This window comes from Antedon mediterranea, chromosome 3 (genome assembly GCF_964355755.1).
Source record: "Antedon mediterranea chromosome 3, ecAntMedi1.1, whole genome shotgun sequence".
NCBI classification, from domain to species: domain Eukaryota; kingdom Metazoa; phylum Echinodermata; class Crinoidea; order Comatulida; family Antedonidae; genus Antedon; species Antedon mediterranea.
This window is the reverse complement of record NC_092672.1, coordinates 33,489,594-33,550,541: the sequence shown is the minus strand read 5'-3', so window position 1 is coordinate 33,550,541 and position 60,948 is coordinate 33,489,594. Positions and strand designations below refer to the sequence as shown.

General features: G+C 34.3%; 3 protein-coding genes and 1 long non-coding RNA gene across 4 annotated transcripts; 1 reads left to right on the top strand and 3 right to left on the bottom strand.

Moving 5' to 3' along the window:
* Positions 1-10,754: 10,754 nt before the first annotated feature.
* Positions 10,755-11,717, bottom strand: LOC140043890 (uncharacterized). The gene is made up of 3 exons (XR_011844433.1): positions 11,593-11,717; positions 11,124-11,248; positions 10,755-10,860 (listed from the first exon to the last, which is right to left on the bottom strand). It is a non-coding gene; the product is annotated as an uncharacterized lncRNA (long non-coding RNA).
* A 5,467-nt stretch (positions 11,718-17,184) lies between these two features.
* Positions 17,185-21,188, bottom strand: LOC140044327 (solute carrier family 2, facilitated glucose transporter member 1-like). The gene is made up of 8 exons (XM_072088806.1): positions 21,011-21,188; positions 20,514-20,567; positions 19,786-19,979; positions 19,569-19,679; positions 19,199-19,300; positions 18,649-18,718; positions 18,305-18,432; positions 17,185-17,749 (listed from the first exon to the last, which is right to left on the bottom strand). The coding sequence occupies exons 1-8, from the start codon at positions 21,186-21,188 to the stop codon at positions 17,576-17,578; spliced, it is 1,011 nt and encodes a 336-aa protein (XP_071944907.1). The 3' UTR covers positions 17,185-17,575.
* A 6,453-nt stretch (positions 21,189-27,641) lies between these two features.
* On the bottom strand, positions 27,642-43,825 carry LOC140045283 (uncharacterized). Its single transcript, XM_072090129.1, has 11 exons — positions 43,707-43,825; positions 40,148-40,192; positions 39,479-39,709; positions 34,426-34,569; positions 33,509-33,676; positions 32,749-32,897; positions 31,771-32,012; positions 31,094-31,242; positions 29,843-29,892; positions 29,446-29,713; positions 27,642-29,232 (listed from the first exon to the last, which is right to left on the bottom strand). The coding sequence occupies exons 2-11, from the start codon at positions 40,190-40,192 to the stop codon at positions 29,017-29,019; spliced, it is 1,662 nt and encodes a 553-aa protein (XP_071946230.1). The 5' UTR covers positions 43,707-43,825; the 3' UTR covers positions 27,642-29,016.
* A 6,486-nt stretch (positions 43,826-50,311) lies between these two features.
* Positions 50,312-59,653, top strand: LOC140044326 (solute carrier family 2, facilitated glucose transporter member 5-like). The gene is made up of 11 exons (XM_072088805.1): positions 50,312-50,353; positions 51,399-51,500; positions 52,032-52,192; positions 52,456-52,696; positions 53,008-53,167; positions 54,465-54,667; positions 55,206-55,316; positions 55,770-55,871; positions 56,316-56,385; positions 58,108-58,235; positions 58,516-59,653. The coding sequence occupies exons 1-11, from the start codon at positions 50,312-50,314 to the stop codon at positions 58,687-58,689; spliced, it is 1,494 nt and encodes a 497-aa protein (XP_071944906.1). The 3' UTR covers positions 58,690-59,653.
* The last annotated feature ends 1,295 nt before the right edge of the window (positions 59,654-60,948 follow it).

The following is a 60,948-nucleotide window of genomic DNA, read 5'->3' as shown; positions in this document are numbered from 1 at the left end:
TTATTATCATTTGTTTTAAGAAAAAACATAGACATTCTGTTTGCTCTGTTGGCTGAGCATAATATCCAACGGACACAACACGAACTCAAAAACAAAACATTACAAAAATAAGGTACTAATAAAACAAGATAAATTACACTAGAACTCATAGAGAGTTGGCCGTAGCGTTAAAACGTATTTCTACATAATATCTACAAATATAGGTTCTATTTTATGTGATTGTATTCTCTTGTGGAGTAGTTCAGTAAATATTTTATTATAATTGCATAGTGTTTTTTTTATTCAACATTTATTTAGTCATCAATTACATCATAATTGCAATACAGTTGCCTCAGAGGACCGCAAATAGTATAATAAACCTCTAAGCAGTCAATATTTGTATAATAATCGAGGAATATAATATATTACCTGACGAGATACCAATAATAAATCGACCTACAAAAACGAGTTGGTAAATATTTACACGCTGACTGATGCCCATAAAAATGGATGCAATAATGGATACAACACACGTCACAAGTATCGCACTTCGTCTACAGAAAAGAAACAGAACTGCATTGTGTGACGTAATACGATATAGTTATACAATGTGTGACGTAATACGATATAGTTATACAATGTGTGACGCAATACGATATAATATACAATGTGTGACGCAATACGATATAATATACAATGTGTGACGTAATATGATATAATATATAATGTGTGACGTAATACGATATTATACAACACGATACAAAAATAGTATCAATATGCGAGGCAATACGATATTGGTATACAATGTGTGACGAGGTATGATGTTAGTATACAATGTGTTACGTAATAGTGATACGAGTATACAATTATGTGACGTTAATACGATGTTAGTACAGTATACAGTGTGTGATGTAATACGATGTTCAATAGTTTTGTACGCGTTACCTTTGTACCTATCTCATTCTGCGCATGCTCATATGTATTTTATTGACTGGACAGTTTTGTAATCGCGTGGTGCGCTGTGAAAATGGAAATGTTAAAGACGCGATGGAATAATGAAGAAAATGAACAACAACAAAGCTACTCCGCCTCTAGACCGAACCACCTCAAATTACCTTCCAATAGCATTAGAAATGGGAGTTGCTAAAAGTGCTCCAACGGATCCTCCTACGCTGATTATGGTAATAGTAATGGCCCAAAGCAACAGGATTTGATTCTCAAAAATATATTCTCCATATTGGTCAAAGTGAGACTGGTTATAGAATGTCTGTATAAACTGTAGGCGAAAATATACACATGATCAAACTGATATCATATTTGTTAGTGTAATGAAAATAATAATAAACTGTAAACAGGAGAAAAGGGAATAAAGGCCAATTGACACGGACGAGTGGTAACGGTAATAAAATGTTCCTCATGACCATTACACAACATGACGGAGCAGTCGAGTGGTGTCCGCTCAGACTGGATACGATTCTATATGTGGGACAAACTACGCGGTGTTCCGCTTACCGTTATCGCTTGTCTGTGTAAGTTGTCCTTTAAAGAAAGAGAGATAGTTGAAACTAAATACACAAATTCAGAAAACAAAAATGCATATGTTTCAAAAGAAATGTACAAAAAATGGAACGATTGATTTAAATAACTCGTTGTGACTGAAATGTTTTTTTTTTACTTAAAACAATAGGATAATGTGGTTATCAAGCTTGTACTGGAAGTTTTTTTTTAATACTTTGGTGAGGAGGAGAACCCGCTCAGGCCGGGTATTTCTTCTATTACAACATAAAATAATAATATTTCAAACATACAGCAGAAGGTCCGGTCATCGCACTTAAGTTGTAGCCCAGGACTACAGATGTACCGATGGCTGCCGCAAACGAAGACACCAGCAAACAAGTAGTAATTCGTCCCTGAAAATGTATAAAAGCTTTGATTGACCATCATGCTAGGCCAGCTATATTATTATTTTCTTAACAAAGTCTTTATGCACTGTTGTCACTGAATATTGTTTGAATACCGTAGCTTTATCACAACGTTCAGAAATACCAACATGACATAAATAATAAACTTCTTCAGTATACAACTTAAGTAAACTTAAATAAGCAAAGCAATAAATCTATAAAAATTGTGACTGTAAAGTAAAGATTTTCGAATTCCTACGTCCAAATCCCGTTAGATGTCAGGATGTTTAAGAAGATAATGAATTAATTCACTTATGGTTATCCTTAGCAATTTGTGTAAAGCTCTGTCTACACTATCAAACTAGTTTGACCAAAAGTATGAGCACAGTTTGATAAATAGAGGTTTATTAGATAGAATGAGTGAAAATGAGTGGAATATCTAGACAACGATACCTTAAAGTTATTTGTACAGAGAAAATTAATTACTCAAAAGACAAGGGGGTTCAACACTATACCTCAGACACTGGTGGCAGAGAGACTAGACTATCGCTTTCTAATCCATATTTAGTCATGCTGAATGGAGTGACGGGCCCTAGACGAAGGCCTACTTTACGTGTCCGTGTGTCTTCGTTATGCCTACTATTTAAAAATCATCATTACCTTTAAATAATTTAAATTAATATTTTTTACCAAGTCAATTACCCTTGCTGGTACAATTCTATAAAAGGAAAGACTTCTAAACCATTTACTTGGTATCTTCAAAGGGAGTGGGTTAAAATTATATTAATAATCATTATTATATTACTAATTGTTTTATAATTGTTTTTAATTTTTTAACGCGGAGACGATTATTTCTTTATGCCGACAAGCTGGTGTCATTAATTTTTATATTATAATGAGCGGGATATTGAATATTATAATATTGTTTTCAACCGTACACCAAAGTTCTCGATTGTGTCAATACCATCTTTTATTTACAATGGACCTTATATATGTGTAATGACTCAATCTAAAAGCAATACCTATCATAAATTCATTTAAAACAAATACAAACAAATGTTTATTTCAAACTATTTAGAACATTAGTATTCACAATTGCCTCACGAATGTTTTTTTTTCTCTTTATTGTGCCTTTCTGTTTTATTTTATTTGTCAATTAGACGAAAGAAAGAAGTGTTTTTTTTTCTCTCACTAAGATTAAATAATTAAATATATATTTATTTATCTGGAGAACCAAACGTAAAACATTGGCTTAATGCGTCCTCCTCACATAATTATTTATTAACTTATGTTCTGTATTATATTGTATAATTGTATTATGAAAACAATAAACTTAAACTTAAGCTTTGCTATATCAATATTAAAATAAAGAAAGAATTATGAACATTTGTGAAGGTTTTCAAGTGCTATGCGAAAGGATAGCAATTAATTTTAATATGAAACAGTATAATTATAATAAGAAACACTCGCGTGCTATGACGTCATAGATTACCAACCGTTTTTTCTCAAAGACCAAAACTCAATTAAACCGATTATAGATATACTGGATGAATTTTCTATATATTCTGGACTCAGAATTAATTATGAAAAAAAGCAACATTATGAGAATAGGATCGTTAAGAAACTATAAAACGCCATCTGAGAAAAGTATTTCATGGACCAAAGGCCCAGTAAAATAATTGGGTGTTAATATTTCTTGTAATTTTAATGATATTTTCAGACTCAATTTTCCAGATGAAGCTAAAAATGATGAACAAGTATTAAATATGTGGAAACAACGCTCACTTACTTTGTTTGGAAAAGCAACTATTATTAAGTCACTGTTTCTCCCGATATTCACGTATGTTTTCTCAAATTTACCAGACCCACCCTATTGTTTCCTTCAAGATATTCAAAGTAAAATATTTAAATTTATATGGAACGGAAAACCCGATAAAGTCAAAAGAAAAGTCATGCTTAACAATTTTTGGAAGGATCTGAATCTCCCTACTCCAATCCAGGAGTTCTTCTACGCATGTGTAGATATCTACTACGTCATCATATATATATCGTATTTTATTTGCGGTCCGGCCATGTAGTATATTACTCGCACATTGCTATTTTATACCGTATTACTTAAATATATCGCTTTCTCATACCATCCCACAGCTATATAGGTTATAATACACATGAAATGAAAGTGTACCAAACATTTGCAGCAGTTGAAAAAGATAGTATAATCGGGTTAATGCTGTAGGAAAAAGGAGAATCATCGTAAACGAACTAATTATGCCTACTATTCCGGAATCCACTGTATAGCCGTCGTATACCTGCCCTGACGACGTATGACAAATAATAAATATATTATTTGTCATCCGTCAGGGCAGGATTGTATGATTCCACCGACTGTAGGCTACATAGCCGTCGTATACCTGCCCTGACGTATGACAAATAATAAATAATATAATAATTATATTATTTGTCATCCTTCAGGGCAGGTATTGTATGATTCCACTGTACATAGCCGAATACCTACCTGCCCTGACGTATGACAAATAATAAATATATTATTTGTCATCCTTCAGGGCAGGTATTGTATGATTCCACTGTACATAGCCGTATACCTGCCCTGACGGCTGGCAAATAAGACATTTATTATTTGTCATCCTTCAGGGCAGGTACTGTGTGATTCCACTGTACATACCGTACACCTGCCCTGACGGCTGACAAATAAGATATTTATTATTTGTCATCTTTCAGGGCAGGTATTGTGTGATTCCACTGTACATAGCCGTATACCTGCCATGACGGCTGACAAATAAGACATTTATTATTTGTCAGCCGTCAGGGCAGATATTGTATGATTCCACTGTACATAGCCGTATACACCTGCCCTGACGTATGACAATTAAGACATTTATTATTTGTCAGCCGTCAGGGCAGGTATACGGCTATGTACAGTGGAATCATACAATCCTGCCCTGAAGGATGACAAATAATATATTTTTTATTTGTCATACGTCGGACAGGTATACGGCTATGTACAGTGGAATCACAATCCTGCCCTGAAGGATGACAAATAATATATTTATTATTTGTCATACGTCAGGGCAGGTATTCGGCTATGTACAGTGCAGTGGAATCATACAATACCTGCCCTGAAGGATGACAAATAATATATTTATTATTTGTCATACGTCAGGGCAGGTATACGACGGCTATGTAGCCTACAGTTGGTGGAATCATACAATCCTGCCCTGACGGATGACAAATAATATATTTATTATTTGTCATACGTCAGGGCAGGTAACGTATACGGCTATACAGTGGATTCCGGAATAGTAGGCATGATTAGTTCGTTTACGATGATTCTCCCTTTTCCTACAGCATTAACCCGATTATACTATCTTTTTCAACTGCTGCAAATGTTTGGTACACTTTCATTTCATGTGTATTATAACCTATATAGCTGTGGGATGGTATGAGAAAGCGATATATATTTAAGTAATACGGTATAAAATAGCGATGTGCGAGTAATATACTACATGGCCGGACCGCAAATAAAATACGATATATATATGATGACGTAGTAGATATCTACACATGCGTAGAAGAACTCCTAGATTGGAGTAGGGAGATTTAGATCCTTCCAACAATTTTGACGAAGGAGGGTTAAAAATTCCCCATATTAAGAGTTACTGTACATCTCTCAAATCATGTTGGGTGAAAAGATATCTTGATGGAAATCAATCCAAGTGGAAAGTGTTTTTAAAAAGTAAGATTAAAGAGGTTGGAGGAAATATTGTTTTCGAAACCAACTTTTCTAAATCTTCAAAAATATTAAAACAATTTGAAAGGTTCCATAAAGATATACTCCTGCGTGGAGTGAATACAATTTTGTAGAACCGTATACGATAGAGGACATCTTAAATCAATATTTATGGAACAACTCATGTTTTGATAAAAGAGAATTTAAAGTTGAAAAAAATTGGTTGGTTAAAAATGTAAACTATGTAAAAGATATCGTGAACAAAGAAGGGAAAATATTAGAACTAGACGAATTTAACCAAAAATATAATTTTAAACCAGACTTCTTATTATATCACCAGATTGTAAATTCAATTCCAAACCTCTGGAAACAGAAATTAATTGAACAAGGTGTAAACAAAACTAATGAAGTTGAATCCAAATTACAGACATTCATTTCTGTGAAAACGAGAAATTGTCATTATATCTATAAACACATTATATTAAAAAATGTTGAAGAGCCAATTGGAATTGAATCCAAATGGGAAAAGGAGTTTGACAACAAACTTGATTGGAAAAACCTTTTCTCAAATTTACACGCCTGTACAAATGACACTAAGCTAAAAAATGTTCAATTTGAATTTATTCATCGATAATTTATACAAATACAATGCTCTTTAAGATGTGAAAGGTCGATTCACCAATGTGTAGTTTTTGCAAGGAAAAGCAGGAAACACTGCTACATAATTATGTTCTTTGAATGTGATCTGGTAAAGAAAATTTGGGAAAATGTAAAACAATATATGTATCGAAATATCAACAATAACTTAATTATCACCAAAGAAGAACACACAGTGATGCAAACATTTTAATTTTAATTACAAACTGGTACATATTTAGTTGCAAAATCAAAAAACAATTACTTAATTATAATCATTTATTTCACATTTACCAAAAATACAAGGCAACCATATTATTAACAAAATGATTATTATAAAGTGTATTTTTACGATACATTATTTTTTTTTTCTTTAATTTCATTACTCTCTCATTTTTGAGAGAGTATTATATCGTTTTAATAGTTACGTTGCATTTATATATTAATTTTGTATTATGTATGTGTTGAAATGAAATAAAAAAAAAAAAAAAAAAAAGATCATCAACCTGACATTTCCAAGTGATTATCATGAATTGACGTATTGTTGTTTTTAAAATGTGAATAAATCTCTGCAAAAGTTTTCTGTTTTGTTTCAGGTACATAGAAGTAAAACATTATAACAGCAATCGCTAAAAAGGCTGAAAAGAACAAAAAAGAATATCCCCCTAGACCAGTCTGCAAAAGAAGAGAAATTGTGAGAATTAGCAAACACATCTTTGACATCATAGCCCTAATACAACTAACTCTAACTTCAATAGCATGACATGAGTACAGAGAGAGGGCGTTGGAATAGTTTTGAAAACTTCGTTGCACAATCTTGCATCCGACATGCGCGGAAAATTACATTAAGTTTTCTGTGTTTTCACCAGTTTAAAATGTATGAAACACGTTCACAACGTATGAAACGCATTCACAACGTGTGAAACGCGTTCATCTTATCGGTAAACTTGAAGAAAAAAAAATTGCAGCCAGTCAGTTTTCAAAATGTTCTAAGTACATAACATCCAGTGATCTGCATGTTTTGCATGTTACCGTTAGATTTTTTTGTTAAAGAATAGAAAGATACAACATAATACAATATCATATGCAAGACAAGTTGCAGATCTGTTCTTGGTAAGATGTATCAGAAATACATTTTATATGAATGTTGGTATTATTGCGCTTATAATAAATGGACATATAACCTTCTTACTAGTCTGTTTATCAAAACTAAAATGCCACACATAGCGTTTGATACGTATAATAGTGGCGCATAAATCTATGCCTTATTTTCTTACCAACATAAATGGAAAAGCAATTCCTACGATGAAGTTAGACCACCAATTAAATTGAACAGAAATAGTAATAGCCGCGGCACGTGGGCCTTGTGTCCAAATCTCCGGCACGATAATATTTGTCATGGCTCCTGAAAGTTAAACCAAGCCACTAATTTAATTAAGTCACTTGATTCTGCATCTGCATCAGTAGATAGAGTCTAACCGACTATCGCAAGTCATGAGAGGCTCAGTATTAAATACGTTCGATAATCAATAGTAAATAATATGATAAAAGGTCATGGAAAACGCAGAACAAATGTTATAACGTATATTGATATATTTAACTCTGTTATTGTTTTTTCAAAATTATAATTATTATTATTAGTATTACTATTACTATTATTTTTACCTGGTCCTGGTGAAAAACCACAAAGGAACATATATACACCAACAATAGACAACACTGACCAAACTTCACCCTTTGATTGTGGAAGGAAATAATAATAGACAAATACAAATTATAATTTAAAAGTTGAATAATTTGTTTTCCTTCTTTAGCAAAGTTCACATATACTACATTTTGTTTGTAAACACGTTTTTCGGACCCTATTGGAAACTAATTCTTTTTAAAAGAATACATTGGGTTAGTCCGATAAACTGGATCACAAAATAAACCCTGTTTCAAAGAGATTACCACCTATCTGATAGCACAGTGATTAATTTACTATTGGTAGTGTGTGCCATTAGGCACATGTGACATGAGCCTAAATACAAAAAAAAAATAGATATAAATAAAATCTTACATTTGCTGTTAGAGTCACGGTTAGAAAGGCTGTTGCTACCACCATAAGGGAATATGCAGACATCAAGAAAAATCGTCTGCCAAGTTTGTCAACAAGCATTATCTGATGGAGAAAAATATTATCAAGTAAGGGGATTTAGTAGCTTAATATTCCTAAAAAGAAACATAATATGGCATAACTGTATTGAGCTCGAAAAAAAACACAACGCTCGACTGGCGGCGCTACAATAAAATGAAACAGACTTACACCGAGTCTATTTTACATTTTGCTGTACATGTTTTAGGAATTCTACTGTGGTATATAAAAGGTAAATGTGAGTCCCGTGTTCTCTGAACGTAGGAGAATGAGCTGTTATGAGCTGTTAGGAGCTCATTGTGCTAAGCCTCAGCATTATGTGGTAGGATGGCCAGTTCCTTTCCACTGTGGTATATATAAAATGTATAATGTAACATTTTTAAAATTTAAAATGCCAGCTGAATATATCAAGTAATATTGTTATATATAACATACCGTTATGGTATCCGTTACAACGACCACAATTCCAGTACCACACGTTGCAAGCTTGATAACATTTTCACTTAAATTTGCCTCTGAAAATATTTCTGTTGTGTAATACATCACCTAAAAGCAAGAGTAAAGTCTAGCTTTACCACGTAGAGGGCAGTGTAGTAGATATACCTAAGTAGAAATTCATAAACTATTTTTAATTAAATACTTACGGCATTTATTCCTCCAAGTTGTTGACTTGAATGGAGAAGAATTGAAATGATCAGCGGCCATTTCCACATCGGATCTTTTAATCTAAGTATATCTAGTATACCGACTGAAGAACTGTTAGAGGTCACTTCTTGTCGACGTTCGTACAGCATCTCTTGGATTTCATCATCGACGTCATCTGTACCTCGAAGACGCCTTAGAGCTATCAAGAAGTGGTTATTTAAATTATTTTTTCATTTATAATTTCAAATATAGTCTGCTGATAAAATGTGCAACAGAACACTTATGTTCGAGTATGAATGTCATGGAATATTTTGAGTCAATGTAGGAGGAGGAGGAGGAGGATGTAGACTAATTCATTTTATGTAGCGCCACAAGCGGGCGTTTAAATGTTGTTGTTATGACACGCCATGTGTGCTGACATTTTGTTTACGAATATTAAGCCGAATCGACGTCTAGAACCTAGGCTATACCAGGATGTGAGACTCCACGTTTAAAATGTGTTCTTACAGCGCCGTTTGACAAGAAGTTCTAACAAATCCATGCTTAAACAAAACGCAAGTAATTTATGACCAATTGAAAGCTATTGATTATTCGAACTATCGCTTTTGATTGGTCAACTGGCTTTACTTACCGTTTATTGCTTTGTTATATCTGATGTCATTATATTCAAGTAGACTTTCGGATTCTGTTGAAAAATGAAAGTATAATATGTGTTTTGTTATTGAATGCATACTAAGCTGGACATACCACCACGAATTATTAATCAAATTAATGTCGTCATAGTAGGGGCGCTGTGTTCTTGTATGGTATGGCGACAATAAACACTCTACAGTATCATGTCTTCAGACGGTAAAATGGCAAACCACAGAATACAGAACTTTTATTGCCATAACCTAAGTCTCCAAATAATTTTTGTATTAGAAAGATGGTCTTTGAACCGTTGTTTACCGCTGTGGAATCTAACGTACTAAACCAACCAGCCAAACAAGTGACTTTTGAATTGAGGCTACTCTCTCGCAACGAGTGGCATGATATCTATAATATTCCATATGGGATGTTTAAGGGTTGCTATCATTATGTTGCGATCAGAAGACAACATGAATGAAAGGAAAATGACATCAAAAAGTTCAAATAATGAAAGGACATTCGTTGAGATATATTATATATACATATAATATAATTTCAGTTACCTTTATTTTTTTCAGTAGGCGCACTGTAACCGGATGTGATGAAATACCATCTAGGACTTTCCGGACAAAAAAGTAGCACAGTACATCCGATCAAACTCAGGACTCCGTTCAATGCAAGTAACACAGGCCACAGCTCTTGAGTGTAAAGAGGATACAATCCTAAAATCTACAAAATGTATTGTTATATTCATCAACATTATTAATGTTACACAACACGCGCACATTAAACTACGCCAGTGAAATATTTCCCTTAAATCCTAAGTTTTTTCCTAAAATCAAGAACAAACTAAGGGTTTCACTTAAATGGTATTCACAAAGGTTTTAAGGTTAAGTGATATCTTTAACTTTGTCTATTTTCAAATTATCTTAAGGGACCTCTGAGGTCGTATATTCGTATATGCATACTAGCTATATAGGCACCAGAGTAGACACCCGAGTAGGCATCTGAATAGTGACATTAATACATTTGGTATTTATATTGTAAGTATTATATTTTGATATGAATATTTACCTGTGCTGCAAACACACCTAGTGACGTTCCCAATTGGTGGATACAGCCGAAGGCTCCACGATAACGAACTGGTGAGATTTCAGCCAAGTACACTGGCGTCGCTACCGTCGAAACCCCTGTGTAGTAATAAGTGTAACCATTATTAATAAATGTAGGCCTACGATGTAGTGGTCTTTAATGGATTGACGTGTCATAGAGGAGGGGCTTCCACTTTATAAAATGTGATCATATATTTAGGTTGTATGGTTTCTCAGTAAAAATGTTTATATTGCATTGCCTATATACAAAAACGTTATTGGTCGAAATGGCATCACATGATTGCGAGAATCATAATCTTTATAACGGCATGATCGTAAAAATCGAGGAGTTGTTATATTACCTGACGATATACCAATAATAAATCGACCTACGAAAACGAGTTGGTAAATATTTACACGCTGACTAATTCCCATAAAAATGGATGCAATAATGGATACTACACACGTCACAAGTATCGCACTTCGTCTACAGAAAAGAAAAACTTAACTGCAATGTGTGATGTAATACGATATAGTTATACAATGTGTTACGTAATATTATATAATGTACAATGTGTGACGTAATAAGATATAGTTACACAATGTGTGACGTAATACAATAAGTTTGACACGATACAATAATATTATGCAATGTGTTTTTCTTTTTGCTCATATTATGCTTAACTTCGTTTGCCTTTTCGACTCGACGGCGTGGTGCGTCGTGAACACGACAATTTAGTACGAAGGATGGAAGGAAATATGAAAATGAAAAACAGTTAGACATCAAGATAAATAGCTTTTTCGACTCTAGGCCGAACCACTTTAAATTACCTTCCAATAGCATTAGAAATGGGAGTTGCTACAAGTGCACCAACGGATCCTCCTACGCAGAGCATGGCAATAGTAATGGCCCAAAGCAACAGGATTTGAGTCTCAGAAATATATTCTCCATATTGGTCAAAGTGAGACTGGTTATAGAATGCCTGTATAAACTGTAGGAAATAAATATAACATGCACATTTTTAACACACAAACAAAACATATCAATTGGAGACGGAATGCCAGAAATACATTGTTAAAGAGTGAAAGTAAATAGGCTTAAATCTCTGTCTCTTTTATTTAGGCGTTTTTATTTTTGTCTGAAAACACGAGCTAATGTAATATACGTCTAAAACGCCATATGTGACAAACTATTTATCTTTTTTTTTGTTTTTTGTCTTGTGTGAGTTCATCTCACGTTTATTTAAATTCTCATTGGTGAATATACATATAAGTACATTTGTGACAATTAAAAGTAAGTGTTTAAAGTAGTTAAAATACAGGTATATTTACATAATAAGATGCTTGAATTCAGTATTAACCATATTTGTTTTCATTTTCATTACAATTTTAGATACAATGTTAATTTTAAAAAAATACATGATTAAAATTTTCTTGTTAAACTATCTTATTTGTGATCTTATTTGTGTTCGAGTAGAGAGGCTATAAACTCATGGGAGGAAAATGTAGTATCCTCCCTTTTCACCAAGATAAAAAGGATGAAATGAAAAAAGAGGAATGCAAACGTTTGAAAGTTAGATATTTAGAATGATAGCATGCAATGATATATTTAATGAAAACCGTAAGGTTAGAGTCCATACACTGTGCAAGTCCAAGATGCGATTTTGGCTCTGTATGTGATACGCTTCATACCCGATGTCACCTTGGTACAACTACTACTTACAGTTTGTATTTACGATATAAAATATTGCAAATATAGCAATATATATATATATATATTGGACAAATACAAATATATGTAGATAACATTGACATGTATACAATATAAATATTGCAAATATAGAAAAATATATATATATTAAAAAATAAATACCAATACATACAGATTATATTGACATGCCATCAATTATATTGCATCACCAATGATTAAATGATCCAAGAAGCGGGATATCATATACACATACATGTATTTAAATAATTGGCATCTTAAAAAGTATAACTGATGCCTAAAAACAGAGTTTACGTTAATATACATCCATTATGATAAGGTAAGAAAAAAAAGGAATCAATGAAATAATTACAATATTACCATTAAGTCTTTTGATAGTTTTAATAGTTTATCTTTTAAATTATTCGTCCATTTCTTTTGAGCCTTATGTAAAGTATTATGCATAAATTCATTTGTTAATAAATCCTTTAATTCATAGGAAAATAATCTCCAAATTATTTTTGATTCCTGATTTTGTTTCCTTTCTTTTCTTATTACTAAACACGATTTATAAATGCAAGAGGTAAATATTGAAGTAAGTTCATTTACTGTTGTCTTTTCCGATCCTTTAACAATATTACGCCATGTTATATCAATCTTTTTCGAGATCAAAAGCTTAAATACAATCCATATGGGTTTAAACTTATTACATGAAAATAACAAATGTTTTTCATTTTCAATTTCACTATTACATCTTTCACATATGTCATTTATAGAAAGATTCCAAATTTTTAGCTTACTTTTACACACAAGAATGCGATGTAGTAGTTTGAAATTGAATTGCGCAACTTTTGTGATATGTTGCATAGAAAACACCTTGTTATACCATACGGTATCCCATTCAAAAGTGTAATTTTGAAATTCTAACTATTTATCTTTTTATTAATTTCGGTCTAGAACCTAGACTCTTTTAGACTATCTAAAACACAAAATAAAGCAATACTTTGTAAAAACATACAGCAGAAGGTCCCGTCATCACACTTATGTTGTAGCCCCAGAGAAAAGATGTACCGATGGCAGCCGCAAACGAAGACACCAGCAAACAATCAGTAATCCGTCCCTGAAATGTATAATTAAAAAAGCTATATTAATCAACATTCATACATTTATTCACAAAGTCGTCTGCACTGTTGTCTGTCATTAAAGATGTTTGACTAACTTTATCATGACGCTTAGAATGTATACCAGATGAATTAAATAACAAACAAAATGAGTACAATTGCAGCAGGTGGTTAACCTGCTCGGAACCCTCGTTTCTGGGTTCAAATCATGTCGATATACCAGCTATTTACCCGACGATTAACCGAGTCACATCTTATACTGTACAGACAAAATAAATAAATAAATTACTTTAAAAACAATGATTAAAATTTTAATAAAACACTATACCTCAGACACTGGTGGTGAAGAGATCAGACTGTCGCTTTCAGATCCATATTTGGTCATGCTCAAAATGGGTGATGTGCACTTATTAAAGACCTTTCTACGTAAGTGCCCGTGCTTCGTCAACGAATTTAAATTTATAGTATATCAAACCAACTATATACTTGCTGGTATAAGCCTATTAAAACATATCTTCAAAAAAATATATCTTCAAGGCCAATTTACACAGAAGACCAGAAACTGTAAACGGTAAACGAAAAACAAAACCCTTTTAGGATAGAAACCTCAACAGATTCTACATGGAAGAGTTTTCCGCTTACCGTTACCGCTCTGTTTGTGCCGACAAGCTGTTCATTAATGTTGCGACCAAATTGGCTATTATAGTATTGAGCGGGTTATTGTATATTATAATATGATTTATTATCGCATGTTTTTTTTAAACATAAGCCGCCTAAAATTCTCGCTCACGTCAACATCATTAAAAATAAAAATACTTCTCGTATATTATTATTTTTATTATAAAATATACACACTAAGCGCACGAGGTTCACCAAAAAAGGTTAGTATTACTAAGGCCAACTCAGACTGCATCGTACGACGAGGCCCTGTCTGAGTTGGTGCTGTCTGAGTTGAATCCCGACGAGACAAGTCGTCTTGAGATAGCGTCGGACGTAGTTGTTAGGTCGTCGGGAAAACTTTAAACATGTTTAATTTCCTCCTGACGAGACGACTGGTCGTACGACGCTGTTTTAATTGGCCTTTAGTAGTCTAGTTTTTTAAATAATCGAAGGGGATTTGTAAATAGAAAAACAGAAGGTTTCTACGCATAAACACCCATCTTGTTGTGTACACTTCATAACACTAAATTAAATATACTACATAATAATGTATAACTTTTATTAACAAGTTTAAAGATGTATTGTCCATTTGACTAATTCCCAAAATTTTGTTTTTTTATTTTCAAAAAAAAGTGGGTCATTTTGAAGTATCATAATAGTTATTAACTTTCACCAAAAAATAGTCGAAAAAAAAAATTAATTAAACGAAAAACAGATGTTTTTTTGTTCAAAAAATAACTTTGACTTCCAGTCAAAGTTTTCAATCAAAACATATCTCATAATGCAACGCGCTTGTTTGGCTACTCGGTATGCATAATCATAAAACTTCGATCTGTGTGAAAACACCTTCTCAACCATGACGAGTTGTAAACAATCCTAATTAGCATCATGCATAATGCATACTGATGGTTTGAAATCTTTGTTTACTTTCGCTTGCGATGATTTCCCAGACGAAATGTAATCTAATTAATTTACCTGTTAATTACGTAAACTTGTTGTTTTTGGCTCGAATTTTTGACTTAAAGTGAAACACTTTAATATTACTTTGATATGGCTAATTTAAACTAGAATATTTTTTTTTTCATTTTTTTTGTGTTTCAAGGGACAATACATTCTTTAAATACAACTGTACAACAAAACAGTACGGTAACAACTATAGGCTGGCATTAGTAAACTAATGCCACTGATATATTGTAATTTCCGTGTTTTTCACCCGCAAAATCAGGCGGCGACTTTTACAATATTCTTTTAAGCAATGTTAAAATAAAAAAAAAAAACTCGCCTGAACGGTCACTGAAAACAGAAGTTGCATGGTCAGAGATAGCAGCAGATTTTCCTTTTGAATTTTTTTCTTTTCAAAGGATCTTACGACTACGGACAATAAACTTTTCTCTTTAAGATCCTTGCAATATTATGTTATGTTTGTAAAATCATCATTTATTAAAGATCCTACATGGTATCAATAACAGTATCTTGGCATGTGTTGATGTCGTCACGTACCTAGGCGTTGAACTGGATGGTACTCTTAAGGGCGATGCTCATGTCATTAATAGAATTATAAATGTCAGATAGCTTTCTATGCATTGCAAGGAACTGGCATGTGTAAACATGGTTCGTCTACAGATGTAAAACTACATGTCTGGAAAACAGTCCTGATACTAATATAACGTTAACGTATGGCCTACAATGTGCAAATCTGAGCATGAAGGATATTCTTTACTTAGAAAAAACAGAAAGTAATTTAATTAAAGCAGCGTTGGGTTTAGGCCTAACTAAATTATGTAATCTGTAGAAACACTGCTCTCCTTTTTAAATTTATGCAACCTAAGTTGTCTAACATTATTAAATGTAACCAAGTGAATTTACTTCCAGATATTTATTAGTGATTCCAAATCTAGGTCTTTTTACTCGCATTTATTAAAAATATCAATTTAGAACATATAAAAACTCCTAAATTGTTAAAATAGAAAGCAATGACAAACATGTGAAAATCTGTGGATTGTGTCAATCATAGTATCTGTGATAGCGTTAAGTTTTCCCTTTTTCACAATGATTTTAACAATTTATTTAACGTGTTAACGTGTTTTTATAATTCGTGTGAATCTTCATTTTGATGTGTTTCATTTTGCTGTACAGTAGTTTTTATATGTTTCTCCTTAAGGAAGGTGAATAAATTTGAATTTGAATAAAATTTGAATAAAATTTGAATAAAAATCTAAATATTTATAATATATATTACTGAATAGATGTGAATGAATATGATACTGTACACAATTACGCAATTGCAATTTTAATAACAAGTTTAAAGATGTATTGTCCCTTGAAACACAAAAAAATAAAGGTTAAAATATTCTAAATTTAAATTGGCTATATCAAAGTAATATTAAAGTTATTCACTTTAAGTCGAAAATTCGAGCTAAAAACAACTAGTTTACGTAATTAACAGGTAAACTAATTTGATTACATTTCGTCTAGAAAATCAACGCGAGCAAAAGTAAACAAAGATTTCAAACCACGAGTATGCATTGTGCATGATGCTAATTAGGATTGTTTACAACTCGTCACGGTTGAGAAGGTGTTTTTACATAGATCGCGAGAAAGTGCGTTGCATTATGAGATATGTTTTGATCGAAAACTTTGACTGGAAGTCAAAGTTATTTTTTGAACAAAAAAACGTCTGTATTTCAGTTAAATTATTTTTTTTCGGACTATTTTTTTGTGACAGTTAATAAATATTATGATACTTCAAAATGATCCACTTTTTTCCGAAATCGTTTTGTTTTTTAATTAGTCAAAGGGACAATACATCTTTAAATAAAACATTTGTAATTTTCGTGTTTACAATACTTTTTATTTAAGAAATCCTATTTTGTTAGCATGTGTAGGTTGTAGTTAATAGAGCCAATAGTCATTTATAGGCTATAGCTAAATACATACAAACTATAGCTATATTTATTTAAACAATACTCGCTTTAAAATACTAATATTATTACTGTACTGTCGTGTTTACAAATTCTCCTTTCTGTCAGCTGTAAATCTCATAGACTCTCTTTTGCCAGACGTTCTTTGGGTCGTCGAGCATGGACTTATACATTTGTCGAGTTTACATATTCTCTTTTCTGTCAGCTGTAGCTCTAAAGCTTCACGTGTGGTGACTGCTTCTTAATGCTTATGTCCTCTGGGAATATAACGGGCTAAAACAGCGGCTCGACAAACTTTCACAAAATTATTAGTGAAGTGCTATGCGAAAAGATAGCTGTTAATTTTGATATGAAACAGTTTAATTATAATAAGAAACACTCGCGTGCTATGACGTCATAAATCATCAACCTGACATTTCCAAGTGATTATCATGAATTGACGTATTGTTGTTTTTAAAATGTGAATAAATTTCTGCAAAAGTTTTCTGTTTTGTTTCAGGTACATAGAAGTAAAACATTATAACAGCCATCGCTAAAAAGGCTGAAAAGAACAAAAAAGAATATCCCCCTAGACCAGTCTGCAAAAGAAACGAAAATTGTGAGAATTAGCAAACAAATATGAAACCATGGCCCTAACACAACTAACTCTAACTTCAATAGCATGACATGAGTACAGAGAGAGGGCGTTGGAATAGTTTTGAAAACTTTGTTGGACAATCTTGCAACTGACTTGCGCGGAAAATTACATTAAGTTCAATAGAACCCTTTTTTCGGTGTTTTCACCAGTTTAAAATGTGTGAAACGCGTTCACAGCGTGTGAAACGCATTCACAACGTGTGAAACGCGTTCATATTATCGGTGAACTTTTCAAAATGTTCTAATGAAGTTCATAACACCCATTGGTCTGTATGTTTTGCATGCTGCTGTTAGATTTATTTGTCAAAGAACATAAAGATACAACATAATACGATCTCATATGCAAAACAAGTTCTTGGTAAGCTGTATCAGAAATACATTTTAAATGAATGTTGGTATTATTGTGCTTATCATAAATAGACATCAAAACTAAAATGCCACACATAGCGTTTGATACGTATAATAGTGGCGCATTCATCTATGCTCTATTTTCTTACCAACATAAATGGAAAAGCAATTCCTACGATGAAGTTAGACCACCAGTTAAATTGAAGAGCAATAGTAATAGCCGCGGCACGTGGGCCTTGTGTCCAAATCTCCGGAACAATCACCATTGTCATTGCTCCTGAAAGTTAAACCAAGCCACTAATTTAATTAAATCACTTGATTCTGCAGATATCAATAGATGGAGTCTAACCGTCTATCGCAAGTCATGTGGATGTTTAATACGTTAACAATAGTAAATAATGATAAAGAACATGAAAAACGCATATGGAAATATTTTTGATATAACTCGGTTATTGTTGTTTTTTAAAATGATTATTATTACTAATATTTTTACCTGGTCCTGGTGAAAAACCACAAAGGAACATATATACAGCAACAATAGACAACACTGACCAAACGTCACCCTGTGATTGTGAAGGAATTAATAATAGACAAATACAAATTTTACTTTAAAAGTTGAAAAATTTGTTTTCTTTTTCTTTCTTCAGCAAAATTTACATTTACTACATTGTGTTGGAATAAGTAGTGTACCGTATAAATAAAGTTAAGTTATTAAGAATAAGTGGGCGAGTCAAATGGCCACGGCATGGGAGCCATTTAGCGTATCTAAATAGCTAACCAATCGGCATAGGTTGGAGGCAGACTCGCTCCTAGTTCTGGTGGTGGAACTTTTCTTTTCTGAAAACGACTATAAACCAGTGTACACAGTTTCTTCTTAGGCGCCTTAAAGAACCTAGTTCATTATTCGAGACGATTAGGGGGTTACTCCGGTGAACTGGATCACAAAATAGCCCCTGTGTCAGGGGATTACCACGTATCTGATAGAACAATGATTACCATTGTGCCTAAATAAAAATAAATTTAAATAATAACTAAAATCTTACATTTGCTGTTAGAGTCAGGGTTAAAAAGGCTGTTGCTACAGCCATAAGTGAATATGCAGAAATCAAGAAAAATCGTCTGCCAAGTTTGTCAACAAGGAATATCTGATAGAGAAAAATATTATTAAGTAGTAGTCTATAAGGGACTAAATTTAGCTTTATATTCTTAAAAAGAAACACAATATGGCATACAATAAAAGGAGACAACAGACATACACCAAATCTATTTTACATTTTGCTGTACAAGTTTTAAGAATTCTATTGTAGTATATAACAATTTTTAATTCGAAATGCTTGCTGAATATATCATTTTTTGACGAGAAAAACAACTTTTTTTTATGTAACATAAGTGATATTGTTACATAGAACCTACCGTTATGGTATCCGTTATAATGGTTATGAGACCAGTACCACACGTTGCAAGCTTGATAACATTTTCACTTAAATTTGCCTCTGAAAATAGTTCGGTTGTGTAATACATCACCTAAAAGCAAGAGTGAAGTCTAACTTTACCGCGTAGAGGGCAGTGTAGTAGCTATACCTACGGGTATTATGTAGAAATTCATAAATTATTTTTAATTAATACTTACGGCATTTATTCCTCCAAGTTGTTGACTTAAATGGAGAAGAATTGAAATGATCAGCGGCCATTTCCACATCGGATCTTTTAACCTAAGTATATCCAGTATACCGACTGAAGAACTGGTCGCTTCTTGTCGACGTTCGTACAGAATCTCTTGGATTTCGTCATTGACGTCATCTGTACCTCGAAGACGCTTTAGAGCTATCAAGAGGTGGTTATTTAAATTATTTTTTACTAATAATTTCAAATATAGTCTGCTGATAAAATGTGTAACAGAATACTTATGTTCGTGTATGAATGTCACAGTTCAATGAACATGTTGATTCAATGTAGGATGAGGATACAGACTAAGTTATTCTTATGTAGCGCCACCAGAGGACGTTTAAATTTTGTTTAAATTCCAGGTAAATGTAGTTATGACATGCCATGTGTGCTGACATTGTACCAATATTAAGCCGAATGGCCGTCTACAACCTAGACTACTAGGATATGAAACTCCATTTTTAAAATTTATTCTTAAAGTGCCATTTGGCAAGAAGCATTTTTTTGCTGGTAAATATTCGAGGTTTAGGCCTATGTGAAATTTCAAAAATTTCGTGCCTAAACGCAATTATTTGAAGTGATTTGGTTAATTGCAAGCTATGGATTATTTGAGCTATCACTTGTGATTGGTTAACTGGCTTGTGCGTTGCGCTCTCGTTACGTTGTTGCTAAGTGAAATCAAGCTTTACTTACAGTTTTTTGCTTTGTTATATCTGATGTCATCATATTCAAGTAGACTTTCGGATTCTGTTAATAAAAACATGAAAGTAAATATATATAATTTACAGTATGATTTATATATATATATATATATATATATATATATATATATATATATATATATATATGTATGTATACACAACTGAACACACCACCACGATTATTAGTCAAATTAATGTCGTCATATTAGGGGCGCTGTGCTCTTGTATGGTCTAGCGAAAATAAACACAGCCTTCAGACGGTAAAATGCCAAACCACAAAATACAGAAACTTTCATATTCTAAGCCTCCAAAATAATCTTAATAATAACAAAAAAATATTGATGGTCTTCAAACCGTTGTTTGCCGCTGTAGAATCTAACGTACTAAACCAATCAGCCAAACAAGTGACTTTTGAAATGAGGCTACTTATTGTCGCTACTGTAGATGTTACGTGTTTTGTAGCTATAGTTTCTTTGTTTATAAAGTTACCTTTATTTTTTTCAGTAGGCCCACTTGAACCCGATGTGATGAGATACCATCTGGGACTTTCCGGACAAAAGAATAGCACAGTACATCCGATCAAACTTAGGACACCGTTCAATGCAAGTAACAGAGGCCACAGCTCTTGAGTGTAAAGCGGATACAATCCTAAAACCTTCATCAACATAGGCTTATTAATGTTAAAAATGCGCACATTCAACTACACCAGGGACGCACTAGCCAGTATCGTTTAAACGTGCGCGCGCGGGGGCGATAACCTTACATTATTTGTACTTTCTATCAACAGTATTTCAGCTGCAATGCTTATCTTGTCCACGCCCTAGATTCGTATAATTATGCAAACTAGCTCTATAGGCACCCGAGTAGGCACCAGAGTAGGTGGCATCCGAGTAGGCATCCGAATACACGTTGTATTTATATTGCATGTAGTTAATTTTGATATGAATATTTACCTGCGCTGAAAATATACCAATTGACGTTCCCAATTGATGGATAGAGCCGAAGGCTCCACGATAACGAACAGGCGAGATTTCAGCTAAGTACACTGGCGTCGCTCCCGACGCAAACCCTGTGTAGTAATAAGTGTAACCATTATTAATAAATGTAGGCCTACGATGTAGTAGTGGTCTATAATGGATGGATGTGTCATAGAGGAGGGGCTTCTACTTTATAATATGTGATTATATTTAGGTTGAGGGGTTTCTCAGTAAACATTTTTTATAATGTTGCAAGAACGTGATTGGTCAAAATGGCATCACATGATGACGATAGTTCCGAGGATCCGGGGCTGATTGGTCGGTTAAATGATTACTGACCGGTATGACATCGTCGAAATAGGCCTAAACATAAACAATCAAATAAATCATTAAAAGAATATCTGTATAATAAAAATCGAGGAATTGATGCATTACCTGTCGAGATACCAATAATAAATCGACCTATAAAAACGAATTGGTAAATATTTACACGCTGACTAATTCCCAAAAAAATGGATGCAATCACGGATACAACACACGTCACAAGTATCGCACTTCGTCTACAAAAAAAAACTTTACTGTAATGCGTGACGTAATACGATATAGTTATACAATGTGTGACGCAATATGATAACATATACAATGTGTGACCATGGATTAATGATTAAAAGGATATGTATCAGTTTAAAATCAAAGCTTCCAATGACTCTAACCGACAGAGCCCGGACCGCCCACAATGTTACAAAATAAACTCAGTTTAATTAACCATCGCAACAACGAAACGGTCGCGTGCCTTGTTGGCTATGCTTTCGCGTGATCTTGGTGGCGTGATTATATTTCATATTTTTAGCAACACAAAGTTATGCGACGAATTAATTATAACTTTTCTGAATTCGAATTAAACTCCAAGATATTTTACAAGATTATTAATAATTATAATTAGGTCTACACGATTAAATACAACTTGTTTGTAAATTGTAGTACTCTTTGTGTTAAAAAAAACATCTGCATCTGAAACAACAACTAGGCTAGTTGTTGTCCCAGCCTACATGTAAAATTACAGAACCAGCAAGGATACAAGGCCTAGGCCTACTAGTAAACCCTTTGATTTGCCGACAGTGAGGTAGGTAGGCCTATTGTTAGACTAATGTAGTAGCTACAAGAAATCATGATCGATATATTCACCTTTTCTACTTATTCCTGGGAATAATAATAATAATAATAATAATAATAGACAATGTACTTTTATTCATTAATCCATGCTTCGTTTGTTTATGCGTTGCCTTGCGTCTACTTTTCAAAACAAGCGCTAGATTAGTAAAGTCAGTGACGGAACGCAACTATGCATAGCCAGCAAGTTTTGATTCGATTAGGCCCGGTGATTGGCTGTGATGTGGATGACATACCACTAGCCAATCACAAGGCACTACAATCTAAACTAATGTTTAGCCATATCTTAAAAACACGTTTGTTGTATTGCATACCACTGCACACGGTAACGACATACATGGTCAAATGCATAATTTAATATTCAATAGATTAACGCGATTTTTATTTTCAGGAGGTTGCAGGAAAATATGATAATCCAAATATAAACATTGCATATTTTATTAATATTACCAACTACTTAAAATTACGGTCGTATGAAAAAGTGAACAAATTGCTCAGCAATATCTTGTTGTCAATAAATCATCGACGCAGACATGTCAATAGAAAACTCAGACTGCGCATACGATTTCTACATGGCTACGTTTTGTTCTAAAAAATGTAACAGTTGATTCGCAGCGTCCTAAAGAGGGCCGCGGTTAAAGACAAGGAGTTCAAAGAGCGTTTTTGTTTGATTGGCAGCAGTGCTTAATAGTATAGGCAAGCGCGTTGCAAAATCGTTTGATGTCACAGTCGATACGTATCCTTTTATTCATTAATCCACGGTGCGACGTAATACAATATGTGTGACAATAGTATACAAAGTGTTTATTTTTCTTTTGTCTCATAATGTTTAACTTCGTAAGCCGAAACACGAAAATGTAATACTAAGGATGCGTGGAAATATAAGAATTAATAAGTGTTAGACATCAATATGAATAGCTTACCTTCCAATAGCATTAGAAATAGGAGTTGATAAAAATGCTCCAACGGATCCTCCTACACAGAGCATGGCAATAGTAATGGACCAAAGCACCAGGATTTGAGTCTCAGAAATATATTCTCCATATTGGTCAAAGTGAGACTGGTTATAGAATGCCTGTATAAACTGTATAAATATACAGTTTTAGCACAAAAATACGTATTATATGGAGACGGACTGCCAAAAATACATCGCTATAAAGACGGAAACTAAATGGGCCTTTACTAAAACTTGCTGTAGTTATTAATGTATGTTTTATGTTAGTCCACCACCACCAGTCGGCGTTTCGATATTTGTATGAAACGCCATGGGTGCCAACCTATTTATCTTTTTACTAATTTTGGTCTAGACTAGGCCTATACATATCATTCAAAAAATGTGCGAATAAAATTTAACGAAGTAATCATCTAATGATTAAATGTTTTTTTCAACATGACCGGAATTGTACCAGGAAGGTTAATACACTTTCTGATTTGTGGATTTGGGAGTAGCCAATTTACACAGACGAGAGATAACGGTAAGCTATAACCTGCGTGCATGTTCCACGTAGAATCTGTATAAAATGACATGTTATCATTATAGGATTAATAACACGTAAGATTCTTTATTTTAGTTTCCGCTTACCGTTTTTAAAATACTGAGTAAAATGGAATGGGATGGAATAGAGAGGTACCCAGTCCGTATTTCTTCTACACTAAAACTAAAATAATAATACTTTGTAACAAACATACAACAGAAGGTCCCGTCATCACACTTATGTTGTAGCCCCAGAGAAAAGATGTACCGATGGCTGCCGCAAACGAAGACACCAGCAAACAAGCAGTAATTCGTCCCTGAAATGTATAAAAACTTTGCTTGACATTCTAGGCCGGCTATATTAATCAACATTCATTTATTCACAAAGCCGTCTGCACTGTCTGTCAGTGTAAAGATTGACTAACTTTATCATAACGCTCAGAATATTATACCAAATGAGTTAAAATAACAACAATATTGCAGGTGGTTAATGTGGTCGGATTCCTGGGTTCAAATCATGTCGATGTACGTTAGGATGTTCTCTCATGACATAAATCAAATCCACTCTCAAAGACGCCATATATATAAGTATCTGTTTAGGTGAAGCAATTTTTTTGTCAAGGGAACAGGATTGTCAAATTCAAACGAAGGATAGTGAATATTTCAAGTATTTTGTCGAATATGGAAGAAATGGGAAAACATTATTCAAATTACGCGGTGCTATAAAAAATATCAGCTTTTTACGAGTCACATCTTATACTGTACAGACAAAATGAATTACTATAAACGCAGCGAATTGAATATTAATAAAAACACTATACCTTAGAAACTGGCGGCGGAGAGACCAGACTGTCGATTTCAGATCCATATTTGGTCATGCTCCTCAAAATGTGAACTTATTACTTAAGACCGCAGGCCTACTTTCTACGTAAATGCCCGTGCTTCTTCGACAAATTTGAATTTATAGTATATCAAGCCAACTTATATATTTGCTGGTATAAGCCTATTAAAACATATCTTCAAAAAAGTATTAACTTAATTGATATCTTCGAGGCCAATTTACACAGACGACCGGAAACTGAAAGCGCTCGGTAAATGGTAAGTTAAACATAACAGATTCTATGTTGGACGGTTTTCAGCTTACCCCTACCGCTCGTCTGTGTAAATTGGCGAATACGATAAAGTGTTATTCTGTTTGTGTCGACAAGCTGGTTTCATTGATTTCGTCACCAAATTGGCTATTATAGTATTAAGCGGGTTACTGAATATTATAGGCTAATATAATTTGTTATCACACACAATTTTCGCTCACGTCAATATAATTAAACAAATACAAATCACTCCCCGTCTATTATTATGATTAATATTATTATTTTTTTGCTACTTATATACAAATCTATTTAAATTATTAAAAAAAAAAAAAGTTTCTAAAGGCCAAGTCATACAGCATCGTACGACGAGGTCCAACGAAACGTTTGACTCGTCGATGCTTTCCGAGTTGAATCCCGACGAGACGTCTTGAGGTAGCGTCGGTCGTAGTTTTTAGGTCGTCGAGAAAACTTTAAACATGTTTAATTTTCTCCCGACGAGACGACTCGTCGTACGACGCTGTTTCAATTGGCCTTTAGTAGCCTAGTTTGTGAAATAATCGTAGGGGATTTTTATATAAGCAGCAAAAATAAAGGTATTATGCAAGATAAAAGGTATTTGGATCAGTTGTTTACAGAATCTGTATCTATCTGCACGTAAATACCCATCTTGTGAACACGTCACAGCATTAAATTAAGTATAACTTCTAATAAAATGTTCCAATACAACTGTGCGTCCAAACATTAACTAGGCAGAGGTCCATATCGCGGATAGGTAGTGAGTAATATCACTTATATATATTGTCATTTCCGTGACTTTTACAGTACTGCTTAAGCAATGTTTGTATTTTCTTGACAACGGTATACCGTAGCAGATATACCAATGCATTCTAACAACAGAACCCTGAGCTCGCCTTGTCAAAATACGATCTTATGTCTGGCCGCTGTGACAAATACCAACAACAGTACTATACTATGGCCATATTCTCCGCGGATCACGGGTATGACTGATCGTGCCGCAGCCACTTACAAACCCTTTGATTCCCGGAGCTCAACACCCAATAATAATGTATAGGTTCATGGTTATACCAGCTAACAGTCATTTATAAGCTATTATGTAATAATATTGCTGCCCTTCCGTTAATCATCGTATAAAGAACCTTCGCTATTTTTACTCTATGCCTATGTTCAGAGAATCAGTAGTGCTAGCTGAGGAGGTGCTAGTACGATGTTTGTTAAACATGGCGCACTGTCTTCCTTTTATGATTAGGCCTACAGAAATATCAACTTACAACTTTATGTTGCACAGTATCCGGGAACCGTCTCAAAGCACATTGGGCTAGGTTACACACAAAACATCATTCATACCTTCTAAGACGCATCGTGTCGAATACTGATGATCCGTCTGTCCACGACTACAAGGGCTGAGATGGACCTAGGTAGCATGCTCTCCGAACGGGTCCTTTAAATTATACAAAAGCTAGATGTGTACTGTGCAACCCCAGTTTAAAATCCTTATACGTCCATTAAGACTTATTCTACCACCAGAGAACTACATGAGTTTTGAACCTGTACCGATTGTGTGGTGGTTTGCGAAACAACATAACTGCTTGGTGTTGAGTGGGTAACAATTATCGCATTCGATTCACTTTCGTAGTCAACATAAAGATTCCTTAGGTACTTGTCGTATTCGAATGATAAATAATTGTAAACGAATTGTGTCCAACAGAAAATCTGTATTTTTTTTTATGTTAGTCAACCAGTCGACGTTTTGATTTTTTGTCTAAAAGTACAGTTTACTAGCTCAAGTAGTGTACGTATAAAACGCCATATGTGCCAGAATATTAATCTTTTGATTAATATTAAGTAAAACCTCCGTCTGGAACCCAGACTACAGAGAATCATTCGAATCTAGCGAATTTGTATAGTATTGTATGTTTTTAACTGTTGTTATTTTTATTGTAATTTCAACCTTGGAAGGCAAATTTCATTTACTGTGTATTTGACAATAAATTTGAACTTGAACTTGAACTTGAATAGAAAACGTTAACAACGCAAGCATTTTCGTTGAGAACAATCTCAATCCTCAAAATACTCTGTTAAATAAATACTTAACGGAAAAACTGTAGGCCTACTCAACGGTAAAATCCAAATCGAATACCAAATGTTCTCGTGTCTTGATCCTATACCATCGAATAACGTATTACGCCGGTCTCGTGAACGAAGGATAGGCATGCCTACTGTTAGTAGGTATATGAACACAATTCTTCCATAGTATGCCGGTTGTCGTTGCACAAACTACAATCCGTATAATTTAACCACGGTACAAATTTACATAACCTTTTTTCGAACACCTGGTGAACCGTACGCCTGATTATACATAACAAAAAGAAAATAAATGTACACATATAATCAATTATTTGTTTCCTTTTTAAACTTTGTAAACGAACGCTAACATAAATCTATTTTAATGTACATTGTAATAGTCATCAATCAATAGTAGCCGATTTTCGGTACTGTTACTACATTTTGCTAGTATCATAGGCAGATATAGTGATACAGTATCACATGTGAAACACACGAGATGCTGTTATTTCGGAGTGTGCCTATCATACTGGAGATTTTCATTGTATGTTGGGGTACAGCGCTAAGAATCATCAGGTGCCAAAAGCAAACAAAATTATTACTGACATCAACTTCCAAAGCCATGCATTAGTAGAAAAAGTCGATATTTTGTTTCTATTGCTGGTCCTAATTTATGGAATAATCTCGATGCTTCAATTAAAAATTCTGTTTCTTTACCAGCAAAGTAAATTAAAAAATAAATATTTATCACTGTACCATCAATAATTTTATATAGCATTAATTAAGGTTATAGCCTTTTATATATTTTTTTTCCTCTCGGGGTCATGGTGAGAACAGTTTTTTACTTCTAATCATGACCCCAATGGTGGCATTCCTTTCTTTTATTTACTTCTTCTTGTTTTTGTATTGTATTACTGTTTCTTATTGTTTATTATTCTTGTATTATTTGTCTTACCATTATTGAATAAATGTTATATTAAATATTGAATATTGTTTACCACACGTCTTACTCCAGTCGACATTTTCTTCCAGAATTACTAAATCACCTTTAATCATAAATAATTATTATTACATACGGTTGATTTAATTTGGTATATTACCATCTGGACGGTCTTTACAAATGTGGAAACTAGCCAATTTTTAATTAGAGCTGGTTGAAAATTGCCGTCAACAGAGCTATTTTAAAGCGGGCAAGCTTAGCTTTCCCGCTAAGCTTCGGAAATCGCAAGATGACATGACCGTACGCATGGGTCAAGTTTTACAAAAACAATTTAAGTAACGCGCGCAATCTCAACGACGAAACATTCCATTTCATTTTTAAACCAGTTTACATTCTGTAGTATTAACGCTAAACGAGAGGAATTTGCCCACGAATAATAAGGTAAACACGTAATCTACAAATGCGAAAAAAAAATTAACACAACGAACAAAAATAAAATCCTAACCTTGTACAGACCCTAAAGTTAGTCTTTACTGTACAGATGTTCAAATGCAATCGGCATTTTACGCTCAAAGTGTGCTACGTTACTTTTCAATCGTACGCACTCGTGACGCAAATACATCGCAGCTCTTATCGTTCCCATAAAAGCTTTTCCTCTGTTGAAACACTAAAGGCTGTACACAGTCTTTAAACAATATTAAATGTTTTTAAGTGTCTTTGAATCAAGTAATTATACTGATTTTTTTTTAGTTAATAGGTGGTCATGAATTACTTGACTCTGGTTTTACTTGTTGAACTAGCTGTTGCTGAGATGTGGCCAAATGTCCGTATTGTCCGTCTAACGTATATCCCAGTTTTTTGGCAACACGCAAACGAATCTTCAACGCTGGGCCTAACTTTAGCCCCATGTGGTTCAGTAAATGCTCCTCAGTTAAAACTGTCAAAATTTCACCATCGATGCCTTGGTCTCTGAAAATCTATAATATACAATGAAATAAAAAATAGTATTATACTCTTAATATAATGAACCGTTTAAAAAATGTCTTGATAGAATGAAAAGTGTCATTTTAACGTCCTAAAACCATATACGACGACACGTACCGGTATATACATTTTGAAAGTTCAATTAAAGAATGGTCTAAATATACTACAAAGAATAAAATACTAATTAAAATAAAACAACAAATTACCAATGCATATTCTTCGCATCCTCTAAGAGAAGATACAAAATTACTGACGTCATCCACAGACCAATCAGTGACGTCATCTGGTTGTGACGTAGTTGCTGCAGACATGGCGGCGATGTTTCTATCATGAGACCGGTGACTGTTGATACTCCCGCGCGAAAAGTTAGCAGAGTCAGGACGGGTTAAGGCAATCATTTTTACGGGGCCTGATCGATGACTGGAAGAGCTTGATGAAGGCCCACGGTCTAAAACACCTGGCCTTGTGTTGTATCTAAAACAAGACAAAGATTAATAATAATAATATTGAATTAAACACTATAGAAAGAAAAGGACGTTGTTAATAATAATAAAATAGTTATTTTTTTCAAAATTAGAGGCAGTTAAATGTACTCAAACTTACCTTCGACTCGACGACTGATGTGATCTGTTATTTGGGAGATGTAAGTTAAGCTAAAAAAATACAAATATAAAGAGCATTACGGCCATTATATTTAACAAGTAAAAAACAATTGTTTTCATCGTTCGTTCACACTAAATCCAATGTTGATTGTGATAAACACTGGTGTTTATCTGTGTGTGAACGAGCGCCAAATGTCATGTAGAATATGAATCAAATATCGTAAATCAAGATTGTAAATCTCCTTATGGAAAGGGCTATCCTTGGTACGGTACCATACTTATTTTTTCAGTTTCAGTTTTTATTTTCCAATATAAAACATAGTGTAAATAAATATATGTATAAACAATGGAAGGATGACCAAAAAAGAGCAAAGCTCGTACAGTATTTGGCCACCTTACCAAAATAATAATACATGATACAAACATAATTGAAGCACAGGACGAGACAATACTAGCTAAACATGTTGGCATATGAACTCAAAGATAGTGCGATAAAACCAAAATAAGCAAAAGAACATTGTAAATGTAAACATATTTGTAACACTCATTGATAGGTTAAGAACAAATTATTTTTATACAACTTTTTAAATATTTTGGCAGATGATGAATAGAATTACAAATAGAAGCATCAATACTGTTCCATAAAATTGGACCATGTCTTCTGATAGTGTTTCTACCCATATCGGTAACAAAATTATAAGGACGATAATTATCGAAGGACCTGATGCCATAATTATGAACTGAGTTTACTCTAACAAAATAATTTGAAAAGTTAGCTGGTAATAAATTATTCTTAAATTTGTACATGAAAACACGTTTTGATAACTTATGAATGCCATACACAGTTAAGTTGTTAAGACTAGCAAATAATGGTGGTGAATGCTCAAGAAATTGTGAATTTGTGCATAAACGCATTATGCGCTTTTGTTTGCGATATACAGTTTCAAGGCGACAGTTATTGTGGTCAACCCAAATATTGTTGGGTCATTGCATGTGCTTGTTCTTACAGGATGGTATCAAATTAAATCATTGTACTAGATAGATATTGCTAGATATTATTTTTAAATTGTACGATTCCTACAGCTACCTCTAAAGCGTGGTTCACATTAGAGACGCAACACAACAAAGAGATTTGACGAATCACAAGCGATGAATTATTCGAATTGTCGCTTGCCATTGGTTAACTCGCTTGCGATGCGTCTACGTCCCTGCATTGTGTACTAGTGGGAATCAAGCTTTAGTGTCGCTTTACCTGTTGTAGTTCAATGTGTTGAGGTGATACTTGTTTTCGGGATTTGTGCATGGCGTTCGCAGCCGACAATACACTGTGCATGTCAATGTTTTCTATAGGCGAAGCTGACTGTGAGCGATCTGTCGGTACCAATGACTGGCGAACATTTTCTATATAAAAAAAATGTAATCAAAATTACCATTTAATATTTATTTGAATTCAATCAAAAATGTATCCCACATAAACATTTGAATTGAGCTAGTGACTAAAACAGTGGAACCATAATTACGTAGCCATATAATATTGGCAAGAGGCAAGGCTTCCTCGCTCGATGGTTCTGGTGGTAGAACAAGTCTTCTCTGATAAGGACTATAAAACATAGGTCTAGTGTACACATCTTGACTTAATATTAGTAAAAAATATTTTGGCACATATTGCGTTTCATACGTATACAACTTGAGCTTGTATTTCAGACAAACATCAACAAGCCTCGAAATAACTAGGCAAGTCTAATATCGATCATGGGGACTTTAAAGTACCTAGTACATCTTTCGAGAGTAGGGTTTTACCCCGGTGTACTGTAACATCACAGCCACTGATCATAACTGGGCGCTCTGGGAGACCAGTCTTTGACTGAAAAGGTCACTTAGTATTATAATAATAGATAATAAACGCCGATTCTGATTAAAAAACCATACCGATTTTATGAGGTTCCGGTGAGTTAGCAGCCTGATATATCTTCCTTTGCTCTTGATCATATATGTCATCGGCAGGTGATAGACTGCGAGACCTTTTCTGCTGGTTTCCTTCCCCTGTGCTGGTTAACAGGCGTTTCCTAGCGCCATCGACAGAGCCATTGTTTTCTTCGGAATCGGAAACGTTAATATTATTAGCCTGGTGCAAATTGTTGATGATGGACGAGAGAGCACCGTCGGAATCTCTGGAAAAACAAATATTAGAATATAATTACAATAGAATTCCTATTTAGACACCTCCGGGATAAGTAGGTATACACAGTACATATACAGTATATTAAAGGGACACCTCCGGGATAAGTAGGTATACACAGTACATATACAGTATATTAAAGGGACACCTCCGGGATAAGTAGGTATACACAGTACATATACAGTGTATTAAAGGGACACCTCCGGGATAAGTAGGTATACACAGTACATATACAGTATATTAAAGGGACACCTCCGGGATAAGTAGGTATACACAGTACATATACAGTATATTAAAGGGACACCTCCAGAACAAAACAACGTTTACCTTAAATAGCTGTTAAAGAACAAGTGTTAAACTATTATAGGCCTATATTTATTTTCGTCGGTTTTACCGAAGTGTCCTTTAATGATAGCAGTGTCCCTCGAATGTGCGTGTCCCATATTATGGTTGTATGCTCTGTACTCCAAATATTGGTTTATCAACAAAAATCTAAATATGTCAATTTTGTATTTTAATTTAGCCCTATAAAATAGGTAATAGAACAAGTCAATTTTATCTGTAACTACGTTAACAAATATCCAGTAAATTATTGTGAGCGGATGCGGTGTATTTATTTTTTTATATTTACTGAGGTCATCATGCATCAGTAATGTATTAAATGAGTAATTGTATTTTTTTTGTTTAAACCCTTAAAATACATACAAAATAAAGTATTTGGCATTTACCCGGTTCTTTTGACCTTCCTTCCGTTCGAGAGAGTTACGTATTCTACAGACGGAGACGACGTTGTGACGTAATCCATGTCGTTCACCCTACTCGCCAGTTTGTTGGTGTCGACTAAGGTGGGTCGTTTATCGAAGCGTGGTTTTGTAAGCTGAAATATGAATAACGTTTTTTAGAATCGAACTGTATAGGCCTAGCTAGTTAAAATTCATCAGTGTACACAGATGCGTTTCACATGTGAAACCTTAGTATTAGAGAAAAGATTATAATAACACAGGCTAACCCTAAAAAGATACAGTACAACCATTAAAAAGGCGACACTTCCCATACAACGATTAAGGGGAAATATAATTTTTTAACAATACATGTACGTCTAACCCTCAAATAAATACAATTCAGTTCAGTCCTTGACTGTCGTTTTGTAATATATTTTTATATACCGAATAAAATAAAATAAAAAAATTAAATTTAAGGGACACCTCTATTCAGGGAACAGTTTTATTATTATAAATCGTTATAACATAAATGTTCGCTCTTAAGCTTGGTTCCCACTAGGACTCAACGCAACGCAAGCGAGTTGACCAATGACGAGCGACAGTTCGAATAATTCATTGCTCGTGATTGGTAAAATCCATTACGTTGTATTGCGTCTCTAGTGGGAACCACGCATTAATATGCTTTTCTATTGTATTCATTTATAAATAATTTAATTTATTTATAAATAATTTAATTTATTTGGCTCTTACTATCTGTAAAACATACCTGGAATCGGCAAGTAGGACAATCACAAGATGAATGGTGTGTGCTTAGCAGCCCTCTAGCCATTAAAATCTTCAAACTTTTACCACGATGTCTAATGCTCCTCTTCCAATCTTTAGCTGTTTCTCTACCGCAGAATGCTTGATACTCGTTGGGTGTATACCAATGCCCCTGTAAGGTAAATCATAAAACCCGTAATGTTAGATCGTGCGATTCGTTAGCGCTCTATGGCACGTCACACAAATGCATATTCAATAATGTAGCGGAATATGGCTAATGAATAATTCATGTACCTTACCTCGAAAAGTATGTTAATTATTTTAGCTGAAACCGATCAACCAAAATTATCACTTCAATTACAGAATGTTGTTGATAAATTATAAAGTACAGTAGCATTGAGTGTATTTTAAAATAATAATTAACAGTTATTTTCAAATGCGGATACGATTTTGAATATTACAATAAAAAAAAGATAGGACATGAGGTTTAGTTCAACACTTCAATATAGAAACACGTTAAACATGATATTGTCTGCCACTGATGGTTAGCAAGTCTCCCTTGGTCAAAGGTCAAGCCCGTGGGTAAAATTGTAAAATCGAATTGACCAGACAAAAAAGAGGAAGCACGTTGTCGTTAGAAAAACAAAACAATTCAGGAAATTGGCCAACCCCGGTTTCCTGCGTCGCATATCGCCTGTAAACCGCATCATTTAACTTATTGTTCATGAATATATTACCATAATTAGCAGACCGAGCAGTTATACAGTGTTTGTTATTATCGTAGACATACTACGTAAGCGCCTTCTGAGCCTCTTTGGTGGAGAAATGTGCATTAAAAATCGTTACTACTATTATTACTAAAACACCAGTACTGTCGAAAAAAAAGCATACAAAAATAATGTCAATGGTTTTAAACCGTACCCTGTGGTTAATGCACAGTCCCTTGCTACCCTGACACAGTTTGTTCACGTACAGTTGTGCTTTGTTTCCTCCACAGTCAACTTCAACTATTGTGTTGCCCTCGTCGTCATAATACGGGGCGTAATTATTTCTGGCAAACTCAATCTGAGGGGATAAACCAAGCATTCAATGTTAATTAATACCAGTATATATATTAGATTTAATAATAGAAGGCCTAAATAATATAACGTATGAAAAACACAATGGCGTCATCACCAACATTAGCGAATGTTGTTAACTGTTTCCATGTATCAATTCCTGCGAAACACGTGATTCAAATCACATCAACACACGTTGATAGCACGTACAAAAGAAATACCGCTTTATCAGAGTTGGACACGCGCGCGTCTAAGTCCTTTATTCATGTACCGTAACAACATATTCATCGCGTCGTCATCGGTATCGCATTTCAAAGTATTCCTTTTTATGGGTACTTAACTATACAACCGGATCAACTAAGTCGAATTTATTAATTCAGCTTTTTGAAATACTAGTTATAAATAATTTTCACAAGTTCTCATTCGGTAAGGAAATATATTAATTCCGCAGGCGGATGTGTAATCATTTAGGTCCATAAGATAGCTTGGCATGCGACTATTCATACTTTATTATTAGGACCTATAGTAATTTTATAGAATAGTAATCAATTACAACAATGTATGACACAGACACTCTAAGGACATGCTTGCATATTCAAATCCATATATAAAACATAAGGTATCAACCCCTTAAGCTCTGTTTACACTATCAAACTAGTGTGATTTACCCAAATATGGTAGTGATATGCTCAAATATGGTAGTAATCTGACATCATCATGCTCATATGGGCACGTCATATTTTTGGTCACATAGAGTTTGATAGCGTAGACAGAGCTTTCAACTTAGGACAGGGCTTTTTGGTGATTAACCGGTTACAGTTGTGATGTTAAAATGTCGGTTTAAGAAGCATATTAGGCCAACAGTAGGCTAAATGTAAAATGTTACGTTAATGTAAAACAAGCAAACAATATATCGCATTTATTAATTAGAACTCGCAATACATTTTATATAAAATGTGTAACAAATAAATACAAAATAAATAAATATATATAAGTAAAATATTACGTTATATAAAAGTGGACTTAATTGGAAAACACATCTTTATTAACATAAATAGTAGATCAAAATAAAATAATTATCGATAAAATAATAACTCAATATAAAATAATAAAATATTTCAACAAATCAACTTATAAAAATAATAAATTAACTTACAAAACTCTTGATAAAATGCTTCTTACGTAAAAGATAATGACTATAACACTTAATGAAATCTCTAGTCTATAGTCAATAATAATGATGGTCGCAGAGTAAAATAATGAATGAATTGAGAAGGAAAAAACAACGACAACTGAAACACAACGTGTTTTCCGGCATTGGCAGAGAGTTAACATCCGGACTGCCGGATGGGCTAAGAGAGGCACGGGAAATCGGCTAATTTCGAACCATTCATCAGAAATGCCAGGTTGCGTTGCTTGTTGTAATCTAACGCGTTCCTCCGTTACTCGGGTTATTTCCTGTGACGCGCAAGCTCTGTTAGTCCATTTCCGATACTTGTATTTTTTTTCTCGTTGAACAAAACAATTATGTTGATGTTTATAATACAGGCTATAGGATTCAAAATAAAGATGCATTATAATATTTTTTTACCCTGACGAAGGAATAAGTGTTTTCCGAAAGCATATCCCACAACTTAGTTCTGTTGTTTTCTTGTTGAACAAAACAATATGTTGATGTTTATAATACAGGCTATACGATTTAAAATATGTTTTATAATATATTTTAACCCTGACGAAGGAATAGTGCCCGAAAGCATGACCCGTAATTTCTTTCTAGTCGTTACTTTATCGTTTTAGTTCTGCTTATTTAATTTTGTATCTCCATAAGGTATCGCAAATAGCTTGATTCTGCGAGGAACGTCATACAATTTATGATAGGAAGGGTTTGTGAGCAAACGTCACGGCGCATACGAACAAACAACAAATCAAGTACGTACCCCCCCCCCCCCGCCCCATGCGTCGCACACGCTATTTCGCGATAAACCTTATTGAGATCCAGCCACTGATACTCTGTTTTCAGTTTTGTTCTTTGGTTTAATGAATGTTGGAATATATTAACGAATAGACTTAGTAGGTAAAATGATGGCCATGTAACATGTCCAAAGTTTAATTAACCGTGTTAAGAACTTGTCGATACGGTTGAACGCTAAATTAAATAGGGAGGGAAGGATATTATTATTACGTTACTCATAGCTGTATAACTTTAAACAAAAATATTGATAGAGTAATATTAGTCGCTAAAAATAATGAAAATATAGATTTCAGCATCTACTTTAAACACGGAAACCCCATTTAGGTCTAAATCTCATTAAACGCATAGTACATGTTTGATAAACATCAGAATTCATAAAAATAATATAAGAATAAAATCAACATTCTCATTTCTTCACAGAAAAGTGAGCCACCCGTTTTCGTGGGGTAAAGTTTGGTTCCCACTTACAATAGAAGCAACACAGCTTTAAGTCACGTAAGTTCACACGAGCGTACAGTCATATTGTGATGGCCTCGTGTCATACATACTGTAGGTAGGCCTGAGAAAGTAAAAGACTGTAAGAGGGTTTTGGTACCTCGGTGGAGGAGAATAAACAAATGTCATTTCCGTTGTTTATAGTTGTTGGAGAGATTCTTAGTCTCACATATTATTCTCTAAAATAACTTAATTCTTTTCGCTAATTGATTCTTTTAATACGACATAGAATCGACTCTATAAATAAGAGACTATTATTTCCTTTAAAGAAGAACTCGAATTTAACGTATTTTAATGATATTACTTTAGAAACAAGACACCTGCCTCATAGTCATGTTTACAAAGGGCAACACAATGTTATTCATATATTATAGTATTGTTTACATATTTATGTTTTAACCGTCTCCCGAAGCCTGCCCTCATTCGTTTTGTGAGAGAAGTAACTAACCAAGGTGGCAAGCAACAGTAACACTTTTATACTAAAGTTATATTAAGTTGGCATAAATTAGTCTGATTGCCCACTTTAGTGTTGTAAAACAATAAAACATTGGGTTTATTTAGATTTATAATAAATCTAGGACTGAAGTCATCAGAAGAGCATTAATTGAGTTTAATAATTGTGCCGTGCGTTCATTTTGATTGGATAATATCCGGTAATTTGACAGATGACAGTCAGCAATTAGATTGTGATATTGTATAACAATGGTGAATTATGGAAATGTTGAAAGTCTGCCTATGTCGGGTTTGACCAGAGATTATAAAAAGAAACTTTGAACTCACAACATAAGACATTTAGGCTACAGCTTGGTTCCCACACTATGACGCAACGCAAGACGTAGACCAATGACAAGCCACTGCTCGAATAATCCATCGCTTGTGATTGGTCAAATCATTTTGCATATACGTCGCGTCTCTAGTGGCAACCAAGCTTACCTCTAATTATTCGCTGTGACCGTAATCGTTTATTTTTTGCGATCGATTATTTTTGCGACTGTTTCATCAATAATCACTTAAATCAAGGGCGACACCTATTTCCTTATGTTTAAAAATGATTGAGAATAATCTAAGCCCGAAAATAGAAACCAATAAAATATCACAGCTGAGGTTTCATCATCGAATGGGCGGAAACATCGTTAAGCCTGCGGGTCCTTTTGCTGCCGCCGTCGCTTCAAAACGAAAGTAATGTGTTTTAGGAGCCTAGGTCAAGTCATATTAAGGAATTGTTATGGAATATGTACAAACCATATCCAGCATAAAACGTGACGAGAGTTGTTGATGTTAATTCCAATGTGGTGCACATACCTTGTGCGTATGATAAAATTTGATATAAGATTGATATGCAATAACCAAAATCTGATAGATATACTGTAGGCCTAACATTATTTTCTTTTTGTATAGGCCTACGTTTTTGTGATCTTCAGTGCATTATTGCCGTTACCACTTATAATAGCCTACCATGGTCTATGTGGGCCTAAATAATATCCACTATGATGACGTGATTTTCTATATAGACTTTTAGTACAAGATTTATTGATAAACATGTGTTATTTTTATGTTTCTGCTGTAGCCTAAAGTGTTGGTTCTCATCGCTGTTGGTTTTTGGACGAATTGTTAACGAAATAAATGAAAATATAAAGTATGAACGAAGCATGCATGTTGGAAATAATAATTATGTTTCTACTATCCAGCAACGATTAGAGTACTAAATGTACAAAAAAGATAGCGTGGCCATATATATTTTTGTGAGGTAATTTCCCGATTGATCGTAATCAAAACGGTGCTGGGTTTGGTCTACTAGATTTTCTGCTCCCAACCAGTACATCCATTCATAGAAGCCTTGATGAAGCAAGCCTACCTGGTGGTAACCATAGGACGGTTCCGAGATAACGACTATACTTCAGCTTTAGTCGATAGAAGATTGAAATATTGTTAGAGATAGAGTATACGATGCTTGATTATGTGTACTGTAGATGTATGATTAATTGTTCTATTATCCAAACGATATTCCGCATATAGGAGATGAAGATAGTAGGCGTGGTTGGGTGTAATGATTTTGTATATTAAATAATTATCCTACACTGCATATTATGCGATAAATAATATTTTATATATTTTAAAAATATTTATTGTTATGATTATAATATTAATAAAAATATAATAATATTTTGTCGAGGGTTTTTACTGTTTTTCCACTAGACGAATTTATTCTCGCGAATAATCGATAGTGTTCACAAATGCGTATTAATAATTCCATCTACTTTTAGTGACATTGAACATGCGCAACCAACAATTCAAGAATGTTCGATTTGCGCGAATACTCGCAATGGAAGAGAGTCTTTATTTTGTTAAAGTCTTAGAGCAAGACAATTATGTTACTGTATATACTATATGAAAATGATACTAAATTGAAATTAAATGATGATGATAGTGATGATAATAATCTATTTACCATGGCTTCATCCGATATCGAATTTCCCGCCGTACCAGAATAGTCAATCGTTGAATCTTCCAAATTGTTTAGATCAACAACATTTTCATCTAATGGTTCGTCATCATTTATATAGTCCCTGACGTCATGCCCGTTTTTAGTTGTGTCAAATTGGTTGTGGATCTCAGAGAGCTCCGACGACGGTGCACAGCCATTATTTGCCGTTTCATCTGGTCGAATCTCAACGGTCATCTATTAAGTGAACGAAATCATTACAAAAATTATTTTAAAAAAACACAGTACCGGTATATATATATATATTTACATGCAGATGAATAATTTATATCAATGAGAATATGTATTTTTATTTTTTTTTTATTAAATAAATATTCGGGATAACATGATAATATATGATGCACCCAGTCTATGTATTATGTCACAGACAAGAGACAGCGTTAGGCCAGGGACGTATAGCAATAAGGTAGGTGTAATAATATGTGTACAGTACACCTCCCTGGTTAGGCCATCTACCAGTCACACAGGGACGGCATCAATACCTTCCACAGGGCGATAATATACAGTAGTATATTTCTCATGCATTGTATGCTTACTGTATAATGTCCAATGCCATAGGCATTCAAAGAACTTAATTAATGATGATGAATTAATTTATAAGAGAAAAATACTAACGTATCGTTCTTCGTCTAGAACTTCTGATTTTATCGCTACTGCCATCTGTAAAAAGGATTTTAACAATAACTTAAAATAAAAATCGTAATTATGCCGTCACAAATTATGTCACATATTTCGATTGGAAACATTTCCTTTACATGAACTTTTTACTGTACAATCAAGATCTGAACAAATTATATTCACGAATTTATGAAAAAAATATTGTACAACGTACGCCATTAAACGTCCCAAACATTCGTCGTGACCATGTACATAATTGTTCATTATAATACAATTATAATATTTACATCGATTCACGGTTTAATATCCCTATTTATTAGAGGTGGTGGGTGGTGGGCGGTACCTGGGACCATTGACATTTTTTTAGTGTAGCGCACTCGTTTTCAATGCAGCAGTCTAAAAAGAGCAAGTTTAAAAATACGTCATATAATTCACAGTCTGTGAACTTTATTACGTTTGCGTGAATCGGCCAGCGCCTCATCAGAGCTAGCCCCGAGCCCTTGCCGGGTATTACTAGGCCTAGTCTATTTATCTCATCCGCACCACCGCTGCCAAAACATCAAAGGCAATTACTCCAGCGACCTAACGGATCTCCGGTCAGGATATGCGCCGTCGAAGTGTCTTTGACGCGAGAAGCTTGGCTAATGAATGAATCACTTTGTATGGCTAGAAACCGATGTAAAAAATAGGTGAAATAATACGATTCAAATGAAAAATATTTAAGCATAATTCAAAGTAGGCCTACATTCACAGATAAAGTAGCCTACAAAGATAACGTGTTTTGTGCGTAAAAACAATATTAATTAGTTATTAAGGTACCGTAACCTTTGCTGGTATCGAATTACTTGTTTGCGTGATTCCCACTAGCGACGCAACGACGTATTGACGTAATCTGTAGGCCTATTGCGTATTCACAAGTGGGAGCCGACGACGCAACAGTGCTGCAAACATCGAATGTTTGATTTCACGTAATTATTTGAAGGGCATGTTGTTACGTTGCGTAGATTGCGTTACGTTGCGTCGCTAGTGGGAACCAAGCCTAACTTCCAACCGCGCATCGTGGCTGGGGGTACACATTCTGTAGCCACGCTTTGTTTTTAATGAAAAAATGCAACAGCGACGAATTATTAGGATGTACATCAGTACATCAAAGCGCACTAAATCTATAATTCTGAAACATAGTGTGGTCGTGGCTAAAGTATTAGTAAATCTTATATTACTTGTGTAGGATTTGAACCAATGAACACGAAGTTTGTACAGTAAGTACGCGACGTCTTTAAACCACGAAATATACTGTGCTCTTTGTTTTTGTTCGTAGTACAGACCATGACGTTATTATTAAACATCCCTGGCTACAGCAATTGGTACGTTTTGAGGGGCTTAAGCAATTCATTCAATTACGAGTGGGGAAAAACTAGGCCGCGAGAGTTAGCCTGATGAAGGCTGCACCAGCAGGGCGATCGCTTACATCGTTGATGCCGCAAACTGTTGAAAATATTTTGGTTTTTCTACAACGAATAGGAAGTCTGACTGTTAAATGCTAAATTAGACAATATCCTGAGGAAGCCTTATAAACTATCCACAGCCAAGCTTTTTCTATAACGAGTCACGCAAGCATTGGTGTTTCCAATACGGCAACCAGCAGCCTTCAAACGACCCACATAAGGTGCTCCTGGCTGAGTAATTTACACGCGCACTTTATATCCCATTTGAGGAAAGTTTCAAATGCACATGATTTACGTAGGTCTAAGTAGGGCTGCGCCACCACCTTTCATTATAGGTCAGTGCAAACGCGTGGTGGCCCATGGTAATACTATAGTATGTCATTTAATTGCTGACAAGAAGGCTAATAGTTAACATTTACATTGTGGACTGTGGCATCTTCAATTGAAAAGTTTGATTATCAATAATCGATAATCAATTAAGTAACAGGGTAGTTTTGATTACTGCATATTATGATGGTACATGGTGTACAGTAAAGCGTTTAACAAGCAGGGAGATTAAAAATTCAATCACTTCGCCTTTTTAAAAAATACGCCGGAAGTGTGAAGCAAGGCCCCTAGATCATGTAGCAACCAAATCAAAAACTATATAGAAATATAAACAATTTTCTCAAATGTAATATAGGTGTAGGCTTACTCAATAATAAGCCTCAAGTTTCAGGGTGATCCGTGGAGGTAAAGGGTGTAGGCCTACTACTGCATGACCCCGACAAACATTAACTGCTATCACACCAGGCCTACCCTCACCCTTTTAGGCCTATAGAATAATATATAATGCCCGATATAATGCCAGTATTTATACCTAAATTAGCATAACACCGGAAAGACTAGGCACGAACAATCGGTCATTATTCGACGGGCTAACAAAAGGCACGGACAATGGTAAGGAATGCGTCATGTGTTTTAAAGCAATAGCGAGGGGCTCAATGATAATAAAATAGAGATCATTGCATGGGAATGACCATAGAAATATTAATAATATCTCTCTGGAATGACAAACGTAGCCGGCTGTTGGTAGACTTCCGTAACGACACGAAGGAAATAAGGAACTGGAAAACGTATTATGTATACCGGATCTTCTGTTGCTAATATTAATAGCCGTAAATTTAAAAAAAAACAAATTGCATGATTAGTTAAATATACCAAATACAGTGTGCCTTTTGACCTAGACAATTATTGAAATCCGAAATAGTAAGTGATATCATTTATAGAGAATATTATTTTTCCTTGAGCTGTGTTATTCATTACACACAAACGTAACACCGGTACTAATACTGTATACTAAATCACATGAGGAACATTCAGTTTAAATTTGTCTTTACTCCCCGGCGGGGTACATCCCATACCACCACCCCCTATTCCAGAAAAAAAAGTAGTAGTCTGCGTTAAATTTATCTGCGCAGACGAAACACAACCAGATAGGCGGAATTCGTAAATGGGGACTTTTGTTGGCAACAGAAAAAAACCTTAGCTTATTTAGAGAATTTATTATTTAAAATAATAATTAATAACACCTCAATGTATATAACCTACACCATATAATCAGGAAGGTATATTACCTCCCTGATATAATATAGTCCATGTGCTGAGTTGGGAAAAGGGTGTATATGCCTACAGCATTATTTACAGGATATGAATTGTACAGACTGTACTATACCAACAGTGGAGTTATCGATATATTCAAATATAGATCGGTATGATGTAGATACAGAGGGAGTTGAACATTCATATAAATAGTATCTACCGACATATAAATAGTATCTACCGACAGCCTAAATTCCAGGCCGTAGCAAACAATAAGTGACCTATTGTTCGGTCGTCAAGGCGGGAAGCAGGCGATCCATGGCCAGCGATCCATATTAAAATCAAGGAAACACGCTAACAAGGCATAATAGCCTTTTGAACAAGTTTTACTAGCACCAGTTGTAGGCCTATAATACTAATAGAAACTGTACTTAAAGGGACACTGCCGTGTGCTTAACATCCGTACGAAAAGTCGTAACTTAGAGTGATACTTACAGAGTAGAATAATAGCGAAGCTTAGAGCTACTTACCTTATCTACGACAAGCGATTGTAATGGCGGCTGTCCCGGTCGATCCTTCGTTGTGTGTGTTCGTATCGCTGAATACACACGTAATCCGCGTCCTTGTTTTCTCGACCTCGACGGGCGTCGTCACGTCCGCTTCGAAAGCAGATTACGACAGCGCCTGTCGTCTCATTGGCCGTCGGTTACATGACGTCATCAGTTAGATCAGCAGTTAATGCTTGTAGAATAATTGAGTTTCGTTTGTCGTTTTATTTTGCATGGTTCGGCGATATTATTCAATCATTCGCGGCGTTGCTTCATGTTCATATTCTTATAATAAAATAATATATTATATAAGCTTTGGAATGGTATAGGCATTTACATTTTAAGCATATGCCTACCTATATTATTGTAACTAACTAAAAACTGTGATCAATCTTTCGAACGCCCCTCGATCGTCTTTCAGATTCGTGTTCACCCCTTTTTTGGTTTTCCTCATTTACTAAATTCGAATTTAAATTAATGTTTTGTATTTTATTCTACCGATTTTATTATTAAATTTTGATAATTGTGCGGTAATTTTCATGTTAAAACTAAATTATTATTATTAAATATACTCTCGGTTGGGACGACTTTTTCTCATTCTCCCAGATTTCCTCATCTTTATCGTTTCAAATTAATTATTTAAATTTCAGTATATCACCGGGCGGTTTCGAATTAATGTTCATTGCCTAATGTGTTTATATATATACAAATCCAAAGGCAAATTACTGAAAAAATGACAATGCTGTGGGTATCAGTGACTGGATCTCAATGGAGATAAAAAAAAAAAAGCGAAAAACTAAATCAAAACGATATATTTGTTTAATGACTAACGTTTATAGGCCTATGTTGAGTATGTTGGGGCCTAAGAAAGGCTTAAGTTTAAGTACCCCGATTTGTTTAGTGCACTTGTTGGGGGACGGTTGCCAAGTATAATTTACCGTACAGTATTGCATTGTTCAAAAGCTGTGTATTTACACTCACACCCTGATGATGATACGTCACGACATATTCACATATTGCGCCCTCTATAATAACTTGGATATAACTTTTACAAACACACGGTAGGTGGCTACAATACTAATTCTTAATGCATACTGAGTAGCAATTACCAATACTACTTACTAACGTTTAATTACACTTTTAACAATAATTATACTTTTTTTTACCAATGCAATAGGTAATGATCACTGGGTATAAAGAAAAAAAAAGAAAAGTTTCTCGTATTCTGGCGCAAAGCTATGGAATAGTTTAAATGATATAAACTCAAATGCAATTACAGCTCCTAATACACATAGGCATATATTTCAACAAGAAATATTTCTTACAAAAAACGCTGCTCGCTTATTGAAAAATATTTTTTATTTCAAATGTTTTTGAATGTGTCATTTTATTGTCACATAATAGTTATTTTACCTGAACAAAATGTAATTTAAAGCAACAAATACTTAATTGTCTGTCAGACAATGGTTTTTGGTTTTCTTTTCTCTTTTTATATGTGAATAAATATTATTTTTTGTTACAGAAGTGAATACTCAATTAGAGCAGCAGCGTGAATAAATAATGTATTACCAAAGATAAAATATACCTGAAACTCTTATGTTTTTCATGAACTGTATTTTTTAACTGTATCAGTTGTGTCTCTTTTTTGATTTTTTTTTTATAGTTTTTAAATCATTTACTGTAAATGATAACTTGTGTAAATACTTTTATAATGAAAAACACCAATCTGGTGATTCAAAGTGATGTATCAGTTTTTAAATAAAGTTGTTGTTATTATTATTATTATAATGATGACCATGATGATGATGATAATGATGACCATGATGATGATGATGACATGAAGACCCGGATGATGGTGTTCAATAACGATGATAAACCTGATAATGATTATGACTGATTCACAATCAAATAATTTAAAATATTGAAATGATTGGAAAGCAACAAGCAGCATATAATTTGCCAATCAATAGATAATAGCTGACTACACATAATTCTAAAATTGTGTAAAGCTCTGTCTACACTATCAAATTTTATGTGACAAAAAAGTGTGATGTGCCCAAATATGGTAGTGATGACAATCATCCATGTCCATATGGGCACATCACATTTTTGAGACAGAGCTTAAGTCATGAAAAGCAACTTGCACAACGGCGATTGATTTTTTTTAATTTATTTTTTTTAATTTATGTTTTAATTTATCTAAATTTGCGATTGATTTTTATGCATGCTCAGACTGATTGCATTCATTTCGTCTTTGGTATAGTATCACTCATATATTGAAGATTGACAGAGGTTATTATCCTAGGGCTTACTTTACACGTAGGCCCCTATGCAGCAGATAACAAATTTGGGTTACATTTATTAAAGATAATCTTTTTACTTTGAATGTTTGTTGTAGAATGTGACTCGAATGTACATGCAACTAAAACAAACAAAAGCATTGTCATTTTTGTTTTATTATACAAAACATTTATTAAAGATAACCTTTTTACTTTGATAGTTTGTTGTAGAATTATTGAGACTCGAATGTACATGCAACTAAAACAAACAAAAGCCTTGTCATTTTTCAGTGATTTTGCATTTGGATTTTCAAAAAATGTATAATGCATGTGGTGTATGTATATGTGTGTATTATTTATTTTTGTACTTATCTTTCATTATTATCAATCCATGACGTCATGTCGTTGGGAAATGTGTACGCTTGACAGTATAGTAGGCCTAATTTTCTCGAGATGACTTTTTCTTCCACGTACAAATAACTACGAGCTGTCGACAGCTAACCTATCCTATGATGCTATGACCACTGGTATGCTACGATCGAGGCCCTGTTAACAAAACCCATGTACAGCCGTTAGTTTTAAATAGCTTGAAACAACAGTAATTATAATGATGGATTTAAGAAAGTGGCGTAAGGCTTGTGAGCACTCACTGGCTAAACCCAGGGCCCCGGAGCTTATGGGGCCCCTGAGCAGTGCTCAGAGGAACAGGCATTAACATTATATGTGGAAATAGGCTAAACATTTCCGAGGGCTCCAGCGTTGGAAGGCCACTTAAGGCTCCTAAACCAGGGGAATCAGACCTCTGCGTTACTGATTCCAGAATGTATTATAAATGGAGAGGCATGTCAATTGACAATTCTTGGTCTTCTCTTCCTCACCTTTATTGATGGTTGTAACAGAATCAAGTGTGTTTCTTTTCTTTTGTTTGTGTATATGTTTCATATGTATAGTTTGTCCCGAAATTAAAGTTGAAATGAAATTAATTGAACTATTTCAGATTTATAGAGGCCTATGTCATATTGGCTTGGCCAAACATTTTGAATGTTGTTCAACCATGAAGGTATAAAATTAGACCAATGTAACGATGATTACTATAGACATGGCGTACAACATGCTTCCAATGCATGGTCTACGGCTGATACATTGCTTCCGAATCCGATAACGATCATATAATATTTAATCAAAGGTGTCATAAAGATACTATTGTATCTTAATACCGTGCATGTTACAACTGTATTATACACAACGCTATAAAAACATGTCTACGGATGGGTACACTTACGTTGGGCTTAGAGAGCGGAAAGGTAGTAATTCATTCGTTCAACCTAACGTAACGCCCGGCGGCAGGGTTTACACCAGCCAGCAAGAAATTGGTCAGAAGGTAAGCATCGATATACTAGGGGAATATCATACAGAAACACGTGATGTCAGGTTAAATGTCCATATGTTATCATTTGGATCACGTAAGCATGTCGTGAAATACATACGACACGCTATGAGGCGCTATCCATAATCAATAATCAGTAATATCTACCGTAATTTTTTATTTCTACAATTTATCGTATCGATGCTCTTATGAGATTGAATTCTCGTCGTAAAAGATTAAGAGTAATGTTATGTAATGTAATAATGTAAATTAACATACAACATACAGGAAGTAAACGGTCTCAAAGGTTAAACCAAATGTCAAAGTTTAAACCAAAATGTACAGTATACGTTGAGACAGATCGACTGATGTATTCCATCTTTCTTCTTAATGTTTAATTACATTCTGCAATTTGTTAACATTTTATACATTAAAAGCCTGGTTATACTTGGACGTAAGTGCATCGTAAGTACCGGTAAATTGACAAATCATTATTGGTGTGGTCATGTGATTGGTGAACTCATTTGCGCTGGACGCAACGCAAATGACGCTAGCGCGTCGCAAGTATTTTGATCAATCGCGACGCGATGGATCATGGGAACTGTCATTGCAATATGGAATTCAGTTATCTAGGTAAATAAACGAACAGCTATAATGTAGTAAAGTTTACTAGAGTTGCAGAGGTGACTGTCCTTACTAAGTTCATTTGCATCACGTAGGCCATTATTCTAGACACTTTCAAGTGTTACCAAAATAATAAATGATACAATCATTATCATAATTAAATAACATTTATCTAACACATTTATAAATACATAATTCCCAATCGTCTGTTTATTTTTAATGAACCAGGCAACAACAAATGATGGCAATACATCAGTAACAAACCTCGTGACTGTTATTACAAAGCATCAAACAATTTTTTTTTATAAAATTACAATGATGAGCATAATGAAATAAGAACAAGCACGAATGTGCAATACTCGGGGTACAGACGAAAGAAGCTGTATACAGACGTATACAGTTAGAAAGTTAAAGAAAAATAGGTTTCGCCAGGGCTCGAACCGGGACCTTCTGTGTGTTAAGCAGACTTGACAACCACTACACTACGAAACCTCTTACATTAAAAATGTGGGTTACAGAAAGTTTTTTAATCCATTTAAATTACAAATAAATGGTAATAAGCACAAAGCAAAATAAACATGTGTAAAAGTGATAATTACCGATTACACAAAATAAGTATTTTAAAAAATAATAAAAATAAGATATACTCTGTATAATTATCATATTGCGTATACAGTACTTTTCACCATAAAGTTTAAAAAAAAAAGGTTTAGCCCGGGCTCGAACCAGGTACCTTCTGCGTGTTGAGCAAACGTGATAACCACTACGCCAAGAAGCCGCATATAACTACATAACGCTGTGGTGTGTGTGACACATTGTGGCTTCTGAATTAAACAAATTAATTAACAAAAAAGTACGAATGTGCAATACTCGGGGTACAGCGAAAGAAGCTGTATACAGACGTATACAGTTATTTCACCATAAAGTAAAAGAAAAATAGGTTTCGCCAGGGCTCGAACCGGGACCTTCTGCGTGATTAAGCAGACTTGACAACCACTACACTACGAAAACCACTTACACTAAAAATGTGGGTTACAGAAAGTTTTTTAATCCATTTAAATTACAAATAAATATGGTAATAAGCACAAAGAAAAATAAACATGTGTAAAAGTGATAATTACCGATTACACAAAATAAGTATTTAAAAAAATAATAAAAATAAGATATACTGTATATAATTATCATATTGCGTATACAGTACTTTTCACCATAAAGTTTAAAAAAAAAGGTTTCGTCCGGGCTCGAACCAGGTACCTTCTGCGTGTTAAGCAAACGTGATAACCACTACGCCAAGAATCCGCATATAACCATATAACTACATAACGCTGTGGTGTGTGTCACACATTGTGGCTTCTTAATTAAACAAATTAATTAACAAAAAATTAAAAATCCGGCTCTATAGCTTTGAGGACATGTCCCTGTAGTATGTTCATGCCAAATCCCAGCTCAATAATACAACGAATAAGGGAGGAGTAGTACTTTAAAAATCGCACTTTTTACTCAATAGTGTCCAGATGGAGGAAGAAGAGAAGAAAATGAGTAAGACCTAGACTCGGGTACCCCGAGTAAAAAATGGTTGTTAAAGGAGTTATAATTAAGTTATTATTGTGAACTAATAACGTAAACAAAATACCATTTACAAAAACAAAAATGTTATAGTAAAGCCAGTTGACTTAGCAGGTGTAAGTGTAGGCCTATATTTGAAGTAGTCATAAGTTTGTTTGAACAAGTGTTTTTGTTAAAGTCAAATTTAGATTTGTATGATAAAGCGCACTGAGGCAGAACTTTAATGGTGAGATTACCTATTTAGACTGGCAACACTTCGGGGCCAAACAAGTTTACCCCTTACTAATTAGAGGTGTTTTCTGGGTTGACCGTGGGTTGAAACATGGATGTCCCCTCGTACACTATACTATTTCACATGAAAATATCCCCTAAATACATAGATTGTGCTGAGACTGTGTTGAAAAATCGTAAGGGTTATCAATGGCGTAGGCCTACGTGTTGATGTTGTTGGAGGATGGAGTATGGGTGGTGGGTCAGAAGGAATACAATATGATTTGTATAGTAAACAATATAATACTATAGGTTAATTGACGTCGTTTGTATGGTGAACCGCCTCTTCATTATTGACGTATATATGTGAATGATAAAGAATGGGTGTGTAAATGGATGGCTGCCTACCTTTGGACCCAGTTTTGTTAATAATTAACTAAATAGTTCATAATTTGTTGATCCATAGTAATATTATATAATTATAAATATCATTTACGTAAACGAGTACAGAGGGTAAGGAGTAAGCTGGTTAAAACATAACCATGATTAGTTCGAAATCGTTCACCCCTGCTAAAGACAATCAGGTAAGATTTATTTAAGAATGTTATTGGTCAATCACAAATGGTTGACCATACACGTTTAATATAACGAAAATCTCTCAGTGTTGATAGTTTATATTTAATTTATTTTTTATTTAAATTTGTATCCGTTTTTTCCAACAGGATCACAATGCAAAACAAGTATATTTCTACTTGATTGTGTATATGCCTGTATAAATATGTTTTTAAATAAATAAATAAATAAATAAATAAAATAAATTATGTATTATTTATTATCAAAATAAAAACGGTGCAGTACGATCACAATGATTTTTGTAAGTGTAATTTCTCTCAATTTAAAATACAATACAAAAGCTATAATGGTATATTTCGATCGTCTACTGTGATCGTCTTAGGAGTTGGAATGCAGAAAGTGAAGTTACTCATTTGCGATTTTACAAATTCTTTCCCCGGTAAACTTACACAAATTATGGTATTTTTTTCAAATACTTTGATCGTTCTATGAGTAAGAATTCAGAAAGTGAATTTATTTATTTGCGATTTTATAAATTCGTTCCGCGATACACATACAAAAACTACGTTACCCAACCCAACCTATTATAGTACTTATTTATCAAATACTTTTATTAATATTATTATATAAAATTACTTATTTATTAATATGTGCATCAATTTTTTATACTTATTTGTATCCTTGTACAGTAAAAATGACCATGTTCACTATTTGACACTGGAGAAAATACGTGATGTGCCCATACATGATAATGTCATATCACTACCATAATTATTGGGTGTATCACACTTTCTTTGTCAAAATAGTTTGATAGTGTTGACAGAGCTTTACACAGATAGTACGGAACAGCACTGTATCAAGCAAACACCACACTGTATAAAACTTAGCTGTGTCAAAAATACATTCAATTTAAACATACAAAGGAACCGCAATTAAATGCAAAATTAAAGTTAAGTTGATTCCGAAACAAATTTGCACAACGTTGTAGAGTTGTTTGTTAATTATTTGCATTCACTCACACTATTAATGTGTATTTGTACCTGTTTATTTCCATAGGGAAACCTCACATTATGGTTGTTCTTGTCAACGTTGGCCGTCACAGTTGGATCTTCATTCCAGTTCGGTTATAACACAGGTGTCCTAACTGGTGTTTCAAATGTAATTACAAACTTGTTATTAATATTAATAAGGAACAGCATTAGAAAGTTCTTATTCAAATTATGAAAAGAAAATAGAAAGAAAAAATTAGTTGACCTATACTTAAGCTCTGTTCACACTATCACATTTTTGTGACAATAAAGTGTGATGTGACCAAATATGGTAGTGATATGACATCAGCATGTCCATATATGTGCAAATCACATTTTTTTGTTACATAAAATTTGATAGTGTAGACAAAGCTTTACTTACTGTAGTTTCAGAAAATTAGTTTTATGTAACAACTTGAATTTTGGTACGGCCATCAAAAAAAAAAACCCACATTGATCTTTTTAAAATATTGTTATTAAATTCAAGCAATTCAATATGTTTTCTAATGTTAACAAAAAGAGCACAACATTATAAATCAGCTTTTGTTGGATCTGAACTCATTTGATGGAGAGATAATTAATGTAATAATTTAAGATCTACATAATGACAGCGACAAAATCGGATGTAATCACTTGTAATTTTCTTCATTTTTTCAATTAGAGTACCCAAGAGTTCTACATTCTATCGTATTACGATCGAAAAGGAGAATACTTGTCAGAAGACAGTTTGAGATGGCTTTGGTCAACAACCGTCTCTATCTACGCCATTGGTGGCGCTTTTGGGGCTTTGATCGCAGGCTACCTAAGTGACGTATTAGGACGGTGAGTTTGATTGATTTTGATTGATTAGTTCATACGTAGGTCTTCACAAATTAAACAATAACAAATTGTTACACGTTGTGTGTTTTGTATTGTTCTGATATTGATATTGTTTACTTTTTCCTCTCTTAATTTTTGAAGGCATTTTGAATAAATGTTTTCTTTAAAAATATCAACAACAAAGACGTATTTACTTGTTACAACATAATTAATTGACAATGATCATTAATATTATTTTACGTGTTGTGTATTTCTTTATATTCCAGTAAAGGCGCCCTCATCCTTAACAATGTATTTTCCGTATCAGCCTCTTTAATGTTTGGGCTTAGCCAGGTCGCAAACAGTTATGTGATGGTCATAATGGGCCGCATCGTCATCGGATTCAGTGTTGGCATTTCTATCACCATTGTTCCACTTTACCTAGCTGAAATATCACCTATCAATTTGAGAGGTGCAATTGGCACGTGTCATCAACTCGCCATTACAGTTGGAATTTTAATAGCACAGGTATACTATAATAATAGTTACGGCAAATGTTACCAATACGAAAACTCGAGTTCGACTTTACCGTAGCACCTGATTTGTGTGCGCCCTCTGTCTTTTTAGTCTTCACTCTTCAGTTTTTAGAAATCGAACACATAACGCATGTCAATATGTTGATTGCAATAAAGACAACTTGTTAAGTCTTCACGTAAAAGTAAACATTTTTTTATTATTATCACACAAGTATATGTTATGTTGTCTCTAATAAATAGTGCTCTACTTAAAACAGAAGATAATACCCGCGTGACTGATCAATAATGAAATTTTGTTTATAGGTGCTTGGACTGTACCCTTTGAATGATGAAGATGGCTGGCCACTTTGTCTAGCGTTGACCGGCGTGTTTGGTATGGGCGGCTGCTTGATATTGCTAATTTGCCCAGAAAGTCCACGATGGCTTCTTATCAACCGAGGAGATGAAGAAAAGGCCAGGGAAGGTAATAATTTGGATTAAGTTTGCAAAATGGCGTCTTTTTAATAGTTAACTGAATAGAGGTAAAAGGTCGTAGTGTTTCCGCGGGAAAGCGTTCTCTTACAATATTGTTGCATGGAAAGTTTTCCTCAATCAATAAAGTATTAGCAATAGCAATACAAATCGATTGAGTTGTATAATGATTATATTGATTGATTATAAAAACTCATTGCCTCTTAACTTTACTAAAGGTAAGGTAAGAATTATTTATGTATCCAGTAAAAAGCACCACTAGCTTCTCTGCTAATCTATGAATGAAAAATTCAAGCAATGGTTCCGCTTCTCGGTTCTAATCTCACCTCAGCAATCTCATGTTAACACTAATCATCACAAAGTCATCTACGTATCTTTATTATCAATGTAATTATTGTATTAAAGAACAGTACAAAGTTCAGCGGCCGGAAACACAATAATAAATATAACAATGCCACGAATATTATGCTACTGTGGATACTAGTGCATGTAGCTCGACATTTACTATACTGAGTAAAGCTCTGTCTACACTATCAAACTTTATGTGACAAAAAAAATATGATGTGATCGAGTGGACATGATGATGTCATATCACTATCATATTTGGGAATATCACTACCATATTTGGACACATCACCCTTTTTTTGTCAAACCAAATAATTATTATTGTGTTTCCGACCGCTGAACTTTGTACTGTTCTTTAATACAATAATTACATTGATAATAAAGATACGTAGATGACTTGTGATGATTACGTGAAAATGTACACCTGGGCTGGTAGTTTTCTTAACCAACATAGGCCACTCTCACGGTCCACGGTCCATTTTGTAACCAACCGCAAATGCAAATTTGTTTAACGAAAAGCATGACGTGTAACCTTTGAGAAGACGACGTATGTCACGGTATACGTTAAGCTCTGTCTACACTGTCACACTTTATGTGACAAAAACATGTGATATGCCCATATATTGACATGATGATGTCATATCACCACCATATTTGGGGATAGCACTACCACATTTAGGCACAACACTATTTGAATATCTAGCGGATCCACGATTCCTATGGTCGTATGTATACTCTGTACGTTACCAGCATTTAAACTCTTTTTATAACAATAACAATGATGTTATTTTAATACCAATTCTTATACAGTAATTGAATATCAAGTAATTTTGGCTACTATATTGTTTTTATATACTTTTTCCCCTATGTAACAATTCCTTTTGGGGTTCAGTCCTTAAAACGTGTTTCCTTTCTCTTTTATTAATAATATTTTATTTTAAAAGCTATGCAGAAGCTACGTGGATGTGATAATGTTGAGATTGAGATAAATGAAATGAAGGAAGAACACAGGAAAAGTCAGGAGATGGATGAGGACGGCAAAATAAGCATGCTTGATGTACTCAGGTTGAAAGAAAGCTGGTGGAAAATGCCTTTAATAATTTCAGTTTTTCTTCATGCCGGTCAACAATTTTCTGGAATCAATGCCGTAAGTACTTTTTTTAAATATTAAAGGCTCCGAAACAGAGTAAAATAACGACAACGGGCGCACTACTTAATAGTGTCCAATATATAGACAACTCGGGATTTTATTACAGTTTTGTGACGTCACCAATATATCTAGCGTTGGTGGATGTTGTTCAGCGCCTTCTATCAGCATGCATGGCCTGTCAGCAGACATGGCCTGTTAACAGACATGGCCTATCAGCAGACATGGCATGTCAGCAGACATGACCTATCAGTAGACATGACCTGTTAGCAGACATGGCCTGTCAGCAGACATGGCATGTCAGCAGACATGGCCTTCCAGCAGACATGGCCTGTCAGCAGACATGGCCTGCTAGCAGACATGGCCTGCCAGCAGACATGGCCTGCTAGCAGACATGGCCTGCCAGCAGACATGGCCTGCCATCAGACATGGCCTGCTAGCAGACATTGCCTGCCAGCAGACATGGTCTGTCAGTAGACATGGCCTGCCAGCAAACATGGTCACCAATATAATTGTATTGTATGGTTTTTATTTTAAGGTCATGTTCTACGCAACTGAGATTTATACGCAAGCGGGCATGGAAGACGATGCAATAGCCCTGGCGACTGTTGGAACTGGGCTTGTAAATGTATTAATGACGATTGTTGCGGTGAGTATTGCTGATTGAAATGTTTTCTAAAATAAATTAAAGGTCCTTTCGATTCGCGACAACCCATGGCCTAAGATCTATAACATCACATTAATTTATTGTGCATAATACGAAATTGCACTCTTGATGACGTAAGAGTTTAATGAAGTGGTTATTGGTTAGTGTCATGTGATCCACAATCCTCCCATTGACAATATGTATATATGGTATAATTATATACATATTCAAAATGATTTCCAAAGAGTATGTAGAATATGTGTGGAGGAACTTTTCAATAAAGTTTATTTCATTTGTTTAATTTATATTTCCGAGCGGCGACAGTTTATAAGATTGGTGATGTTTTCAAATCGAGTTTCATACCTTTTTGACATAATCGTATGTGTGTGACGTAATAGAGTATGTTTTCCGTTTACTAAATTTAACACACCTTACACATTTTCTTTATGCTTTTAGGTTTATATAGTGGATAGAACTGGCCGCCGTGTGCTAATGTTATACCCATACGCCGCTATGATTTTTATAACTGCAATAATAACCCTATCACTCAGCCTGGATGTAAGTATAGAATAGTGTTTTTTATATTATTACGTACAGTCATGAGTTTCACCCTTGTTTATTACCCCCATACAAAAATGGTTCCACTCTGCTGCTTGTTTATGCCTCATGCTCACAACAATCAGTGGCCATATTTACCAATCACACTTATTCTAAGAGGATACACCCTTATATTAAAATCTCGTACACCAACCCGGCCCTTTAATGTGCACTGCATGTACACAGAACCAACGACTTTACATACCATCCGATACAATACAACAAATAACCAATTGAATAACACTATATCAATAAAATTCATGACAGTGTACAATGCGGAACAAAAACATGAAAATGGAAGGAAAGTTGTATTTACTATACCTCCTATTTTTGTTCTTTCCTTCTGGTATGGGCTGTACGTTTTTAATCTTGATTTGTTTTGTTTTAAATTCCAAATCATTTAAGGGCGACGCATGGCAATGGGTGACACTGGCTTTCATTTATCTTTATATCATCGGATTCGCCATCGGTCCAGGTATGTTAGCTAGGCCTAGAAAAATAAAACGTAGACAATTAATCGGGATACATACAATCAATCAATGGGATCATAAACATACGCTGTGTCCCTTCATGTATTTTCCGCAAAAGGAATTGTGATTTTTTTTTCAGAAACAGTATTATTCACGACATACGTCACGATTTTATGCTTGACATACGTCACGTAGAAACATGAATATACATGATGCTATGCTTGACATACGTCAGGTATAGAAACATGAATATTTATGATGTTATGCATGAAATACGTCGGGTAGAAACATGAATATTTATGATGTTATGCTTGACATACTTCATGTAGAAACATGAATATACATGTTATGCTTGACATACGTCACATAGAAACATGAATATTTATGATGTTATGCATGACATACGTCAGGTAGAAACATGAATATTTATGATGTTATGCTTAACATACGTCATGTAGAAACATGAATATACATATTATTCTTGACATACGTCACATAGAAACATGAATATACATGATGCTATGCACGACATACGTCAGTTAGAAATATGAATATACATGATGTTATGCTTGACATACGTCACATAGAAACATGAATATACATGATGCTATGCACGACATACGTCACATAGAAACATGAATATACATGATGCTATGCTTGACATGCCGTCAGGTAGAAACATGAATATACATGATGCTATGCACGACATACGTCAGTTAGAAATATGAATATACATGATGCTATGCACGACATACGTCCGTTAGAAATATGAATATACATGTTATGCTTGACATACGTCACATAGAAACATGAATATACATGATGCTATGCACGACATACGTCAGTTAGAAACATGAATATACATGATGTTATGCTTGACATACGTCACATAGAAACATGAATATACATGTTATGCTTGACATACGTCACATAGAAACATGAATATACATGATGCTATGCACGACATACGTCAGTTAGAAATATGAATATACATGATGTTATGCTTGACATACGTCACATAGAAACATGAATATACATGATGCTATGCACGAGATACGTCACATAGAAACATGAATATACATGATGCTATGCTTGAGATGCCGTCATGTAGAAACATGAATATACATGATGCTATGCACGACATACATCAGTTAGAAATATGAATATACATGATGCTATGCACGACATACGTCAGTTAGAAATATGAATATACATGTTATGCTTGACATCGTCACATAGAAACATGAATATACATGATGCTATGCACGACATACGTCAGTTAGAAACATGAATATACATGATGTTATGCTTGACATACGTCACATAGAAACATGAATATACATGTTATGCTTGACATAAGTTACATAGAAACATGAATATACATGATGCTATGCTTGACATGCCGTCAGGTAGAAACATGAATATACATGATGTTATGCACGACATAAAGTACGTCACATAGAAATATGAATATACATGATGTTATGCTTGACATACGTCACATAGAAACATGAATATACATGATGCTATGCTTGACATGCCGTCAGGTAGAAACATGAATATACACGAGGTTATACGTGACATATTTAACGTCATGCATATCTGTGTTGAATAATGATAATAATAGATTTGGGGGAGGAGGTGGTACCCATCACTGTGTGCCATCGTCTTTATAGCTTGTACTTCTACTTTCAATCTAATTATTGACAAATTGCATCTTTAATCAGGTCCTATGCCGTTCGTAGTGGTTCCGGAACTGTGGGCACAAGGCCCAAGGCCTGCTGCCATGAGCATAGCTGTTCAGTGCAATTGGTGGTCAACATTTATTATTGGTCTTGCCTTTCCATTTATGCAGGTTTGTAGCTACGTCAATATTTTAAAAGCTTTTCAAAGATACAGACACTTAAAGAAAATTTGACATCCACCACTAGGCGAATGTATTATTCGCGTAATAAAATAAATACTGGGTTTTTGTTGATTGGAAATTTGGAATGCAAATGGACAACATGAAAACATGATCCAGTTTATCCAAGCGTAGAAAGCTATGAGCATGCGTGGAAAGTTGTTTAAATATAATTAAATTCGCCACATTTACAATTATTATAAAAACTTCTTCTTTTTTTGCGTATTTACAGGCAGGAATTGGAGCATTTACGTTCCTGGTATTCACTTTCTTCTTAGCGCTGACGACAGCATTCACTTATTTCGTCGTGCCGGAAACAAAGAACAAAACATTTGAAGAAATCACTGCTAAATTTAAAAGTGAAGCAGAGAAAGTACAAACTGGAGCAGAATTGCACGAAATTTAGTTATTATCGCGTAGTGTGAACAATCCGGTCAACTTGAGTTTAGCGGTCATAATGATAAACGGTTTTCATTGGCTACCCCTGGCGTGTAACCTCACGTGAACATTGCATGTCAAAGGTTGCGCCTAAAGTCACGCCCACGCGCGCGCAAGTGTGATTGGACATCTTTCTGGTTGTTTTTTTAGTTGTTTATATCGATTTAATAATAACAACTTAACGAAATTTAAAAATATTATTTGCCGTTTTTAATTATTTTGCTTAGAGATGGGTTTGTTTCTGAAATAAAATTATTATAACAATTTTTAACTCTAAACAATAACATGTTTGTGTACAAATTATGGTTTTCAGAAAGAAACATCACTGCGAGTTGATTTGAACTTCGTAATATGAATAATAAATGTATTTACAATTATCATAAACTGAATTATTGAAAGGGGATTTTCTTCCGTTGAATAGTGTGCGTTACGTTACGTCAATAGTGGGAACCAAGCTTAAGATTAAAATACTTATATGTAAATCACATTACTATCTGTACCACTTATATTAATATTTATGTATTATAGATTGGCCAGAGAGATAACCCAATGGGCAGTTTTTGAATTATTGATTATTTGATTATTTTTGTTATATAAATAATATTTTGAACGGCTACACCGTGCCCATTTTAAGGAGCTCCCACCACTATATAGGCCTATTGGCATCGATCTCTACAGTAGCCAATTTATACTTCAAATGCCGCTACATAAATGCATAGGCTACTGAGTATCTTAAAACTATATAAATTGTTATTAACAAATTATTTGGTTTCTATTGAGGCATATTTGTCACAAGCGTTTGCGTGTTTTTTCGTTGGTATTGACCTGTGATGGCGTTAGTTACAATCCGCTATGCATGATCAAATATTACAATGACGTAATGCATAACCGGCAAAGAGACAGATTTGTACTAGTGGTCCGGTGTACGCTATGCCATGGACCTATACATTAAATTATAATTTATAGATCCATGGTAATGCTATTGTAACAAACTTATATGTGTTGTAAATAAAGAACGAATGCATTTACCTGATGGTCGTTATTTTGTACTTAGACTTGCCCCCAAGTCTGTCTTTTTTATGTTAGTCCACCAGTCGGCGTTACGATTTTTGTCTGAAAACTATAACAATCTGAAAATGTGAACTCACTTATTATATGTGATATATGAAACGCCATATGTGCCAACATATTTATCTTTTACTAATTTCGGTCTAGAACTATTTTGTACTCTTCGCCAAAAGAGTATTGATCATCATCATTGTCCACTTTTTCGCAATTATTATCCTTCACTTGTCATTATGAATAAATGAAAATATTAGTCATTAGGAACAATTGAGATATTTGCGAGGTCATGGTTCTAAAAAGACAAGATGCTTATCAACCACCTTGCATTTATGAAAACATTATATGTTTAAGGCAAATTTACACAGACAAAAGGTAACGGTAAGAAGCCGAAAACCGCGTAGCTTGCCCTACGTAGAATGTATCTACCCTGAGCAGAAACCGCCCGTCCGATTCGCGTTGTGTGTAATCATAAGTAATAACATTAGATTCTTGAGATGATATAATCTCATTTCTTTAATAACCACAGACATATTAAACTAGACAGCTAAAACACAATCTCAGTTCTAGTAAAGGCAAATTTACACAGACGAGTGGTAACGGTAGGCGGAACACCGCGTAGCTTGTCTAACGTAGAATCTAAATCTATCCTGAGCAGAAACCGCCCACCCCCTCCGCGTTGTGTTTAAATGGTCATAAGAATTAACATAGATTTGTATTACCGTTATCACTCATCTGTGTAAATTGGCCTCAATAGTATAAATTGGCACTATATTGTGGTATAGTTGGTATATAATCGAGGCTCACTCGGTCCATGGTTCTGGTGGTAGAACGAGTCTTCTTGGATAAGGACTGTAAACTGTAGATCCAGTGTACACATCTAGCTAATGTGCACTTTAAAGAACCTATAGTACATCTTTCGAGAAGAGTAGGGGATTACCTCGGTGTACTAGTACATCACATTCGCTTATCATAACTGGGCCCTATTGGAGACCATTATTTCACTGAAGAGGTCGCCTAGTATAAATAAAATATTCAAATTTCATATTTCGTAATCTCATTATACCATCATAATTCTATAAACAATTAGTACCGGTAATAACAAAAAATAATAAACATCAACATTATCATTCCCAGTATTGAAGAGAATGCATTATTAATGAGC

What these genes read in the sequence shown, in the direction of transcription:
- LOC140044326 (XM_072088805.1), top strand. Translation starts at nt 50,312, where the DNA reads ATGATTAGTTCGAAATCGTTCACCCCTGCTAAAGACAATCAG. An exon ending in CTAAGTGACGTATTAGGACG is followed by an intron (nt 52,193 to 52,455) that starts GTGAGTTTGATT and finishes TTTATATTCCAG; the next exon opens with TAAAGGCGCCCTCATCCTTA. An exon ending in TTGCCTTTCCATTTATGCAG is followed by an intron (nt 58,236 to 58,515) that starts GTTTGTAGCTAC and finishes GCGTATTTACAG; the next exon opens with GCAGGAATTGGAGCATTTAC.
- LOC140045283 (XM_072090129.1), bottom strand. Translation starts at nt 40,192, where the DNA reads ATGGCAGTAGCGATAAAATCAGAAGTTCTAGACGAAGAACGATAC. An exon ending in TTCTAGACGAAGAACGATAC is followed by an intron (nt 39,710 to 40,147) that starts GTTAGTATTTTT and finishes TTCACTTAATAG; the next exon opens with ATGACCGTTGAGATTCGACC. An exon ending in CGATATCGGATGAAGCCATG is followed by an intron (nt 34,570 to 39,478) that starts GTAAATAGATTA and finishes TTATCCCCTCAG; the next exon opens with ATTGAGTTTGCCAGAAATAA.
- LOC140044327 (XM_072088806.1), bottom strand. Translation starts at nt 21,188, where the DNA reads ATGTTGATGAAGGTTTTAGGATTGTATCCGCTTTACACTCAAGAGCTG. An exon ending in TTATAACGGATACCATAACG is followed by an intron (nt 19,301 to 19,568) that starts GTAGGTTCTATG and finishes TTTCTCTATCAG; the next exon opens with ATATTCCTTGTTGACAAACT. An exon ending in TGGTTTTTCACCAGGACCAG is followed by an intron (nt 18,433 to 18,648) that starts GTAAAAATATTA and finishes TTTAACTTTCAG; the next exon opens with GAGCAATGACAATGGTGATT.